The sequence below is a fragment of the Zea mays genome, chromosome 5 (genome assembly GCF_902167145.1).
Source record: "Zea mays cultivar B73 chromosome 5, Zm-B73-REFERENCE-NAM-5.0, whole genome shotgun sequence".
In the NCBI taxonomy this organism is placed as follows: Eukaryota; Viridiplantae; Streptophyta; class Magnoliopsida; order Poales; family Poaceae; genus Zea; species Zea mays.
This window is the reverse complement of record NC_050100.1, coordinates 25384280-25455724: the sequence shown is the minus strand read 5'-3', so window position 1 is coordinate 25455724 and position 71445 is coordinate 25384280. Positions and strand designations below refer to the sequence as shown.

The following is a 71445-nucleotide window of genomic DNA, read 5'->3' as shown; positions in this document are numbered from 1 at the left end:
CTTGGGAAGATCCTTGGTGTCTTGGGCTTCAAAGAAGCAAAATTCGGTCGCTCTTTCCACCGCCGAAGCCGAGTACATTGCCGCAGGTCATTGTTGCGCGCAACTACTTCGGATGAGGCAAACCCTGCGGGACTACGGTTACAAATTAACCAAAGTCCCTTTGCTATGTGATAATGAGAGTGCAATCAAAATGGCCAACAATCCTGTCGAGCATAGCCGCACTAAACACATAGCCATCCGGTATCATTTTCTTAGGGATCACCAACAAAAGGGGGATATCGAGATTTCTTACATCAACACTAAAGATCAATTAGCCGATATCTTTACCAAGCCTCTTGATGAACAAACTTTTACCAAACTTAGGCATGAGCTCAATATTCTTGATTCACACAACTTCTTTTGCTAGATTGCACACATAGCTCATTTATATACTTTTGATCATATCTCTTTTATATGCTATGACTAATGTGTTTTCAAGTCTATTTCAAACCAAGTCATAGGTATATTGAAAGGGAATTGGAGTCTTCGGCGAAGACAAGGCTTCCACTCCACTCTACTACTCATCCTTCGCCATCGCTCCAAGAAAAGGACCTTGTCTTTGGGGGAGAGAGTAAAAGCCCAAAGCAAAAGGACCGGACTTCGTCTTTGGTATAATCTTAACTCATCTATTTATGACCAAAGGGGAAGATAGCACTTCGATGGGCTCTAATGATTCCGTTTTTGGCGATTCATGCCAAAGGGGGAGAAAGTATGAGCCCAAAGCAAAAGGACCGCACCATCACCAATTTCAAAAACTTAGTGTTTTCCAAAAGTATTTATCAATTGGTATCCTATTGTGTTCAAAAGGGAGAAAGTAGTATTTCAAAAATGATATATCAAAACCCTCTTGAACACTTAGGGGGAGTTTTGTTTAGTCAAAGGAAAAAGCATTTGAAACAGGGGGAGAAAATTTCAAATCTTGAAAATGCTTTGCAAATCCTATTCATTTACCTTTGACCATTTGCAAAAGAACTTTGAAAAAGATTTACAAAAGAGTTTGCAAAAACAAAACATGTGGTGCAAGCGTGGTCCAAAATGTTAAATAAGAAAGAAACAATCCATGCATATCTTGTAAGTAGTTACATTGGCTCAATTCCAAGCAACCTTTACACTTACATTATGCAAACTAGTTCAATTATGCACTTCTATATTTGCTTTGGTTTGTGTTGGCATCAATCACCAAAAAGGGGGAGATTGAAAGGGAATTAGGCTTACACCTAGTTCCTAAATAATTTTGGTGGTTGAATTGCCCAACACAAATCTTTGGACTAACTAGTTTGCTCTAGTGTATAAGTTATACAGGTGTCAAAGGTTCACACTTAGCCAATAAAAAGATCAAATTTTGGATTCAACAAAGGAGCAAAGGGCCAACCGAAGGCACCTCTGGTTTGGCGCACCGGACTGTCCGGTGTGCCACCGGACAGTATCCGGTGCACCACCGGACATGTCCGGTGCACCAGGGGGACTCAGACTCAAACTCGCCACCTTCGGGAATTTCCAGAGGCACTCGCGCTATAATTCACCGGACTGTCCGGTGTACACCGGACAGTGTCCGGTGCGCCATGGAGAAGCGGCCTCAGGAACTCGCCAGCTTCGGGAAACTTCAACGGCTAGTCCGCTAAAATTCACCGGACTGTCCGGTGTGCACCGGACTGTCCGGTGCGACTCCAGTGCAACGGCTATCTCCGCGCCAACGGCTCTCTGCCGCGCATTTAATGCGCGCTCTGCGCGCGCAGAAGTCAGGCGCGCCCATACTGGCACACCGGACAGCAAACAGTACCTGTCCGGTGTGCACCGGACACCCAGGTGGGCCCACAAGTCAGAAGCTCCAACGGTCAGAATCCAACGGCAGTGATGACGTGGCAGGGGGCACCGGACTGTCCGGTGTGCACCGGACTGTCCGGTGTGCACCGGACTGTCCGGTGCGCCATCGAGCAGACAGCCTCCCAACGGCCACTTTTGGTGGTTGGGGCTATAAATACCCCAACCACCCCACCATTCATTGCATCCAAGTTTTCACCTTCCAACCACCTTACAAGAGCTAGCTTTCATTGCAAGGCACATCAAAAGAGATCAAATCCTCTCCCAACTTCATTCAAAGCCCTAGTGACTAGAGAGAGTGATTTGCAGTGTTCATTTGAGCTCTTGCGCTTGGATCGCTTCTTTTCTTTCGTATTCTTTCTTGTGATCAAACACTCACTTGTAATTGAGGCAAGAGACACCAATTGTGTGGTGGTCCTTGCGGGAAGTTTGATTCCCAAGTGATTTGAGAAGAGAAGCTCACTCGGTCCGAGGGACCGTTTGAGAGAGGGAAGGGTTGAAAGAGACCCGGCCTTTGTGGCCTCCTCAACGGGGAGTAGGTTTGAGAGAACCGAACCTCGGTAAAACAAATCCGCGTGTCTCACCTCTTTATTCGCTTGAGATTTGTTTTGCTCCCTCTCTCGCGGACTTGATTATATTTCTAACGCTAACCCGGCTTGTAGTTGTGATTGTTTTTGAGAATTTCAGTTTCGCCCTATTCACCCCCCCTCTAGGCGACTTTCAATTAGCTTCAATTCCCTTTGTTGAAACCAAGCATCCAAGAAATTTCCCCTTCTTTACTCCGAAGACACATTTTTCTGGATTCAATTTTAAGCCAGCTTGTCTGAAACTGGCGAAGGTCTCCTGCAAATCAGCAATATGATTTTCCTGCTTTGTGCTTTTTACAATGATGTCATCAACATAAGTTAGCACATTTCTGCCTATCTGAGACTGGAGAACCTTCGCAGTCATTCTGCTGAAACTTCCTCCAGCGTTTTTGAGCCCCTCAGGCATCCGAAGATAGCAATATGTGCCACTTGGGGTTATGAAGCTAGTCTTCGGCTCATCTTCCTTCTTCATTCAGATTTGGTGGTAGCCTGAGTAACAGTCTAACAGACTCATGAGCTCTGAAGAAGCTGTTGCATCAACTAAAGAGTCTATCCTTGGCAAAGGGAATTCGTCCTTCGGACAAGCCTTGTTGAGATCTGTAAAATCGATACACATTCGCCACTTGCCATTGGCCTTTTTTACCATAACAGTGTTAGCTAGCCATTCTGGATACTTTACTTCTCTGATAACTCCTGCACTAAGGAGTCTTTTGACTTCATTACGAGCACCTTCGGCCTTATCATCAGACATTTTCCGAAGCCTCTGCTTTCTGGGTCTGAAGGATGGGTCAACATTGAGCGAGTGTTCAATAACATCCCTATTAACTCCGCAGAGATCATTAGCTGACCATGCAAAAACATCTTTGTTGTTGAACAAAAACCTTATCAAGGTTTTCTCCTGTTCTTCAGATAATTGAGAGCCCAACAGCACCTTCTGCTCTGCTATGTCCTCACATAAGAGCATGGGCTTCGGCTGATCTGCTGAAGCTGCTTTTTCCCTTCTGAATTTGTACTGTTCACAAACTTCAGCTCCATCTATGTTATGGATTGCTTTTGAGTCAGTCCAGTTTCCTTCGGCCCTTCTGGCAGCTTCCTGACTTCCATGAATAGCGATGGGTCCTTGATCCAAAGGTATCTTCATGCAAAGATAAGCAGGATGAAGAATTGCTTCGAAAGCATTGAGGGTGCCACGACCAATAATTGCATTGTAAGGGTATTCCATGTCAACAATGTCAAACACAACCTGTTCAGTTATAGTGTTGTTGATGAACCCGAAGGTCACTGACATGGTGATCTTGCCCAATGCTACAATCTGCCTTCCTCCGAAGCCACAGAGAGGATGTGTAGCATCATGAATCTTATCTTCTGGCTCTTGCATTTGTCTGAAGGCCTTAGCAAATATGATGTCAGCTGCACTACCTGTGTCAACCAAGACATTGTGGACCAGAAATCCTTTGATAACACAAGAGATAACCATGGCATCATTGTGTGGGTAGTCCTTGAGTTGAAGGTCCTCTTGGGAGAAGGTAATAGGGATGTGAGACCATCTTAACTTGATGAAGGGTCCTTGCACCCCAACATGTTGTACCCTTCTCTGTGCTTCCTTCTTCTGTTTCTTGTTGGCTGGCTCTGAACATGAACCGCCTGTTATCGGAAGTAGCAGCTTCGGAGCCGAAGCTGCTCCAGCTTGATCGTTGAACGAAGCCATCAGCTCAAAAAAGTGGAAGTGAGTTCACCGGAGGTGGGCGCCAATGTTGGGAACTTGTTCTCAAATGCTATGAATTAAGAACAAGGCAACATAGAATGTTAAATGTTAACGTCCTTCGTCCATGAAGCATTATTCCCTTGAGGATAATGATCCTTAGACGAAGGTTGACGAGAATACGATTACGAAGGTCGAGTCTTCGTAATCGAATTTCAATAGATTGTATAAGGTAATATAAAATAAAGGGTAACAAAGGTAAATGAATCATAAACGAATCAAATTATATTTAATCAATATATTGAATCATTGAATACAGTTATACCTCTGCCTTGACAAAGGTTGATTCTTGAATGATGCGATTGCAATTACCAGAATGCGTGAACAGTAACGGAATACTGTTCACTATTTATAGGCACAGGACACAGCCTGTGAGGAATTACAATTATGCCCCTCATAAAAGTTTACAACATTGACTCAGACCTTTATGGACTAAAAGGTCATTCTATCTTTAAGTCGGTTTGTAATATCGAAGCTTCATGAGGAGGAACCTTCGGCCATCTCATACAAACAGCTTCAGCCGAAAGCCGCTTCTTCCTAGAAGACCTTCGGCGACGAAGCATAGACCCAACAGTGTCCCTTGAGTGGACGGAGCCTTGACCTGAATTACGCCCATCAGGCTTTTGCAGCTTGTGCTGATGGTGATTACCAGCCGAGTTTAGGAGTCTTGGGGGTACCCCAAATTATGGTCCCCGACAGTAGCCCCCGAGCCTCAAAGGGAGTGTTGGTACTCGCTTGGAGGCTTTGTCGCACTTTTTTGCAAGGGGACCAACCTTTCTCGGTTACATTTTGTTCCGGTGGGTGCGCGCGAGCGCACCCGCCAGGTGTAGCCCCCGAGGCCTCGGAGGAGTTGTTTGACTCCTCCGAGGTCTTAGTGCCTTTCGTGACGCCTCGGCCGGTCTAGTTGTTCCCTCATGCGATCTGATCGTAGCCCGGGTGCATGGTCAGGTTCCGAGTTCTCGGGCTGGTATGTTGACGCTGTCAACGGTTTGGCTGGAGCCGGGTTTGTGAGAGCAGCCCCTGAGCCTCTGCACAGAGCGAGAGGACGGTCAAGGACTGACTCGGATTTTGTCATACACCCCTTCGTTGCCTTTCCGCAAGGAGGAGGGGGGAAAGCGCCATGTTGCCCTCGGACGGCGCCGAACATGGTGTCTCCAGTGAGTTGCTAACGGGGTGATCCGAGTGGATGCCCGTGCCTCGTTCGATAAGGGTCGGCTAGTGGCCTAGAGGCGCGCTCCAAAAGTACCTGCAGGTGATTTGCCGGACTCGGTCCCGTTTGATAGGGTCCAAGGGCTCGATGCCTCCCTCTGATGGGATTCCGTTACAGAATCGCTCCTGCTGGTCTCGGAAATGTCCTAGGGTACCTCGGGAGCGTAGCCCGAGCCTCGGCCATGTATCGGATGTACCTAGAGTCATCCCTCGCTCTGCATGTTCTGGGGCGGCTGTCTAACCCTTCGGGGGGCCAGCCTTCGAACCCTTGATCAGTAGTGGGCGCGGAGCCCGAGTGCTCTGAGGCGGCTGTCGAACCCTTCCGAGGGGCCAGCCTTCGAACCACTGATCAGTAGGAGGGCCCGGGCCCCGCTTCCTTTGCGGAGAAGGATCCCTTTCGGAGTATCCCCTTTCCCGATCCCTGTAGCAAGAGAGAGAAAGGGTAAGAGGAAAAGGATACGAAATTAAACGATGTGGCGCACCTTTTTTGACACGGTCATCATGGAGGAGGTGAAGCGTCGCCCGCTTCGCCTGCCAAAGGTGTCGCCTGCCCTGCCGCGGAGTTAATGCGACGGGACGAGTGGTTCGTGGGGCAGTCGTTGTGCGTGCGTGAGTCGTTCGAGGAACGGGCGTTTCGCCTTCGAGTTCGAATTTCGCGGTGGGTTCGGGCGAACTGTTGAACGGGTCTTGCCCGGGCCTTTATATATCCGGAAGAGAGACCAGTGGTGGTTCTTTACTCTGCTGCTCGCCTCCTGCTTTGGTTTCTGCAACCCAAGGGAATAGCAAGAGAAAGAAAACCACGCACCTTGTCCGCTTCGCCGCCACCCCCTTCGCTTGGCGATGGCAGACCGGGTAACCGTCGTTCCGCCGCGCGACCCGTGGCCTTTCTCCACCGTCACGGTGGACGATCTGGAGGCCCTTGTCGCCGATGGCTTGCTCCATCCCCTCTCTGGTGACCCGCAGCTGGAGTGGATGGTCCCTCCGAGCGGGGCCGCCCCGACCCCGCCGCCGAGGTATATGCTGAGTTTCGTCTCCTTCCATGAGCGGGGTTCGGAGTGCCAGCAAGCCGTTTCATGCGGGCGCTCCTGCATTACTACGGGGTGGAGCTGCACAATCTCAACCCCAACTCCATCGCGCAAGCGGCCATCTTCGTGGCGGTTTGCGAAGGCTTTTTGGGGATTGACCCCCACTGGGATCTGTGGACCCATCTCTTCTCCGCGGAGCCCTTTGCTTTGACGATGGGGGAAAAGAGGGTCTGCATGGCGGTGCGGGCCGGTGGCTGCATCCTCTAGTTGAGGCAGGCGCGCGCGCAACAGTACATCCTCGCCATCCTTGTGTCTTCGAACAAGGGGTGGCAGCGCCGGTGGTTTTATCTCCGGAATGATGATGGGAGGCTCCCGTCGTTTTCTCAACGAGTGGTGACTGCCGCCGGCAGCAACTGGCGCTATGGGGCCACGCGCGAGAAACAGGAGAATCTCCAGCCCCTTCTGAAGGCCTTGCAGGAGCTGCGAGACGGAGGGCTTACCGCCGCAGGGGTGGTTGCCGCCATCCATCGCCGGAGGGTGCTTCCCTTGACAGAGCGGCGGTTGCCGCTTTCGGAGATGATGCCAGGGGGCGACTTGGAGGGTTCGCAGATGTCCTCGGTCCCCCTCTCCGCCGATGACCTCCGCAGGCGGGTAGCGGGCACGGTAGGGAGGCTGGACGCCGGCGCCCTTACCCAGCCCTTGATGCGTCCCGAGCGTGGGTGCATGTCCCTGGTGAGTGTCCGCTCCTTCTTCTTTCTTGTGTCAGATTGCCCTTGGTTCTCACAGTCGGGATTTCCGTCTGTCTCTAGGAGTTGGGGGTGTCACAAGCCTTCCCTGCCACCGGTCCTGGAGGACGCGGTGGACCGAGCCGCGCGGAGGGTCGCTGCGGAGAAGAAGAAGGAGAAGAAGGACGCGAAAAAGGCTCGGGCTCACGAGCGGTTGCGGGCTCGGGACGCCTTGGAGAGGCGCCGTCGGAGGCAGGAGAGGGACAGGCTCCCGAGGGAGCCGTCGCCGGAGACGCCTGACGACAACGATGACGACGATGATGACGAAGACGACGACATGGCGGCCCGCCTTGGCCTCAGCCCGGATCTGAGGCTGGGCCAGGGGTCGTCGAGCCAGCCCCCGAGTGGGCTGGCGCTGTCGGTATCTAGGGTCGGGACATCAGGGTCCGGTCCGAAGAACAGGGGCAGGCTGAGGGGGTACTTGACCCCTTGGCCGAGGTAGTTGAGGTGTCCCCAGGGAGTGAGGCCGACCCGCCTGTCCCCCTAGAGTAGTCACCCGTGCCGGCCGCACAGGAGGTTGATCCTTAGGTCGTCGTGACTGCGCCTGGGCGGACCGTCCCTTCGGCGCCCCGGGCGCCCGAGGCGGGGATGGTGCCGAAGCCGGCAGCGGGGCAAACCTCGGCAGTGCCTGCGGGGACCGAGGTCCGAGGGGCCTCCCCGCAGGCACGATTGGCCTTGGTTCGGAGTGGGTAAGTATCTGAGGATACCTCTGTCCTAGCTCCCTCTTCGTGTGTCCTGATCCTGCTTTTCCTTATCCTCCCAGCAAATGGAGGCACAGTTCGGCCGGTCTGGCTCCCCGGAAAGCCCTTAAGACGGTGCCGGCTTCTGCAGCCAGTGCCGCACCATGCCACGCCGGTCGGCTGGCCTTCACACAAGATGCCCCAAGCGGGGGGCTTAGGCGGCACGAGTTGCCATGGGGCGAGCTCCCCAGGCTGACCCCTTCGTCGAGGCGGTCGTCGTGCCGGGGGAGACTGCTTGCGCGGCCGCGGCCTTGAGCCCACCTGACGGGTTGCCGGCGCCGGCACCAGCTTCTGTCGAGGCTGTTGCCGTTCTGCCCCTGGAGCCACCCGTCGCCGCCGATGCTGAGATGGCTGAGGCGCCGCTACTCGAGGTCGGTGATCGGAAGCCTGCCTCCTTAGCTGAGGAGGTACCCGATGCGTTGACTGCAGGGGGTCCCGACGCCTTGGAGGAGGGGGCGAAGAACCGCGGCCCATCCTGGGGAGCGGTGACCTCATCCCCGCGCGGCGTGATCCCAATGAGCGGCGTGGACAGGCGCTCCGGTTCTGGACCCGTGGCGCCTCGAAACCCCTCTTCGTCCTTGATGATGAGCGGGAGGAGCAGTCTTGGGATGAGCTCCGTGAGTGTGCCGAGGCAGCGATGGGGTCGCTTCTGTCGACCATGGAGGTCCTTTCTAGGAACGTTCCCAGGATCCTCCAGGTAAGGATTTCAGGCATACCTTTCGCGTGACCAGGGCATTGTTTGTGACGCCCTGCTTCCCTTCCTCAGGATCAGACGGATCTGAGCACCGCCAAGTCGTCGTTCATCCGCCGCGAGGCCGACGTCTGGGGTTCGCTGCGGTTCCTGAGGGCCGCGCTTGCCGAGGCTACCGAGCGTGATGCGTCACGATGCCCGATCTTCACGACGTAGGATCAATCTTCAGATAACTAGCTTCAAAGAAGCCAAGATAACTTGCTGCAAGCAGCGATAACTAGTGCAACCTGACAAATAAAACTCGAAGCCAACCATCGTCTTTAACCGGCAGCCTGAATCGAGGATTCGCCCAACCACACTCTCAAAGAACCAACCAACACAGCCTACAATCAATCGAGGAGACCTCGAAGGGAGTAGGAGCACCAATTGGGAGCGGATGAAGCCGCCGCTTCTGCAATCCCGCGAAGGAATTCACAAGAGCAAAGGGGTAGAGATTACTCTCAATATTTGTTAGCACACAGCTGAACAAAAGGGGTTCTGTTTTACATTATCATAAGCTGCCTTACATCATAGACATAGGGGGGTATTTATACTAGTAACTACCAGCCTTAGCGAGGTATAAACACAAAACAAAAGTATTTTCACGAGCTAATGTGAAGGAGCCTCTTCGGGAGATCTACAGAGTTGATTTCCGTGTGGCTGTTTGACTTCTGCGCAGCCTTCAGTATTTTGACAATAACTTCTTCTAGGAATCTTCAAATGACGTGGGACTGGTTGCATTGGAAAGCTAACTTGGTAAGATTTCTCACCATATATAGCATGCTTAATGAAACTTCGTAGAATGATGCAGTTTAATACGAAAACTTGGTCATCAAGCTGACTGTTGACCTTCTGACCAGTCAGCACTAAAGTAGGTCGGCTGCCTTTCTGGTAGATGTGGTTAAGTCGGCTTTAGAAGCATTGGAAACTAGACTTCAAGAGCTTTCCAAAAAGTACTTATGGGCCTTCATAGCTTTTGGGAATCAAAAGATATGACTGTTTCTTTTGGACGGTTCTGTTGCGCTGGACTGACTCGGATATAGCTCTTCTTGCTGATTCACCCTTGATATGTTTTGTCCTTCCTCTTTGGTGAACCTAAGTAATATCAACATACACGACTTAGGTAGCATAAAATTCTCATTAGTGTTTAAATGAAATTCATAAAGTAGCGCGTGCACCTCTTGTTGTAGCTTCTTAGCTCGACTACGTGTAATTGGTCCATCAAAGACTTAGGTTGGTGATGATGTTGGTTGTATTTGAGTTGATGTAGTATGACTTGGGGGTTGTAACATGTTGCTTAATGGCGTGGTCATATCATCCTCCTCCCCTTGAAAAGGAGTCGTCCTCGACTCTGAAATGTCTTCGCTTGTATATGGTAAGAGGTCAGCAACATTGAACGTGTTGCTCACGCCATAGCTTGGTGGAAGATCTATCTTGTATGCATTATCATTGATCTTGGCAAGAACACGAAATGGACCATCCCCTCGTGGCATCAATTTGGATTTGCGCTGATCAGGAAAACGCTCCTTGCGCAAGTGAATCCAAACCAAGTCCCCCGGCTCAAATAACACTTTCTTCCTATGCTTGTTCATACTTGCAGCCTTGCGCACTGCTTTGAGCTCAATTGCTTCCTTGGTCTTCTCATTTATCTTTTTTATATATGCAGCACGCTTGAAAGCTTCCATATTGGTTCTTTCCTGCAATGGAAGGGGCAACAAATCTATGGGAGCAATAGGTTTGAACCCATATACAATTTCGAAGGGGCATAAATTAGTTGTAGAATGTACTGCCCTGTTATAAGCAAACTCCACGTGTGGCAAACATTCCTCCCAATCCTTCAAGTTCTTCTTTACCATTGTTCGCAGCAGCATTGACAATGTACGATTCACCACTTCAGTTTGGCCATCAGTTTGGGGGTGGCATGTGGTGGAGAACAAAAGTTTAGTCCCAAGCTTTGCCCACAATGTCTTCCAAAAATAGCTCACAAACTTCACATCACGGTCAGATACGATGGTCTTGGGCACTCCATGTAGTCTCACGATTTCTCTGAAAAACAAATTAGCAACATGTGAAGCATCGTCGCTCTTGTTGCATGGAATAAAATGAGCCATTTTTGAAAATCTATCAACCACAACAAAAATAGAATCTCTCTTTTTTCGAGTCATCGGCAGTCCTAAAACAAAATCCATGCTTATGTCTTCCCAAGGAATTTTAGGAGCGGGTAAAGGAGTATATAAACCATGAGGGTTCAATTTTGACTTAGCTTTGTGACAGGTGACACAACGCTCCACAAATCTGATGACGTCTCTCCTCATCTTGGGCCAATAGAAATGATCACTGAGCATTTCATAAGTCTTCTTTTGTCCAAAATGACCTGTTAGACCGCCTCCATGTGACTCCTGCAATAAAAGCAATCTAACCGAAGAATTTGGTACACAAAGTTTGTTAGCTCTAAACAAAAATCCATCATGTATATGATATTTTTCCCAACCTTTTCCATCTTTACAATGATTGTATGGTTCTGAAAATTCAGGATCATCATTATACATTTCTTTCAAATTTTCAAGACCCAAAACTTTTACCTCTAGTTGATTCAACAACACATTCCTTCGAGACAAGGCATCAGCGACCACATTGTCCTTACCTTTCTTATATTTCACAATGTATGGAAATGTTTCGATAAACTCAACCCATTTGGCATGGCGATGGTTCAGTTTGGCTTGCCCTTTCAAATACTTCAAAGCTTCATGATCGGAATGAATAACAAACTCTTTTGGCCATAAGTAGTGCTGCCATGTTTCAAGCGCTCGGACCAAAGCATACAATTCTTTGTCATACACAGAATAATTTAATTGAGCACCTCCCAATTTTTCACTAAAATATGCTATAGGTTTTCCTTGTTGCATTAAAACTCCTCCTATCCCAATCCCACTAGCATCACATTCTACTTCAAAAGTTTTAGTGAAATCAGGAAGAATAAGTACAGGTGCTTCAGTCAAACGTTTCTTCAATTCTTGAAAAGCATCTTCTTGTGAGTTTCCCCATTTAAATTCAACACCTTTCTTTGTCAATTCATTTAAAGGGGAAGCGATAGTACTAAAATCTCGCACAAATCTTCTATAAAACCCAGCAAGACCATGAAAACTTCTTACTTGACTTACATTCGTTGGAGCTGGCCAATCCTTGATGGCTTTCACCTTGGATTCATCCACCTCTATTCCTTTTGCTGAAACAACAAAGCCAAGAAACACAACATGGTCTGTGCAAAAACTGCACTTCTCAAGATTAGCAAATAATTTCTCCTTTCTTAGCTCATCTAAAACTTGTCGAATGTGTTTCACATGTTCATCAAAAGACTTGCTGTAAATTAGAATATCGTCGAAGTAGACAACAACAAATTTTCCAATGAAAGTTCTTAAAACATGGTTCATTAATCTCATAAAGGTACTAGGAGCATTAGTTAACCCAAAGGGCATCACTAACCATTCATACAACCCAAATTTTGTTTTAAATGCAGTCTTCCATTCATCTCCAGTTTTCATTCTTATTTGATGGTATCCACTTCTCAAATCAATTTTAGTAAAAATTATGGAACCACTTAATTCATCAAGCATATCATCTAGCCGTGGAATAGGATGGCGATAGCGAACGGTAATATTATTTATAGCTCTACAATCAACACACATCCTCCAAGATCCATCTTTCTTAGGTACTAAAATCACAGGAACAGCACAAGGGCTTAAGCTTTCACGAACAAAACCTTTATCAAGAAGTTCTTGTACTTGCCTTTGTATTTCCTTAGTTTCTTCAGGATTGGTTCGATATGGTGGACGGTTAGGAAGTGCAGCCCCTGGAATAAGATCGATTTGATGCTCAATCCCTCGAATTGGAGGTAGTCCAGCCGGTGTTTCTTGTGGAAACACATCCTCAAAATCCTGCAAAAGATCAGCCACAACACTAGGAAGAGATGTTATGTCGTTAGGAGAAATCAAAACATCTTTGTTCACAAGTACAAAGAGTACTTGATATGGGTTGTTCCTCACTTCTCTCAGCTCAGATTTTGTGGCTAGCATAACTAGATGTTCTCCCTCTTCCTTCCTTTTATCTTTTGAATTTGGCTTGTAGCACTCGCTCACCGAATTGTGGATGGCACTCAATTTCTTTTGCTCTTCTCCTCCTCTACTTGCTGCACTAATTTCAGTTTTCTTTTGTAAATGTTCAGCCATGATTTGTTGAGGGGTCATAGGCTTGAGTACAAACTTTCTCCCTTTCAGATCTAGCGTGTACTGATTTGTTCTTCCACAATGCTGAGAATATCGGTCATATTGCCAAGGTCTTCCAAGTAGCATGTGACAAACAGACATGGGTGCAACATCGCACTCCACCGTGTCAACATATTCTCCAATCTTGAACGGAACTTTCACCTTATAACCAATCTTGATATCTCCCGATTCATTCAACCATTGGACATGATATGGATGAGGGTGTCGCTGCAACTTCAAACCAAGCTTGTCAACCATCTCACGACTTGCAAGATTATGGCAGCTCCCTCCATCAATGATCACCTTTACTACTTTGTCTTGCACTTTGGCTCGCGTTTGAAAAAGATTATGTCGCTGTCCAATTTCAGCTTCTTTCATTTGAACACTCAAGATTTGTGTAACCACAAGAGTAGTACCATGCTCAAATTCACATCCCGTATGTTCTTTAGATTTATCATTGTCATCTTCATTTCCTGCTTCAGCTTCCTCTTCACTCGCTGATGTATATTCTCCATCATCAGTCACAAGGATCACACGATTATTTGGACACTCCTTTATGACATGACCACGACCTCCACACTTGAAGCACTGAATACCACTACTCTTGGCTGTTGAACCCACTGATGTTGAAGTGGAGGCTGCTGGTTTATAACTCGTGTTTGGAGCAGCACCGTTCTTTCCACTAGAATTGCCTTGAATATTGGATCGCAAGCCCCCAGTTGAACCTTTTGTCGCTGAGGATGCAACAGTAAACCTTGAGATCGATTTGCTTCCTCCAGTCATGGTTCGTGCACCATATGACAAAGGCTTGCTGCTCTTAGCATCTTGTTGCAGCTGGCGTTCAGCTTTGGCGGCTTGATGTACCAAATCAATAAGACTTTGGTACGGCTGAAACTCAACAATACGCTGAATGTTGCGGTGTAACCCAGCCATGAATCGTGCAATGGTTTGCTCTTCGTCTTCATACACATTGGCTCTAATCATGGCCTTCTCCATCTCCTTATAATACTCCTCAACAGAGAAACTTCCTTGCCTTAAATTCTGCAATTTATCAAAAAGATCACACCGATAATGCTTCGGCACAAAACGAATTCTCATTTCTCGCTTCATCTCTTGCCAAGTAATAATAGGGTCCTCTCCATCTTCTTCACGATCACGAAGAAGTTGCTCCCACCAAATCAGAGCATATCCTTCAAACTCAAGAGATGCCATTGCAAGTTTCTTCTCCTCTGAATAATTATGTAGGCGAAAGATTTTCTCCACTTTCAATTCCCATGTGAAATAATCTTCAGGATCAGATCTACCATCAAATTTTGGCATGGTAAACTTAAGTTTCCCAAATCTCTCTTCTTGGTTGACACCTCTATGATGACGACGACCATAGCGATGTTGAGACTGATCATCCCCAAATTCAGATTCTTCATTGTCATTATTTCTTCGATTCCGGCCTCTTCCTCTACCATATGCAGCACCTTGATTTCTCCTCCCATGTTCACTTGCTCTTCTAGAATAATTTTCTTCATCTTCTTCCCCATCTTCATCATGGTTTCTTACACCGTCGGGGAGTCGACGACGACCTCTGATTTCAGCCATAAGTGTCTGAAGATCTTGTGCCAACAGATCTTGCTTGGCTTCTATGCTTTGTTTGAGCTCATTGAATTGTACCAGGGTGACACATTCTTCAATCTCAACGTTGGGATCCATCTTCCTGCGAAGTTAGTGGCAACAAGGCAACAAATATAGGTGGAATATGAAGCTATATAGAATCTCACAACCTCACCACTCTTACCAACCAAAGCTCTTATGAGTTCCCTGCGGGTTGCAAGAAAATGTGTGGTGGTAACAAGAAAGTGGTGGTTAAACGAATACAAGACCAGAGTACCGATTACGATGGCTTATATGTGGAGCTTGGTGGGGATTAATAAACAAGGGATACAATCTGAATTCTAGTTGTTGTTAAGTTAAATAACCATCCGACTAGAAGTTCCCTGCCTAGTGCTGACCACAAGATACGAGTGATGTAAATAGATCAAACACACGCGCAAGAAATTTCAGATTTGATGCAGACAAGGAGTATGATTGGAATGCAAGTGTTGCAATCAGATCCAACCAAAATTTTGCACCAAATGACAATAGCAAACTGGTTGAATAACTTGATAAAAAAATTTTCAGCACTTGTGCACATAAACAAACTGATTGTTCTACTTTTCTTTTTTTCTCTTTTTTTTGATACTCTTTTTTTATAGAACTAAACACAGAGATCTGATATGATATTGCACACTTTATAATACTTAACAAAGAACTCAACCAGCAGCTATAACTTAAATAGGCTCAAAGTTAACGCGAAGGAAATGATGAGGGTTTCAGATTTTTCTTTTTGTGGATATTTTCAGATATATATAAGAGGCTCAAAGGAAACACAAAGGATAGAGTGACCAGCAACTAAACAAAGATTCTAAGGACTGAAACTTAACAAAACTCACTGGAACAACAGATTGAAACAAAGGGCTATGGCAAAAATATTTTATGGCTTTTTGGTGGATAGGACGAACACAAAATATATGTAGCTAAGGGTAAAGAATCCTACCGTGGCAACTGAGGCTTTGATACCAGATGATGCGTCATGATGCCCGATCTTCACGACGTAGGATCAATCTTCAGATAACTAGCTTCAAAGAAGCCAAGATAACTTGCTGCAAGCAGCGATAACTAGTGCAACCTGACAAATAAAACTCGAAGCCAACCACCGTCTTTAACCGGCAGCCTGAATCGAGGATTCGCCCAACCACACTCTCAAAGAACCAACCAACACAGCCTACAATCAATCGAGGAGACCTCGAAGGGAGTAGGAGCACCAATTGGGAGCGGATGAAGCCGCCGCTTCTGCAATCCCGCGAAGGAATTCACAAGAGCAAAGGGGTAGAGATTACTCTCAATATTTGTTAGCACACAGCTGAACAAAAGGGGTTCTGTTTTAGATTATCTTAAGCTGCCTTACATCATAGACATAGGGGGTATTTATACTAGTAACTACCAGCCTTAGCGAGGTATAAACACAAAACAAAAGTATTTTCACGAGCTAATGTGAAGGAGCCTCTTCGGGAGATCTACAGAGTTGATTTCCGTGTGGCTGTTTGACTTCTGCGCAGCCTTCAGTATTTTGACAATAACTTCTTCTAGAAATCTTCAAATGACGTGGGACTGGTTGCATTGGAAAGCTAACTTGATAAGCTTTCTCACCATATATAGCATGCTTAATGAAACTTCGTAGAATGATGCAGTTTAATACGAAAACTTGGTCATCAAGCTGACTGTTGACCTTCTGACCAGTCAGCACTAAAGTAGGTCGGCTGCCTTTCTGGTAGATGTGGTTAAGTAGGCTTTAGAAGCATTGGAAACTAGACTTCAAGAGCTTTCCAAAAAGTACTTATGGGCCTTCATAGCTTTTGGGAATCAAAAGATATGACTGTTTCTTTTGGACGGTTCTGTTGCGCTGGACTGACTCGGATATAGCTCTTCTTGCTGATTCGCCCTTGATATGTTTTGTCCTTCCTCTTTGGTGAACCTAAGTAATATCAACATACACGACTTAGGTAGCATAAAATTCTCATTAGTGTTTAAATGAAATTCATAAAGTAGCGCGTGCACCTCTTGTTGTAGCTTCTTAGCTCGACTACGTGTAATTGGTCCATCAAAGACTTGGGTTGGTGATGATGTTGGTTGTATTTGAGTTGATGTAGTATGACTTGGGGGTTGTAACATGTTGCTTAATAGCGTGGTCATATCAGAGCGCCTCTCCCAACGGAGCGCCGAGGCGGTGGACCTTCGGTTGCTCTGTGACGAGCTGGGGGTGGAGGCAACGGCGGCACGCGCAGAGGTGCAGCGGCGGCAGTTGGAGCTTGGCCAGGTCATCGGTGAGCGGGACCAATCTCGGAACCAGGCTGCCGAGGCTGAAAGCCGGGCTGAGGCCCTTGTGGGCCAGCTAGCCGAGGTGTCTGCACGGGCCGAAGCCCTTGAGGAGGACCTGGTCGTGGTCGTCGGGTCTGCCCAGTCTGCCTAAGCCGCAGCCTCGGAGCAGCGTGCCTGGGCTGAAGGTATGTCTTGGCCGCTTTGAGACTTCAATTCAGCTTCATTCTTCAACTCGTGTTTGAAGAATTCTGTTTTGGCTGTTTGCAGAGTTCGAGTCATCCCTCAACGAGTCCGCCAAGGCACTTGCTCAGGCGGCTGAGCAGAAGGAGGCCGACCGCATGGCCATGTCCGAAGCTATCTCGGCCTTCTGCCAGGTCTTTGGTCTTGACGACGTCCCCTCGAGAAGCTCCCCCAGAGTCGCCTGCAGGCCTTGGGCGGCCATGTGCGCGGCAGACTCCGCGAGGCGCTGCATCACGGCGTTAGGCGGGCCTTCGTCGTGCTCGCTTCCCACTACGATGTGGATCTGGAGTGGGTCAGCGAGGGGTACTGTCTTCCCGACAAAGATGAAGCTGCCCTGGCCGAAGTTCAGAGGCTTGACGCGGCCGTCGCGGGCCCAAGCGCGGTGCTGGCGTCCTTCTTCGAGGTGGAAATCCTTCCGCTTGCGTCGCCGTCCAAGGCCGAGGCGGATCTCGCCGAAGGTGGAAACGACGCTGAGGGTGGAGACGAAGCCGAGGGTGTTGCTCCTCCCCCGGGCGATGCCTGATTCTACCGGAGCAGTTTGTTTTGATCATGCATGTGTCTTTCGCGGCCGCCGAGGCCTGAACACTTTGTCGTCATGTTATAAAGTTGTGTTTCTTTTCCTCCTGTTTCGAGTATCCGGACTTGTCCATCAGTAGCAGAATCGCTTATCCGAGTAAGAGTTATTTTTCGTGGAAGGTGACGAGTGAGGTATCCGTATCCCAAAGGCGTAGGAGTCCCTCGGCTCGGTCGGCCTTGCCGCTTACATGCGCTCTTATTCGTTTCGCGGGGTTCTGTTACTGATATAGTCGGGAAACACGAAAGATCATTTTGGTAGAAGACTTTTCCGAGGAAAATTTTGATGCAGAGGGGGTTCCCCCCTTCTAGCCCCCGAGGGAGGGTCGGGCTTTGCCGAGGCAAGGCTGACCCTTCCTTGACGGTTAGACTCTATTTGTGTATGTAAAGAGAACGAGGTATATGAACGACTTGAAAACATCGTAAGGGTAAAAGCGACGTAGCTGTCGGATGTTCCAAGCGTTGCTGTAGACCTTGCCTTGACTGTTGGCCAACTTGTATGTTCCGGGCTTCAAAATCTTGGCAATGATGAACGGCCCTTCCCAGGGAGGAGTGAGCTTGTGGCGCCCTCGGGCGTCTTATCGTAGTCGAAGTACCAAGTCCCCCACCTGGAGGTCTCGGGACCGAACCCCTCGGGCGTGGTAGCGTCGCAGTGACTGCTGATACCGTGCCGAGTGTAGTAAGGCCATGTCCCGAGCCTCTTCCAGTTGGTCCAGTGAGTCCTCTCGGCTGGTTTGGTTGCTTCGGTCGTCGTACGCCCTTGTCCTCGGGGAACCGTATTCTAAGTCTGTGGGCAAGATAGCCTCGGCCCCATAGACTAGAAAAAACGGCATGAAGCCCGTGGCTCGGCTTGGCGTCGTCCTCAGACTCCAGACCACCGAGGGGAGTTCCTTCATCCATCGCTTGCTGAACTTGTTGAGGTCGTTGTAGATCCTCGACTTAAGTCCCTACAGAATCATGTCGTTGGCACGCTCTACCTGCTCGTTCGTCATGGGGTGAGCTACGACGGCCCAGTCCACCCGGATGTGGTGGTCCTCGCAGAAGTCCAGGAACTTCCTGCCAGTGAACTGGGTGCCGTTGTCGGTGATGATGGAGTTCGGGACCCCACAGCGATGGATGATGTTGGTGAAGAACGCCACCGCCTGTTCGGACCTGATGCTGTTTAGGGGTCGGACCTCAATCCACTTGGAGAATTTGTCAATAGCAACCAGCAGGTGCGTGAAGCCCCCGGTTGCCTTCTGCATGAGACCGACGAGGTCCAGACCCCACACAACAAACGACCAGGTGATGGGTATTGTTTGCAGGGCCTAAGCGGGCAGGTGTGTCTGCCTTGCGTAGAATTGACACCCTTGGCAGGTGCGTACAATCCTAGTGGTGTCGGCCACCGCGGTTGGCCAGTAGAAACCTTGTCGGAAGGCGTTTTCGACGAGGGCTCGGGGTGCTGCGTGATGACCGCAAGCCCCCGAGTGTATTTCTTGCAATAGCTCCTGACCTTCGGCGATGGATATGCATCGCTGGAGGATGCCTGAGGGGCTGCGGTGGTAGAGCTCCTTTTCGTCACCCAGCAAGACGAACGACTTGGCGCGCCGCGCCAGTCGCCGAGCTTTGGCTCTATCGAGGGGTAGCTCTCCTCGGTGGAGATATTGCAGGTACGGGGTCTGCCAGTTTCGATTAGTCGTGACCCCATTCCGCTCTTCCTCGACGAGCAGTGCCTCACCCTCGGCGGCCGAGGGTGCCTCGGGCTGGGCCGAGGCCTCCCCGGGCTCGGGCGTGTCGTCGGTCTTGACGGAGGGTTGATGTAGGTCTCGGGAGAAGACGTCCAGGGGAACCGTTGTCCGTCCCGAGGCTATCTTAGCCAGCTCGTCCGCAGTCTCGTTGTATCGTCGAGCGACTTGGTTGAGCTCGAGCCCGTAGAACTTGTCTTCCAGGCGCCGAACCTCGTCGTAGTAGGCCTCCATCTTCGGGTCACGGCAGTGGGAGTTCTTCATGACTTGGTCGATGACAAGCTGCGAGTAACCACGAGCGTCGAGGCGCCGAACCCCTAGCTCGATGGCGATGCGCAACCCGTTAACCAGAGCCTCGTACTCGGCCACGTTGTTTGACGCCAAGAAATGGAGGTGCAGCACATAGCGGAGGTGCTTCCCGAGGGGTGAGATGAAGAGCAGGCCCGCACCCGCTCCTGTTTTCATCAGCGACCCGTCGAAATACATAGTCCAGAGTTCCAGTTGGATCGGAGCTGCTGGAAGCTGGGTGTCGACCCATTCAGCCACAAAGTTCGCCAAGACTTGGGACTTGATGGCCTTCCGAGGAGCGAACGAGATTGTCTCGCCCATGATCTCCACCGCCCATTTTGCAATCCTACCCGAGGCCTCTCGGCACTGGATGATCTCCCCCAGGGGGAAGGATGACACCACAGTCACCGGATGAGACTCAAAGTAGTGTCGCAACTTTCGCTGCGTCAGAATTACCGCGTACAGTAGCTTCTGAATTTGCGGGTAGCGGATTTTGGTCTCGGACAGTACTTCACTGATGAAGTAGACCAGCCTCTGGACGAGCAATGCATGCCCTTCTTCTCGTCTCTCGACCACGATTGCGGCGCTGACCACCTGAGTGGTTGCGGCTACGTAGATCAAGAGGGCTTCTCCGGTAGCGGGGGCACCAAGATGGGCGCGCTTGTAAGGAGCGCCTTTAAGTTCCCGAGGGCTTCCTCGGCCTCGGGGGTCCAAGTGAAGCGCTCGGTCTTCCTTAAGAGGCGGTACAGGGGTAGGCCTCTTTCGCCGAGGCGCGAGATGAAGCGGCTCAGAGCCGCAAGGCATCCCATGACCCTCTGTACTCCTTTCAAGTCCTTGATAGGCCCCATGTTGGTGATGGCCGCGATTTTCTCTGGGTTGGCCTCGATGCCCCGCTCGGAGATGATGAACACCAGGAGCATGCCTCGGGGGACTCCGAAGACACACTTCTCGGGATTGAGTTTTACACCTTTCGCCTTGAGACACTCGAATGTCGTTTCAAGGTCAGAGAGGAGGTCGGAGGCTTTCCTCGTCTTGACTACGATGTCATCGACGTAAGCCTCGACCGTTCGGCCAATGTGCTCTCCGAACACGTGGTTCATGCACCTTTGGTATGTCGCGCCTGCATTCCTCAACCCAAATGGCATAGTAATATAGTAGTACATGCCAAAAGGTGTGATGAAAGAGGATCGTGAGCTGGTCGGACTCTTTCATCCTGATTTGGTGATACCCTGAGTAGGCATCGAGGAATGACAAGGTTTCGCACCCAGCAGTGGAATCCACGATTTGATCGATGCGAGGCAGAGGGTAGGGAACCTTCGGACATGCTTTGTTTAGACCAGTGTAGTCTACACACATCCTCCATTTCCCACCTTTCTTTTTCACAAGCACAGGGTTGGCTAGCCATTCGGGATGGAATACCTCTTTGATGAACCCTACAGCCATCAGCTTGTGGATCTCCTCGCCTATGGCTCTACGCTTTTCTTCGTCGAATCGGCGCAGAGGCTGCTTCACGGGTCGGGCTCCAGCTCGGATATCCAGCGAGTGCTCGTAGACATCCCTCGGTATGCCAGGCATGTCCGAGGGACTCCACGCAAAAACCTCAGCGTTCGCGCGGAGAAAGTCGACGAGCACTGCTTCCTATTTGGGGTCGAGCTCGGAACCGATCCGGACTTGCTTGGAGGCGTCGTTGCTGGGGTCGAGAGGGACGGACTTAACCGCCTCTGCTGGCTCAAAGTTGCCGGCATGGCGCTTCGCATCTGGCACCTCCTTGGAGAGGCTCTCCAGGTCGGCGATGAGGGCCTCAGCGTACTCCACGCACTCCACGTCGCATTCGTACGCGTGTCGGTACGTGGATCCAACGGTGATGACCCCGTTGGGGCCCGACATCTTGAGCTTGAGGTAGGTGTAGTTGGGGACGGCCATGAACTTAGCGTAGCATGGTCTCCCCAGCACTGCATGGTAGGTTCCTCGGAACCCGACCACCTCGAACGTGAGGGTTTCCTTTCAGAAGTTGGAGGGAGTCCCGAAGCAGACGGGTAGATTGAGTTGTCCAAGGGGTTGGACGCGCTTCCCGGGGATGATCCCGTGAAAAGGCGCCGCACCGGCCCGGATCGTGGACAGATCGATCTACAAGAGCCCGAGGGTCTCGGCGTAGATGATGTTGAGGCTGCTGCCTCCGTCCATGAGGACCTTGGTAAGCCTGACGTTGCCGATGACGGGATCGACAACGAGCGGGTACTTCCCTAGGCTCGGCACGCGGTCGGGGTGGTCGCCTTGGTCGAAGGTGATGGGCTTGTCGGACCAGTCTAGGTAGACTGGCGCCGCCACCTTCACCGAGCAGACCTCCCGGCGCTCCTACTTGTGGTGCCGAGCCGAGGCGTTCGCCACTTGCCCACCGTAGATCATGAAGCAGTCGTGGACCTCGGGGAACTCCTCTGCTTTGTTGCCCTCCTTCTTGTCGTTGTCATGGCCTTTGCCACCTTCCGCCAGGGGCCCGACCTTATGGAAGTAGCGCCGAAGCATGACGCACTCCTCAAGGGTGTGCTTGACGGGACCCTGATGATAGGGGCACGACTCCTTGAGCATCTTGTCGAACAGGTTGGCCCCTCCGGGAGGCTTCCGAGGGTTCCTATGCTCGGCGGCGGCGACAAGATCTACGTCGGCGGCGTCGCGTTTCGCTTACGACTCCTTCTTGCCCTTCTTCTTCGTGCCGCGCTGAGCAGACGCCTCGAGGACGTCTTCCTGCTGGTGTCCCTGAGGCTACTTGTCCTTCCGGAAGATGGCCTCGACCGCCTCCTGACCAGAGGCGAACATGTCGCGGCAAGTGGCGATGTCCATCAGCTCGCTTGCCCTGGTGGGAGTCTTGCGACCCAGCTTGCTCACCAGGTCGCGACAAGTGGTGCCGGCGAGGAACGCGCCGATGACATCTCAGTCGGTGATGTTGGGCAGCTCAGTGCGCTGCTTCGAAAATCGCCGGATGTAGTCCCGTAGGGATTCTCCTGGCTGCTGGCGGCAGCTTCGGAGATCCCAGGAATTCCCAGGGCGCACGTATGTGCCCTAGAAGTTTCTGGTGAAGGCTTTGACCAGGTCGTCCCAGTTGGAGATCTGCGCAGGAGGCAGATGCTCCAGCCAGGCTCGGGCGACGTCGGAAAGGAACAGGGGGAGGTTGCGGATGATGAGGTTGTCATCGTCCATTCCACCTAGTTAGCAGGCCAGCCGGTAGTCCGCGAGCCACAGTTCCGGCCTTGTTTCCCCCGAGTACTTGGTGATGGTAGTCGGGGCTCGGAACCGGGTCGGGAACGGCGCCCGTCATATGGCCCGGCTGAAAGCTTGCGGACCGAGTGGTTCGGGCGAGGGGCTCCGATCCTCCCCGCTGTTGTAGCCTCCCCCACGCCTGGGGTGGTAGCCTCGGCGCACCTTCTCGTCGAGGTGGGCTCGACGGTCGCGGCGGTGGTGCTCGTTGCCAAGGCGACCCGGGGCTGCAGGCGTTGCGTCCCCCGCGCGCCCAGTGTGGACCGAGGTTTCCTGCATGAATCGGGAAGTCGCGGCGCGATGCTCCGGGGGGTACCCTTGCCTTCGGGAGGCAGAGCTTTCGGTCCGTCGAACCGCGGCATCCTCCAGGAGATTCTTGAGTTCTCCCTGGATACACCGCCCCTCGGTGGTGGATGGCTCCGACATCGCTCGGAGTAGTATTGCTGCTGCAGCCAAGTTCTGGCCGACTCCACTGGAAGCTGGGGGCAGCCTTGCCCTAGCGTCGTCAGCGATGCGGTGCTGGACGTCCTGGGCCAGATGACGCGCTTCTCCGGCTAGTGCTCGGCCTGCCCACTCCTGCCCGATGTTCTGCCGGAGCTGCACAAGTTGTCCTGCTTCCTCGTCGAGCTTGGCCTGTATCTCGCGGATTTGCTCGAGCTGTGTGTCCTGACCCCCCGCAGGGACTGGGACCACAGCTAGCTCCCGAAGGATGTCAACGCGAGGCGCAGGCCTAGGGGGATCGTCGTCCTCCGGCATACCAAGGTGGTTGCCTTCGTCGAGACCCCCTAGATCGACGTGGAAACATTCACGACTTGGGCCACAGTCCTCGTCGTCAAGGCTGTGGCCACCATCGGAGTAATCGGAGAGGCAGTAGTCACATGCGGTCATGAAGTCTCGCATGGCACTGGGGTTAACGAGCCCGGAGAAATCCCAACCAGAGTCGGGCTCGTCATCTTCCTCGGAACCCGGGGGCCCGTAGGTCGAGACGGCTGTCAGTCGGTCCCAGGTTGACCACATATGGTACCCTGGAAGGCTAGGATATGCCTTTATGAAAGCGTCCACCGAAGCGGGGTCGCTTAGTGGGTCGAAGCTGAATCTAAAAGGCATAGGGTGGAAAACGGACGGTACCTCTTGATCGACGGATGGTGACGAAGTCGCGTCGGGGACGGACTGCACCGTTATCTCAGGCACGAGGCTAACACCTAGCAAGTCCTTCGCGAGCGTGCTGGCGTCATCCGTCCGCTTGGGGTTGGCGTTTGCGGGGAAACAACGCTCGTCTTCGTCTCAGACGCGAGGTCAACACCCGACGTGTCCCCCGCTGGGGCGCCGACGTCGTCGACTCGCTCGACAGCCAACGAGGTGTCGCCTCCTGCTTGGCCATGGTTGCCCCGCCTCCTTCTCCTGCGGCGAGGAAGGTGACGGGACAGGCCCGGATGCTGCTCTTCCGCCATGGGGGGAAGACGTCGTCGATTCCACCGCCGTCGGGCGGGCTGACGGTCGTCGTTGTCGTTGTCGCGCGACGGAGGAAGGAGTACCATGTTGTAGCTGCCGTCGAGGGACATGAACTCGAGACTCCTGAAACGGAGCAGCGTCCCGGGCTGGAGAGGTTGCTGGAGACTACCCATCTGGAGCTTGACGGGAAGCTGTTCGTCAACACGCAGCAGACCCCTACCTGGCGCGCCAACTGTCGGCGTTTCGACCCCGGGGGGTCCCTGGACCGACGAGTAAATTGTCGCTGCGTGCCCCAGCCCAGATGGGTCGGCGCGAGACGGACCACAAAGAGGGGGAAAACCGCGGCTTCGTGTTGTCCTGCGCCCAGGGTGGATGCGCTTGCAGTAGGGGGTTACAAGCGTTCGCGAGGGAGAGAGAGAGAGAGCCTGCCCGTCAGTCCGTCCTCCCGCGCGGCCACCTCCTCGTATGAGGGCCCTGGACCTTCCTTTTATAGATGTAAGGAGAGGGTCCAGGTGTACAATGGGGGGTGTAGCAATATGCTAACGTGTCCGGCAGAGAGGAGCCAGAGCCCTATGTACATGCCGACGTGGCTGTCGGAGAGGTGTTAGTGCCCTGTGCATGTGATGTCGTGGCCGTCGGAGGAGCGCTTGAGCCCTATAGAAGCACAGTTGTCGGGGCTGTCGGGACCTTGCTGACGTCTCCTTGCTTCCGTAGGGGGCTGAGAACTGCCGTCGTCATGGGAGCATGCGGGGTGCCATCATTACTTATTTACCGGGGCGAGCCAGATGGGACGCCGGTCTTGTTCCCCGTAGCCTGAGCTAGCTAGGGGTAGGGTAATGATGTACCCCCCTGCAACGTGGTCGGTCCGAGCCCAAGGTCGGGCGAGGCGGTGACTCCTCCAAGGTCGAGGTTGAGGCCGAGCCCTGGGATCGGGCGAGGCGGAGACCGTCTGCCGAGGTCGAGGTTGAGGCCGAGCCCTAGGGTCGGGCGAGGCGGAGACCGTCTTCCGAGGTCGAGGCGGGGGCCGAGCCTCGGGGTCGGGCGAGGCGGAGACCGTCTTCCGAGGTCGAGGCGGGGGCCGAGCCCCGGGGTCGGGCGAGGCGCAGCTTCCTATGGCGCCTGAGGCTGGACTCGGCTGCTGTCAGCCTCACCCTGGCGGGTGGCACAGTAGTCAGAGCAGAGCAGACGTCGCTGTTTTCCTGTCAGGTCAGTCAGTGGAGGGGCGAAGTGACTGCGGTCACTTTGGCCCTACCGACTGAGGAGCGCGCGTCAGGATAAGGTGTCAGGCGATCCTTGCATTGAATGCTCCTGTGATACGGTCGGTTGGCAAGGCGATCTAGCCAAGGTTGCTTCACTGCGAAGCCTGCCCGAGCTGGGCCTCGGGCGAGTCGAAGGTGCGCCCGTTGCTTGAGGAGGCTCTCTGGCGAGGCGTGAATCCGTCTGGGTCTACTGTTCCTGCCCGAGGCTGGGCTCGGGCGAGGCGAGATCGTGTCCCTTGAGTGGACGGAGCCTTGACCTGAATTGCGCCCATCAGGCTTTTGCAGCTTGTGCTGATGGTGATTACCAGCCGAGTTTAGGAGTTTTGGGGTACCCCTAATTATGGTCCCTGACACCATCGTCGGGCACGTGCTCTCCAATGATGAGACCATGCAAATCGTGACATATATCGAAGTCTGCATGACACTGATGGTTGCAATATAGTAGTGAAACAACTAAATTAAAATAACAAAATTTATGTATGTTAGGATCACAAATGGATTATGAAACATTTACTTATAACAATATAAGACATATTTTGTATATCTCTACTACTTATTAAGTTAGCAATAGTAGCCTGCCTTTTTGTGTTCTGCCTTCCATCAATCTCAACCGTCCAATGTCGCATGGAGCCCTCGTCCGTCCGATTAGCGTGCTCTCTCCCCCGACGCCCACCCGCCCATGATCCCTCGTCTCCCACTAGCCGTCACCTCCGGCTTTCCCTACTTGCTCGTCCCCCGACGGCCTCACCTCACCTCCACGCTCTGCGCCTCTAGCACCAAGAGCCAAGGAAGGCCAAAGGCAGGGGGCTGTGAACCTCGCCCTCGTCGCGTCGCAATGGAGCAGTGGCAACGAGGGTCCGTGTTGGGCTCCATCGTCGTGGGCACAGGTGGATCTCCTACAGCCCTGTCCCCAATTTCGCCCACCGCCAACGCCGCCCCGGCCTTGATTTCGCTGCCACCAACCGTCTGATCCACCCCCATCGCCGATGAACTGCTCGTCGCCTCCCCCGCCGCGGAGTTCAGGTGGGAGCAGGTCGCATCCCCCTTTGTCGCCGCCTTAGAAGCCTAGATCCCGAGTGGGAGGTGCCCGCCGCCCCGCCGACGTGCTGCCCGCGCGCGCTGAGGAGGGGTTCGTGTACAACTCCCACCACAGAGACAGAGAGGAGGAAGAGTGGCAGATTCATCGAGTTCGGATTGATTTTTCCTTTCCTTGTAAGAACCCCCTCGTGATTTGCTCTTGCTGCTAGCGTGTTGCACTGCTGCTCATGTGGGTTGCTCATGTGGCAGGGAAGTTTTCGCCTTGGTGGTGCTGGACATGCGTGGAGGGCAGATTCATTAAGTTTGGGTTGATTTCTTCCTTTGCTGGTAAGAACCTATTATCTTTGCTTGCACAACTTGTTCTGTAATTGTAATTGGATGGATTGCTCCAAGAATCTATTTTCTTGGTCTTGGCTTTCGTTGTTCTTGATAAGGCCAAATCTGGACCTCTCATTCTAAGATGGACTCTCCAACCCGTCAATTCTTTCTTTGTTGTGGTGGATTCATGTGCAGCTACCAATTTAGTTTATGTTCCAAAAATGTTTCACCCAACCCTTCTCCCTAGGGCTACAAATTGCATCAATTTGTATATATGTTTGATCCTAGCCTTTAATACCTGGTTCTTATGGGATTTCTCATGCAGTTCCATCTGGAGGAGGCGTTGGAGAGGAGGCTGTGTAGGTGACTGAAACTTTACCAAAAACACGCATATGATATATTGCATTACTATTTCTTGCATTCTTCTTAGCCAGTTCAAGCTTTTGTTAATATAGTATTCTTATTTACTCATGATGCTTTTTCGGTGGTTTTAAGTGGGAATTGCACATGCTCATGGTTTTGATTGATTTGGGGAGCAACATCTTCAACAAAAGAAATGATGTGATTAGTTCTGTTGACGAACATGTTGTTTTGCGTTACTATAAACTAAATGGTCATATGTGGATGTCTCAATTACAATTGTTACTTCTTGTCATGATGCTACTGCTACTAAATTAGGATTGGTATGGCTTGAGTTATTTGCTTAGTAATAGCCACAAAAACATATGGTCAACTAGAATTATTTGCTTAGCATAGTTTAGTTCTTCATTAGGGTCATTCTGCATGCTTTTGATCAGGGCACAAAACTGTTTAGTAATGGGACATGACATAATACAATGAATGACACAGAAAGTATTTATGCAAAATTGCTATGCCTCTGTTTCTCGTTGTTTCTAGATGGAATTGTTTCATGGTTTGCAGACCCTCATAAAATATTTATTTATGATTTATGAAATGAGGTCTATCTTTTACTATTTGTAAATTCAGATGCAATTAGTTATTATCCTATTACACTAAAAGTATTTTGTTCTAATTCTAATGGTTGGAGCAGAGTTGGTAGATTTTAATCATAATATATCTTGTCGGATCCCTTATTTTCTATTTGGCATTCACTAACAGCTTTACGAGCTGTTTTTTTGTTCAACATCCTTCTTCAAAACAGTTTAATGGCTTCATTGCTGGAGCTTCTTTTTTATCCTCTCACAAAGGAATCAGGATCACAAATGAAGATGAGAGAGGTGAAGCTGAAAAATGTAGCTTTGCATAGCTCTCACTTATTCCCCTCTGTCATGTATGAAGCTATTGGTAAAGTTGTATTGTCAATTTTTTTTCCAAAACTTATCAGCTTTACTGAGAAAGCTGCTCATGACGAAGCTTAATTGTGTCAAATGAGGCTTTATTTGTCCAATATCTTAGCTACTGTTTGGTAATTTAGATCATATGACATGCTTGGAGGAAATGTGTACGTGAAATCTAGATGCATGTTTTTCTAGGGCAACCCACTAACCCAACACCCAATTTGCAAAAACTAGCCCTAAATGGAAGAAACTTCTACCTTCTTCATTTCTCTCAAGCTGCCAAGTAGACAACAGTTGCTCCTTCTGTTTTATAATTTTATAGCCATTTTTCTATTTTATAGTTTCATGTTTGTGTCAATAGCACAGGGCTCTATATCTGGACATGTCATATACATTTCCAGGTGGTTTATACAATTAGATAGTTTCATTATTGTATCAGTAGCACAATGCTCTATATTTGGACATGTCAGTTACATTTCCAAGTGGTTTATACAATTAGATAGTTTCATGTTTGTGTCAGTAGCAAAGTGCTCTATATTTGGACCTGTCATTTACATTTCCAGGGTGTGTGTTATTATTGCAAGTGCTCTATATTCTCATTCACTTACTTTGTACAAGATTATATACTATATAGTCTGTAGGTTCCCTGCAATGTCACTGCCCTGTAATGTCACTTAATTTTAGGTTCATACATAGCAAAAGTTTATTTGGTCCTTTGTCCTTTAGCTTTTACTGTGTATACAGTTGCCATGTTCAGAATACTTCATTATGTAAATTATGGTTTGGCAGTCATATTAGCAGCTCTTTTATCTTTTATTAGTTGATTCCTGATTTTTTATATGTACCTTACCAACTTTCTGAATTGTGATGATTTACTATTACTGGAACCTGACTTTCAACAATAGCAAACTTTATTGACATGTGATTTGAATGTCAAAATTTATATATGGTCTGCCTTTTGATCTACATTGTCAGGTTGCTGAATTGTTTCTGTTTTGGTGGTAAAAATAAGCGAGGTAACTTCTAAAGTTGCGCGTGTATAAAAGGTAAAAATAACTGGTGTTCTAGACTGCAGCTTAGCTTGGGTTATTCTCGTCGTTTTGGCATAGTCTCATTTGTTTATTTAGGTATTGTTAATAAGTGCATATCTCAAATTTCTATGAACTCAGGTTTCTGGTGTTTTAATCTAGAATTTGTATATAGATTGTGTGCTAGCTTGCTTAGCATAGAGATATGTATTATCATGAAAAAACCTCCTACATGCTTCGGAAGGTAGACTTTTTGTGTAGTTATACCCCTAAAAAGTAATGGAGAAATTTCACAAAATACTGGTGAAGAGAACCTTTCCACCTTAAATCAAGAGCATTTTTATAGATATGAAAATGGATAGACATGAAAGCACAACTCAGTAAACTAATGGCCAAAACATATGGTATCTAGGAAATCAAGCAACTTTTTTTTGCTTTCCTTGATTTTCGCCTTTCCTTTCCTTGCTTCTCAGTAAGGGTCTGAAAGCCAAGCAACTTGATTCACAATATCTACTACTCTATAAGACTCTAACGTGGGCGTCCATAGTTGTGCCATGCCCCGCCTGCGCGTGCCCACCCCCGCAACGCTGATCCCGCCGCCCCCACGCAGATCCCGCCCTCCACTCCCGCCGCCGCCGCGTGCGCCCCTGGGCGATGCCCCCACACCTCCCTCCCACCGCATCCTCCTCGGCACCTCGCAACGCTCTCGCTCCTCTTCACGCAAACTGTAGCCTCCTCTGTCCCCGTCAGTCGGTCACTTGACACGACCAAGCGCGCAACGATGCAAGTTCTCTACTCCCAATGCTTTCATATCCAGCGTTCTGCTAGGCCACCGTAGTTCCCTCGCAATGCAGCCGGAGCACCGCCATGGTGAACCCCTTCCGCCTCCCCTCCTCTGGCACCGACGGCTGGGGTGGAGGTGAGGCGAGGACGAGGAGGCCTCACCGCGGGGACGCAGGAGGGTACCGGATCCCTCGTAGGCGGTCTGCCAGGATCGAATGACACAACCAAAGCCGCGGAGGGCGCGCTTGTGTCGACGACGGAGTCAAAGAAGTGGAGGGTTTCCCATCTCCTGATCTCATCCCATGCCATGATTCAGGCCATCCACAACCTCATTGACTCGAGCAGTTTCTCGGAAGCTTCTTTTAGGTATATATTCTTAGCCTTTTGAGAACAGTGTCATAGCCTACTAATAGTTGTTTATCACTATTTTCTTTTGTTCCAACTTTCCTTGATGTGCCAGATCTCCCTCCCAATGCGTGTGGTCACCCAGATCTCCCTCCCAGTACACTAATCTAATATTCCAAAATATGGCAAGTGACCTACTGTACTCTGCACAACATTGACAACATCCAATACATGTTGCAGGTACCTTGAAAAGGAGTAGCGCTTCTTATCTGTTGCAGAGTTAGCATGGTCGTGTCTACTAAGTGATATACGCAAGTTGTCCAGGTATCTACAGTTTAACAGTGCTGCAGAGTCCCAAGCACATCCCCAATGTCTCAATGTATATATATTAGATATGTGATATGGCGTGTAGTAAATAACGCTAAAACTTGATTAGTTTTTCTTCCTTAAGTCACAGGAGCATCTCCGTTAAACCTTCGATCAAGTTTCTTGGGATATAGCTCAGCTCCATCTTTGTACACTGATATTTTTGCTCTCTGTCAGTTGGTCTTATACCTTGAGAAAGTACTATAATGTTTAGTGAAATACTGAAAGTTTAGTCCTTTGCATATTTTTGCTCTCTGTCAGTTGGCCTTGGAATGTAGGTAGTGAGGGGTTTCTAATTGGTTGGTAACTCAGAATTGTTCGGAATTTCATGGGTGGACATATTTACATTTTATAATTGTTGTTCTGTTTGGGTATACCAACTGAAACTTAAGTTCTTTGCATTTTTTGCTCTGTCGGTTGGTCCTGGAATGTAGGTGGTGAGTGGTTTCTAATTGGTTGGTAATTTAGAATTGTTTGAATTTCATAGGTGGACAGATTTACATTTTATAATTTTCATTGTGTTTTGGTATACCAAGGGAAATATTGTGGCCCTGTTTGGAACCCTCCATATAATCTTTATCTGCTAAAATTTTGTTGCTAGGATCCAAACATACCCAACTAATAGGCTAACTAAAATCAATGACCTTCGTTTATATATTTGTACTTAACTATGAATCATTTTTCATATTTGTTTGCTTATAATGATGAGATCGAGGAGTAAGACGCTATAGAGCTCTATTTCTTTTTGTTCTGCTCAATGGATGAATCCATGTCTCGCCATGTTGTTGTTATAGAAACCGAGAAAAGGATTCTTTTTTCAGGTTTGGATTTAGATTTGTATTGTTTTTCATCTTATTTCAATCTTGATTTAAATCAGGTTGGTCGGAGATATGGGGTGATTGGGGTAGTGTATTGTAGCGTGTCTCCATATTCACAGTTCTTCATCAATTCTCAGTGTTGGACTATTACCTATCTACTCCAGCTCCATACTTGCGCTAAAACTGAACATGGACCCAGAATTTGGGAATTGGGGCAGCACCAGCTAATTCAAATTGTTGCTTAAAATTATGGAAATGAACGTTGATTGATCGCAATAAACCAAACAGATCTGGGTCCGAATGTCCGTCACTTCATTTTGAAAACACAACATCGAGAAAATTCCAAACGATGAGCATGCAAAGCTGGGCTCACAGATTTTAAAGTGTAGCTACTGACTTGTAGGAACAGCAATGCTGCTTCTTCATCTGGCCTCCCTACAAATTGATTGATTGTGCTGGCCAACACCCAACACTGGCAAATGTTGGACGCATGATTTCAGGAACAACAATGCTGGTTGCAAGGTGGGCACTGGGCACGTCCATTTAGACAAACCATTGATGTAGTGGTACCTCAAAGTAGATAGAGTAGACCAAACATTGTACTCCTTCCTTCCTCGGACTTGGATATAACTTCAGCTTGATTTCCTGTTCCTCAGTGTCTTCTGAAGAAACAAGAGAAACATGTTTCAGTTGCTGGTCCTACTTTCTTGTCTTGCCAGAACACCCCAATTCACGCTCCGTCGACACTATCTCCGCCTACCTCAAGGCTGGCATGTTCAGTAATTGTTCACTCCCTGTATCTACGACACGATAACCCCTCATGTTCCCTTTCACTTCAAAAGCTGTTGGCAAGTCGATGCAAGTCGAGGAGCCTCGGTCCTGTTACTTGCTTATGTCATTGATTTTCATGGGTTGTGTTAGCTGTAGTGATTTATTCCTGCCACAGTTATTTAGGGTCGAATGACCTTCATTTATATATTTGTACTGATCTATGAATCATTTCTCATGTTTATTTCTTATGAACAAATTAGAAATTTATTCATACATTATTTTGATATAATCAATGAAACATGTGGATTGGATCGCTTGTGTTATTGTGGCCACTAGATATTTGTACTATGAGGTACTCCTAGCTATCTTGTTTGCTTCGTCGTTCCATCTCATGTTTCATTAGTGATTAAAACTACAATCATCAAATGATGGATTGACTAGATTTGTTCTACTTGTACTTTTCTGCTTGCATTGCAGAACATGGAGGTGGCGGTTGAGAGGAGCTTGCGGAACCTGTCAAGCAGCAGAGACCCGGTGGATGGGCTGGAGGCGCTAGCTGACAGCTTGTGTGTGCTAGATAGTCGTCCGTTAGCTCCTTATATATATGTACAACACTAGCAACTCAACTTAATTCGCTGAAAGATTGTATTCAATTTTTTATAAACTTGCTAGCTATTATTTGTATCCTGGCCATTGTACACATGTATGCTTTTTTGTACGGTGCACTTGCATTTGTCTCTATTTCACTCTCTCACTTATTTGATTTTTATGGTTCTCTTTCAGATATACTATTGAAAATATTTAAACAGACATTTTGTCGAATATTTTGTCATTGCAACGCACGGGCACCTAAATGTATGTCATTAAGCAATTATTGTTCCCCCGGTTGTTCCATTCATGTGCCCCCTTGAGATATACATATTGTTGACCTTATGCATGTTTTGTTTTCTTTGCAGGGATACAGCTGGTCAGGAAAGGCTCATGAGTTTAATTCCAAGCTATATCAGATGCACATCATTAGCAATAATGGCTGGGAACTTTTATCTATTAAGGATTACGGACATAAACTTTTACCTGTTAAGGATTATGAACATAAAAGGATTACAGACATAAACTTTTATCTATTAAAGATTACGGACATAAACTTTTACTATTTCTGAGCAGATATGATTCAACATCAACAATTGACGGTTTTAAGCCACTACTTTCTCGTCCTGCTCGTAGATCATTCCATCCAAACATACCACTTAAAGATGAGGATTCCGAAACATACGAAAGTGCAAGTGCCTTGTCCTTGACTACATTTGCATCGCTCCTGATCGAATTTGTTGCCAGACTATAGAATGTCGTTAATGCATTTGAAGAGTTGAATGAGAAGGATACTTTAAGGATCTGTAGAGGAGCTATTTTCATGGTGTAATCACATGCCATACAAGAGATTCATAGAAACGATTATTATGGCTTCAAAGAAATATAAAATTGCATGTAACAAGAAATGTTCTGCATAAGCATATTATAATAGTTTTTTAGAAATAATTTATACGATATTCTAATGTTTGTTCGACATCAGTAATATTATAAATTTATATTGTTAATATAATATTAATGTTACAATTATATTTTACCTCACGGATTTTTTATTTCATAGTAATCTTTATCGTTTCGTATCTATGTTTATACTAATTTTTAACTCTTGTGACAACACATGTGCATATACATATTCATATATATGTAATAAAGTGTCTTAGTAATTATCTGCAGACACTGTTTCAAATAGAACGTGCCAAGTGCTCCCAATGCAAGCTCGATTGTTGCAAGCTTGTCGAACACATTAAACTCTTACCTTTGAAAAAGCGTGTGCTGCACATTGATATCATGATTTTCCATGTTCTTTTGCAAATCTAGGGCTAACAAGGTTGTGTAGTTGAGTTTTCTTGTATAAACTGGATAGACACGTTAGGAATGAAATCAATGTTGTTTTTTGGCATATAATGTCAGCTAAATAATACATATTTTATTGCTATCTAAATCATCACAGAACTGTGAGTATGTTTTCTGATATTATGTTCTTGTACAGTTGGTAGGATAAATTCTTTATATATTTTCCAATGTTCAGTCTTACTATGTGTTTCGAATAGATATATACTAGCATACTGCTATTGCTTGCATTTCAAAGTGAACTTGTTTGAAAAACCCATAAATTGTGCCATGTTAAGATGTACTCCGCACATACCAAGTAATCAAATTAGCAATGGATTCAATAGGAACTCAATGACTCCTCGTTATCAGCTTCCAAATTTTCATGTGGTTTATCTTTTCTTTCGAATTTAAATTATCTTACGTATATTTACTGAACAAATCGGTAACATTCCCAACTGTAAACTTTTCCCTCCTGTGATGTAATACTTTCATAGGCTCCGTCTGTTGGGCTACTGCCGTCCACCGCCAGTATAACTGGAACCTGTGATCAATATATCAGGTGCCCTTCATCCTTTTGATTTCAAAAAAAAATGATAACCTGGTAATCCCTACTAATAACGTTGAAGGGGTGCATCCATAGGGACAAGGCTATGCCCCCGCCGCTCCTCCTCCTATGATGACCCCTGAACCCGCTGATGTCGCCATCAAGGCGCAATGTCGATGCTCCCAGCCAAGATAAGTTGTTCGCTTTGGATTAAAGTCATATGTTCGGACTGTTGCAGTTGCATCCATAGAGACAAAACATGGTACAAGCAGTAGAAGCTGGTACGGATTAAAGCCTCTCCCTCCCTTCCCCCTGCCGTAGCGCGGAGCTCCGCCGGGCACCGGCCCCGACGCGGTTCTGCCAGCCACTGCGCCGTCCCTCCGCCGGCTCCCACGCGCACCTTCTTGACCGCACACCATCGTCGCCAAGGCCGCCACCCCCGTGACCGTGTGCCGCCACTCCACCGTCGTCCCCAAGACCTTGCTCCCTCCCCGAGACTACCCTGCCCTTCTCCTCGAGCGCCTCATAGACGGGCGACCTCTCGTGCGTCACATGCCTGAGTTTCTCTTCGACGTCATCCCGGACGACTCGTGGATGTCGTCTTCCATCTCATAACAGTATAACATACATTTGCATATATAAGTTATCGATGTATTATATGTTCCCGTTGCAACGCACGGGCACTGACCTAGTAAGTTATCATGATATTATATGTTCCCGTTGCAACGCACGGGTACTCACCTAGTGAATATATACAATTACAAATGAGGATCATTAGTTCTACTATTAAATAATTCTATCTCACTTTCTTGTGACGTGGCAGCTATTGTTGAATACTGCTATATAATTTGAGACTAAAATTCTCAAGAGTCTGAATTCTCTAACGCTTATGCATCGTCTGAATTCTCAATGTATATTCAGGTGAAGTTTGAACCAGTACTATGGGATGTACATTAGTTTTATTTTTTTTCGGAAGCACCCCACCCCCGTTTCCCCCAAAAAAAACGCCCGGCACAGCGGGCCACAACCATGCAACAAAGGGCGGTTGGACCCGCGCAGCCTAGCAAGAAACCGGCCCAGCTTTCCACGCCGATACCGCGGTCCACCTAGCCTCGGTCCGCCGGCCCGTCGCTTTCCCACGTGCCCGCTTCTGGAATGTTCAGTCGCCGTCGCGGCGCCGCGCGGGAGCCCCCAGAAAAGCCGAGGAGGAGGCAGCGTACACCTTCTGCCTCGCTGCGCCGGCCTCCCAATCGATCGAGGCGGCGCAGAGCAGAGGAAAACCCCGAGCCGCAACCCTCCTCACCGCACAGCAACTCGAGTACTCGTTCTCTTCCGCATCCTCCTCCTCGTCAACTCCAGTCGTCTTCAGCCCTTCACCACAATCAGGCCCACCTCCCACCACCACATTTCTTCTCATCCAACCGCCCCGTAGGATCACAGAGAAGGGGGATGGCGAGCGGCGGGGCGGTGAGGGATGTGGGCTCGCCTGCGGAGCTGGAGGCGGCGGTGGCCGGGGCGCGGGCGGTGGCCGTGCACTTCTGGGCGTCCTGGTGCGAGGCGTCCAAGCAGATGGACGAGGTCTTCGCGCACCTCGCCGTCGACTTCCCCCACGCAGCCTTCCTGCGGGTACGTGCTTCCGCGCTCTTCCTCGATCACTGTATATTCAGTTCTGATCGGTGCGTTTTTGGAATTGGATCTGTACAGTGTCGATAAGGCGGAGGTAGTTAGGTTTCTACGGCCGCTTGTTGGGCTGCCTGCCTTGTTGTAGTGAGCACTGCGAAAGTTTTCTCCCTCTCTGCAGCGTTTCTCCTTCATCCAAAGTTTTACCGATTTAGCCAGGAGGCGGATGTGCAAAATGAGAGCTGGGTTTTGAATTGCCACTGAAATAATTCGCGAAAGAAGCGTGAAACTAAACTTTTGTGCCTAAATTATATGTCTATACCATAGTATGGAACATATTGTAACCTAGCCCCTGGCTAATGCTGAAGTTGTGGTAGTACTCAATTTTCGGGGATCAACGACCCCCCCTCCCGCCCTGAGAATCCTGTTACTCATGCACCAGATGTGGATTTTTGATTGTTCATTGGTGATGCTATTTGGTATTCCTTTGGTGTTGTAACAAGTCATATGGAAATATTGAACTCTGGCTGTATATATTTGGCACTGCCTAAACAAATGCCATGCTGAGATGAGGTAGTCACACCGTGTTCGAGGCTACACAATCTTGCGATTTGTACAAAGTTGATTTACCGAGTGAGTCCGGCCAATTGCTTGTTCGTCATTTCTCTGTTTCCACTAAGCTTAACTGAATACATCCAAGTTGAGTCTGTGATGTTTCACTCTTTCCATTAAGCTATGAGCTAAGTTATAAGAGACATAAACACAAGCATAATTATGCCCTTTTTTTCTTCATTGGTCTTGTCATTAAATCACTGAATAATCGAACTAACCTTGTAACCATTTATACCCATCATGCTCAGGGGTTAGTTTTTTTCCCTCATTTATGCCCATTATGCTCAGGGGTTAGGTCTGTGTCCTTTGTATCAGTAATTATTGTTTATTTGCTGTCAACAAGATAGAGTGATGCTACATTGTTTGCTTATTTGTTTGTTGTGCTGACTTGCACTGATGACTTCTGTAATTCTGTTCAGGTTGAAGCTGAAGAACAACCTGAAATATCAGAGGCATATGGAGTTACAGCGGTTCCATATTTTGTTTTCTGCAAGGTATTTGCAATTACCGAAGTGTCAATTAAGATTTTATTCCCCTTTTTATGAACAAAACTTCTGATAGAATCATGGTATTTGTCATCTTCGTGGAAGTTAAATAACCACATATATTTCTTATTGCCGATCTAATATCATGAGTACAATGTTTAATAAAATGAGATTTGCTCTTCTATTATGACAAGTGGTTAACATGATTTGGATCCATGCCTTCATTTTTCTCATTATACTCTGTCAAAACCAGTGATTATGTAATTGGTACTATACAGAGTTTTTAAGGCTATGCCTAGTCGGTGCCTGGTGCAATGGTCAGAGCTGTATCACTGAGTCTCTAGGTCGCGCGGTTTTGAAGCAATCTCCCCGTATTTGCGGGGGAAGTCTTGCTTCGGTTTATCCCTTCTCCAGACCATACTCATGTGATAGCCTCTGGCACTAGGTCTGCCCTATTTTGCCTAGTTGTCGCCTAGGCGACAAGGCACTTATTTTGCCTACAAGGCAACAAGGCGCTCACAGGGAGTAAGGTGTCCCTGACACCTAGCCAAAAGTAGTGAGATATCCATGGGGACTGAAGGAAAAACAGAGGAAAATGATAGGGGAAGACCATGCAGCTGCCTCCTCACTCATCCCTATTGAATCTAGTGTCGCCTAGATCATATGCAACGAAGGCGGCGGTTGATTGAGATGTGGATCTGAGGGAACAACAGCAAGAGGTAGGGAAGGAGCTTGCACATCCCTATCAAATCTAGTGCCGCCTAAATCATCTGCAACGGAGGCGGCGGTTTATCTAGATGGGGATCTGAGGGAACATCAGCAAGAGGTAGGGAAGGAGCAGAGGGCAGGCTGCGCGTGCGCATCCATGAGCAGCGCGAGGGAGGGAGGCCGGTGCTGCATCTGCATGAGCCATATGGGAGGAGACACAGCGGCACTGCGCCTGCGGGAGATGTGGTGGACTATCTCTAGCAGCTTACCCATTCCCATATTCAAACAGTGGAATGTACAATGCAAAATGGTGCAAAACAGTGTTTTGGGTGACCATATGAGTGCAATGTACAATAGTTCACCCACATGGTCACCAAAACACCGTTTTTGCACTGTAGATTGTACTGTTTGTAGAGTGTAGTTTGAATATGGGTATGTGTATGAGTAAGCTGCTTGAGATGGTCCGGAGGAGAAGCAGAGAGCTCCTAGGCGGTGTGTGTGTGTGCCTCCGTGAGATGACATGTGTGAAGGGATAAGTACAAGAGGGCACTCGTGGGCTGCCTAGTGTTCTGGGCCAAACACTTCTCTTTACATTTGTCCTTTTTTGTTTTTTTTTCTCCCTTTTTGTCTTCTTGCCTATTCCCTGCTGCTATTTTCGTATTTCTTAGAATGGTAAGGCCTCGTCTTATGATCGTCTAGGCGAGGCGTGGCCTAGTTGACTCAAATGAGTAGCTCGCTACATCTCATGTTGCTGCCTTAAAAGTTAAAACCAGGGTACTATAGTATCACTATAAAAGAATATTTGTTTTTACGTGCAACGTGATGCATGCACATGGGATAGAATGATTAGTTATCCTGTTATTTTCTTTTCTTTCAAATGGATTCCGTGCATCAGAAAACTGTTCTTGGTCTTGTAGAAGCCATGTTAACCAGTCTCATTGAAATCAGGCACTGAAAGTCTCTAGTTTCCTTCCCTTCTCATCCAGGATTTTGAGCCTTGACCCCTGGCATGGGAGAAGAGTACCCAGCCAGCTGCACTACAATGAGTCATGGCCCTTGTTCTAAGGCCCACACAGATCTATGTCCACAATAGAGATATGTTCTTTTTATATATACTATAAATAAAATTTTGTATTTTTTTTTTGCCATTTTCACTTGAGCCCTGGTTGGCAAGTTTAGGGGGGGTGCTTAGTTGGGTGTGGGGATGACCCACCTCTTGTAAATGAACTTTCTTTAATTGAATGGCAGAGCTCCTGCCTTTTCATTTAAACACTCTGCGTACATTGAAGTTTTCAGTATAAATTTGTTTTTGCCAATTTCCTGTCCTCTACGCCAAAGAGTCCATTTGGATGCACAATAAAATTTGGTTAGGCTTAGGGGACGTTTGAATGCACTAAAACTAATAGTTAGTTGGTTAAAAATTATTAGTGGAATTAGCTAGCTAACAAATAGTTACCTAACTATTAACTAATTTACCAAAAATAGCTAATAGCTGAACTGTTAGCTGGGTGTTTGGATGTCTCAACTAATTTTAGTCAGTAACTATTAGCTCTAGTGCATTCAAACACCCCCTTAGGCGTGTTTTGATTTTGTTGGCTATAGCCTTTCAGAGGTTAAAGGCTTCAGACTGCCAAATGAAGTCTTCTCTTTGATATCAGTGGCTTTTGGCTCAACCTGTGCAATTCTTGCAATTACATTTCACAAAGGATGCTTGCAGTTTCTTTCTTCTTAGTTACCACTTACCCCGTCATGGCATGGGGATTCCAGACTCCAGTAGGACCTGTATATCTCCAACAATTGTGATATCCATGTACATTGTTAATTTGTTCGCAACATAAATATAAATTAGTTGATTTTATCTGTGGTGACTTCCTCTTACGTTTGGTTGTCCTGTGTCCAAATTCTGCAACTGCATGATGGTATGATACAATTATGCTGCAAGGAAAATCTTCAAATATGTTACTTTTCGGTTAGTGCCTTTATTATTTTATGTAGATAATTCCTCTGACAAACTCTGTAATTTCGTCACTTTTGGTAATGATATTCGGGCGAGCCCTGGTGAGGAAGAACCACTCCTTTGGTTGGTTAACTTGAGGAGTTGCATGTTTAATGTTTGTTACTGGCTTGTTTGAAACACTTGTATGCTGATTTTATTGTGAGAGGTGCCCCTTTTCATGCATACATTATCTGATTGCAGGAAGGAAAAATTGTTGATACTTTGGAGGGAGTAAACCCAGCCAGCCTGGCCAATAAGGTTGCAAAAGTAGCTGGGCCTGCTAGTGTTGCTGAGTCTGCTGTACCTGCTAGCCTTGGAGTCGCTGCTGGGCCTGCTGTACTTGAAAACATCCAAAAGATGGCACAGCAAAATGGATCCTCTGCTGCTGAAAGCACAAACTCTGGCAGTACTCAAGATGCATTGAATAAGCGATTGGAGCAGCTTGTCAATTCCCATCCTGTGTTTTTATTTATGAAGGGAACCCCAGAACAACCAAGGTGTGGTTTCAGCCGTAAAGTGGTCAACATTTTGAAGCAAGAAGGGGTCGAATTTGGGAGCTTTGACATCCTTACAGATAATGATGTTCGTGAAGGTATGAAGAAGTTCTCCAACTGGCCCACTTTTCCTCAACTGTACTGCAAAGGCGAGCTGCTTGGTGGATGTGATATTGTTATTGCTATGCATGACAGTGGTGAATTGAAGGATGTTTTTGAGGAGCACAATATTCCCCTCAAACCACAGGGTAGCAAAAATGAAGAAGCAGGTCAGCCCGAGTCTGCAACTGAGAAGGGTGCTGCAGTTGCTGAACCAATGGGGCTTACTGATGCTCAGAAATCTCGTTTGGAAAGCCTTATTAATTCCAGCCCAGTGATGGTATTCATCAAAGGTACACCAGAGGAACCAAAGTGTGGGTTCAGTGGGAAGTTGGTCCACATACTTAAGCAAGAGAATATTCCTTTCTCAAGTTTTGACATCCTTTCAGATGATGAGGTTAGACAGGGGCTGAAGGTGCTCTCAAACTGGCCCAGTTACCCTCAACTGTACATAAAAGGTGAGCTGGTTGGCGGCTCAGACATAGTGATGGAGATGCACAAGAGTGGTGAGCTGAAGAAGGTTCTGTCTGAGAAAGGGGTTATTCCAAAGGAAAGCCTGGAGGACAGATTGAAGTCCCTGGTTTCCTCTGCACCGGTGATGCTTTTCATGAAGGGCACTCCCGATGCTCCTCGCTGCGGCTTCAGTTCGAAGGTTGTGAACGCCTTGAAGAAGGAAGGGGTCAGCTTTGGGTCCTTCGACATCTTATCTGACGAGGAAGTTAGGCAAGGTTTGAAGACGTACTCCAACTGGCCTACCTTCCCCCAGCTCTACTACAAATCGGAGCTGATTGGGGGATGTGATATCGTTCTTGAGATGGAGAAGAGCGGAGAGCTGAAGTCGACCCTGTCAGAGTAGACACCTAGCATTCTTGCTTCGCTGGCGTTTTTACCATATTGCCTGCATTGGATCACTCTACTCTGGTATTCATGCCATTGTATTCATAGATCCACGTTGGTACTTGTCTGCAGTGCCACATTGCTAGAATTGTGACACATCTGCAGAAGGAATAACTTACGCTTGTTCGGTACTGATTGCATTGTTCTTATATCACCAGTTCTATTTAGCGGGTGGAAGCTTTTTTGTTCGGGTATTGTCACGATTTATAGACGGATAAAGTAAAATATTTATAGAGTATATGTGTACGTGTAATTGTGTATTTAAGTCATGCCATTGTTCTTGGGAAGTCACATGTGGAAAATTGACTTTCACAATGAACAAGCTTATAAATCTAATTAGAAGTGGTTCGTACAACATTTATTCACAGGAACGGAGATAAGGCTGGCTCAAGGCTCCAGCAAGGGCAGCTAATAGAACTATGTGAAGAAATTTAATTAAAAAAACTAAATTTAATAGTTATAGCAAATAATTTTATAATTGTGCCAAAATGGTACGTGTAGGTCTATATAGTGTAGCAACATATCATAAAAGTTTGGTTAGGAAAAGAAAAAATAAAAAAAGTTTGGTTGAGAAAAGAAAAAAAATAAAAATATACTTTGCCGAGTGTCAAAGGATGACATTCGACAAATCATTCTCTGCCGGGTGTCTTATGTCTAACACTTGACAAAGAAGCTTCTTTGTCGAGAGCCAAAACCTGGATTTTGGTAAAGATAACGGTCGTCAGTTATAAACGGCTGCTAATGGCTCTTTGCTGAGCACCGCCCTTCGCCGAGTGTTTGGTACTCGACAAAGATTTCTTTGTCGAGAGTCCTGCTTTCGGTAAACGCGGTCATTACCGAGAGCAGGACTTTACCGAACGGGTCACTCGGCAAAGAGCCAGGTTTCAATAGTGACTCATCGGGGCCTCATCCCTAGCTTCTGCCAGTTTCAATCCGAGATGGCCTGAAGATAAACTTATGGACGAGAGCTGCTGGTCAGATAAAGACTTCTGCAGGCAGAACAAGTGGCCTGTTTGGTTCAGCTTTTTTCTGACCAGCTTTTCCGAGAATCTAGCTGTGGAGAGAATCTGGCTGTGTAGAGAATCTGAGTAATATTAGGATTACGTGTGAAGAAAGATAAATTTGTCTATGGGGCTCAGGATCTATAAAGTGACGGATTACTACTATTGCGACGACTCAACCGATTATATGTTTATGTTGATTTTTAATGGTTTTTACTCAAACGAATTTTATAGAAGCTGGCTGAAAAGCTGAGTGTTTGGCAGTCCGCAGCAGCTTTTGGTGGCCAGAAGCCACGAGAAGCTGAAACAAACAGTCACAAGGTCAGGGCGTCACTAACCATTTCTCCCATATTTGTTCTATACTATTTGTATTTTTCTATTATATTTTAGTACATTTTCAAAAAAGATACTCCCTATATATATGACGTCTCTAACCATTCATCCTATTTAGATTTCCCTGTACAAATATAACACAATTATTTAATATTTTCTCATCGGGTTTTTGAAGTTTTTTAAAATTATAAACTATTTATATTGCTATAATACACAATGGTACCGTGTTAAATAGTTGGAAAAGAATTGATATGGCAAAGAAACGACATAATTAATATATTTTTTTATACGAGAAATCTCATTTCTATTATATTCATAACATAAATACATCATGATTTTTAGAGTGCAAGGCGAATCGTACAGACCAGCATCATTTGCTGCAAATGATAGAGTTCACTGCAGACAAAAGACACTATACAATCACCTAACAGACAGAGAAGTATTTTCCAGGGGGGAAACGAAACAAATCTGATTTAGGACTGCCCCATGGAAAAAAAAAACCCAGAAAGAAGCTACAGTTTTTGTCTAAACGGGACTGCAACCCGACCACCCAACAGATTTCATCACCAGGCAACAGATAAACTGCTCGCGCGGGAGCTGAACTAAGAACGACAAAGCTAAAAGGTATGGATCGGTGACCACAGGGAAGCTGCTGGGTCTGGGATGGGAACCGAGGAAGCTGGAGGAGGAGACGCTGGCGGACAGTGCTGAGTGCGTGCTACGAGAAGGCTGGCCTTCTTCAGGACGTGGATAGCGAGCCTTGCCGCCGGCTGCCTGCTTACTTCTACCGCGTGAACGCTGAGGAATTAATGAAGAACAACTGATGATCACCGTGACTGTTCTTCTTCTTCTTCTTCTTCTTCTAGTGCTTGCAATGAAGCTAGCCACCAGATGTAATGATAGGTAAGGTGTTGTGTGACCCAGTCAGTGTTCAACAGACATGGATGGTGGATGCAGCTGCTTGTTAGCTTGTGTTTCTTTCTTCCTGCTGGATTGTAGCGCGCATGCACTGCCACAAAATAATAAGGTCATTTCTCGTTTCAAATGCTATTATATTTATCATGCCAAAATTTGTCATAAAAATACATTTTCATGGCATATTTATTGAATATCATAAACATTAATATTTATATCTAGATATTTGGTTAAACCCAATGTAAACCAAGAATGCAGCTAGGAGATTACATTGTTTTTGGGATGGGGGACGCAGTAGCTGTATAAGGCTACCTCCACCAACGTTCTCTAAATTTCATCCTCTAAAGGAATATTTTTATCCTTTACAGTTCACTCTAAAAAAATTTGTCCTCTATATCTTCACCATTTCCAGCAGCGTACTCTAAATTTTATCCTCTATAATATACCAACTACATTAAAAGACAATATTCTCTTAATAAATAATAGCTAAACAGGAATCGTATTGTTGCATGCACGTGTTCAAGCACGGTTGTACTGGTGCTGTCAGTTTTTACAGTGTGCAGCACCTGCCAAGTCGTGTCTTCACGTCGGATAGCGGACCAACAGAAAGTCTCCACAGATAACAGATGTGTTGCTCGTACTCTACTTTAGCGTGCATTTTACCGGCTCTTGCTGAAAAAAAGGAGGTTGTGAACCGCTATATTTAAGGTTCAGAACCATAGCGATTCTGGAGTCGGCCTAACTTCTTTACGGGCTAGTCAACATTCAAAAAAGTTGTCTGAAAATTCTAGATTCTAAATATTAAATAAAAGCTTCTCAAATACAAAGTTATAGACCGTGTCGAGAGGTATAATTTTGGTTGTGTTCAATGCTAAAAAGAGCAGTGCGGACGGTCTGGCCCCGAGGCCGGACGGTCCGCGGTCCGGACAGTCCACGGTGGTGGCGCGGACGGTCCGCGCGTGCGCAGAGTCAGTTAGGGTTCCTAGTTTCTTACGGGATTTGTTACCTAAAACCGCAGGATTAACTCAGAAATCAGTTTGAAGCGGATCCAGACCTCCCCTTTATATAGATGAAGGGCTACGGCCGATTGAACCCCCAACAATCGAACCAATACCACTTCTATTTCGCATTTATTTTCAGCACAATTAGGAGTAGTTCTAGTCTAGTTCTAGTTTAGCCTCTCGATCCCTAAATTCTTCGCCTCTCTTCGACTCTACGCCGATTAGAGGAGTCTAGATCGGCCGGCCCGAGCCTAGACAACCCCTAGGATCTCTCCTCCCCGACGGGGTCCCTCCCGGGAGCGAGATCCAGGCGCCACCGGCGACCTTCGCCGCCCCTGCACACGTGCGGACCGTCCGGCCGTCAGGCAGGGAACGCCAGCCCCTGTACCAGGTCGCGGACTGTCCGGCCCCTGGCCGCGGACCGTCCGCGCCTCTGCAGAGGGCACCGCCACCGGTTCACGTAGTGTTTGGCGCCCGAAAAAGGTGTCAACATACTTTTTGGCGACTCCGCTGGGGAAGGTGTTTAGATCTACTAAAAATCAGGCCCTCAAATGGCCGGTTCTAAAGATCACACTGATATCTCCCCGGACAATATCCTGAAGCCGACTGTTAAAAGTCTGACGGCCGATGAGCAACAGCAATACGAGGACTACATGCGTCAAGCGAGGGAGAAATTCTTATCACAATACACGGTGGATCGCCACCAGAAAGTTGTCAAACATGGAGAGACCGACGTCGCATCTCTTCTATCTTCGCTTCAAGTCCCCAACGTAAGTAAACCCGACAACATCCAATTTATTAGACAGTATGTAGATCATCAGCAGAATCAAATGAAACAACAAATTGGAGGGTTAGAAGAGTCAATTAGAAAATTAACGCATACGTTGGAGAAGTCTGTTGCTCCTAGTTTTCCATCATATGAGAATAGTAACAGGATATCTATGTCTAATACATCGGCAACAAATGGGGATTTGCAGACCCAACCATTATATGGTATGTCGATGAACTCATATCCAGGGCAAGTACCACCGCTGCCATCCCTGCTTGGCAGATCGGCGCCCCTGGACGCGGTCGGACCGTCCGAGTTGCTACCCGGACCGTCCGACCCTTACGCGGACCATCCGGCTTTCTATGCCGGACAGTCCGGGGCCGTACCGGGACTACCGCGTGGCGCCCCAATAATGGCGAACACGACCGGCCAGTTCGGATGTACCACCGTACAAACCGGATACACATATGCGGAACCTGCTGTTGCACACCATGCACCAAATTATTACACACCACAACAACAGTATATTTCGCCCTCTACATATTTAAACCATAATGCACCATACAATCACAGACCGATCAACACTATCGATCGGTCACGGCAAGAAGGTCGGTATACTAATACCCGACCAAATGAGCCCCACAGCCCAGGATCCGGTGGTCTACCACCGGGTGCAATGGAAAAAATTAGGGAAGAGATGACTGAACTATTTCAAGATAAGTTCGAATTTAATGTAACCAGAGTAGGGCAATCATACCAAAAGCCATATAATCACCGGTTTGACACTGTCCCATATCCACAAGGGGCAAGGATACCGGAATTTTCTAAGTTTTCTGGTGAGAATGGGAGAAGCACATACGAACACATAGGCCAGTTCCTAGCACACCTAGGCGAATTGGCTAATGGAGAAGCATTTCGTGTTCAGTTATTTTCTTTATCGCTTACTGGTACCGCTTTTGCATGGTACGCCGCCATGCCTCCTACTTCCATTAATTCCTAGAATGAGTTAGAAAATAAATTTCATGAACATTTCTTTGCCGGGGAATATGAATTAGGATTAGCTGACTTAGCTTCAGTCCGACAAGGACACGAAGAATCGGTTAATGATTATATCCGGAGGTTCCGGGACACTAGAAACCGATGCTTTCGGATCCATGTTGCAGACAAAGAGCTAGCAGGGCTAGCTTTTAATGGGTTGCTATCCTACTTAAGAGACAAATTAGATGGAACCCAGTTCTTTTCGATAGCCCAGCTACATCAGCGAGCTTTAGCCTGTGAAAGCCGATTTAAAGAGACATTAAAATCGGCCGCCCGTACTATACATCTAATAGAGCGTGATAGTTCAGATGATGAATCCGCAGATGTATATATGAGAGCACCTAGAGGGGGGTGAATAGGTGATCCTGTAAAACTTGAAAACTTAAGCCACAAAAACTTGGTTAAGCGTTAGCACAGTAAATGCCAAGTGGCTAGAGAGGAGTCAAAACACAATAACCACAAGAAATCAATCACAGAGATGGCACGGTGGTTATCCCGTGGTTCGGCCAAGACCAACGCTCGCCTACTCCACATTGTGGCGTCCCAACGGACGAGGGTTGCAATCAACCCCTCTCAAGCGGTCCAAAGACCCACTTGAATACCACGGTGTTTTGCTTGCTTTTTCTCAATCCCGTTTGCGAGGAATCTCCACAACTTGGAGCCTCTCGCCCTTACACTTGAAATTCACAAAGAAGCACGGAGCAAGGGAGGGATTAGCAACACACTCAAGACAAGAAATCACAGCAACACCACGCACACAAGTCGCAACGAGAGGTCACAACACAACTCAAAGAGTTCACTACTCAACTAGAGCTCTAATTGCTATCGCAAAGAATCAAAGGCGCGGAATCGATGTCTTGGTGCTTAGAAATGTTGTAGGAATGCTTGGTGTTCTCCTCCATACGCCTAGGGGTCCCTTTATAGCCCTAAGGTAGCTAGGAGCCGTTGAGAGCAATCTGGGAAGGCAATTCTTGCCTTCTGTCGTCTGGCGCACCGGACAGTCCGGTGCACACCGGACACTGTCCGGTGCCCGATTTCTTTCCTTAACTGGCGAAGCCGACCGTTGGCAGCTAGAGAGCCGTTGGCAGCCAGAGAGCCGTTGGCGCACCGGACATGTCCGGTGCACACCGGACAGTCCGGTGCCCCCTTCTAGCCGTTGGCTCTGCCACGTGTCCCGCGCAGATCGCGCGGCCGACCGTTGGCCCGGCCGACCGTTGGCTCACCGGACAGTCCGGTGAATTATAACCGTACGTCGCCGGTGAATTCCCGAGAGCGGCCACTTCGCTCGAACCAGCCTGGCGCACCGGACATTGTCCGGTGCTCCACCGGACATTGTCCGGTGCTCCACCGGACAGTCCGGTGCTCCCAGACTGAGCAGATTCTTGGCTGCTCGAGCCAAGACATTTTCAATTGGATTTTTCCTGTTTCCAGCACTTAAACACAATACATTAGTCCATAAAACAATGTACTAAGTCTGAGAAACATACTTTTATCCTTGATTTGTACTTTGTTCACCATTTTACACTTAGGCACTTGTTTAGACACTAAATCACCAAAATACTTAGAAATGGCCCAAGGGCACATTTCCCTTTCAATCTCCCCCTTTTTGGTGATTTATGCCAACACAATATAAAGCAAGTGGAACAAATACAAACTTACTTCAAATAAGAACTCAAATTGTTTTGATTCAAATTTGACATATATGGATCACTCTTTGCCACCACTTGGTTTGTTTTTGCAAATCAAACTCAAATTTCTATCTCTAAGTCAAACACACATGTTGAGACATAAAGAGAGTCATTCCAAGAGAAATTGATTCAAGATTTCAAAAACTCCCCTTTTTCCCATAATCAACATTTCTCCCCACTAGAAGCCAACTTTTGACAAGAGAGACAATAAAAGAGTTTTGACAAACCAAAAGCTCTATTCTACTATTTTCAAAATATCTCAAGTGGTAGCTGATCCATTTATCGCTTTGGCCTTTATTTTCTCCCCCTTTGGCATCAAACACCAAAACGAGATCAATCTTGGCCCCAGAACCCCATTGCCTCACCAAAATCTTCAATAAGAATATAAAGGCAATAAGAGTACATGAGATGAACTTGGAATAAGTTACCCTCTCATCGGAGTGCAGTGGAAGTCTTTCATGGTCCAAGTCCACCTTTTCCCTATCAAACCTCCTTTGAGACTAAAACAAGCAAACTCAAGCACATGGTTAGTCTCAAAGGGTCAAGTTGTAACACATCTCCCCCTAAACATGTGCATCACTTTGCAACGGACTTGTGAGGTCCAGGGAGTGTTTGTACAACTTGAGCACCATTATTAAGCAACAAAATGCATAAGGAACATGATCAAGGGCATAAACACATGTATGCTATAAATCAATCCAAGTTCCGCGAATCTAGGACATTTAGCTCACTACGCAACCTGCAAAAGGTCTTCTCATCTAGAGGCTTGGTAAGGATATCGGCTAGCTGGTTCTCGGTGCTTACATGAAACACTTCGATATCTCCCTTTTGCTGGTGATCTCTCAAAAAGTGATGCCGGATGTCTATGTGCTTTGTGCGACTGTGTTCAACAGGATTTTCTGCCATTCGGATAGCACTCTCATTATCACATAGGAGTGGGACTTTGCTCAGATTGTAGCCAAAGTCCCTGAGGGTTTGCCTCATCCAAAGTAGTTGCGCGCAACACTGTCCTGCGGCAACATACTCGGCCTCAGCAGTGGATAGGGCAACAGAAGTTTGTTTCTTAGAGTTCCATGACACCAGGGACCTTCCTAAGAATTAGCACGTCCCCGATGTACTCTTCCTATCGACCTTACATCCAGCATAGTCGGAATCTGAATATCCGATTAAGTCAAAAGTAGACCCCTTTGGATACCAGATCCCGAAGCAAGGCGTAGCAACTAAATATCTAAAAATTCGCTTCACCGCCACTAAGTGACACTCCTTAGGATCGGATTGAAATCTAGCACACGTGCATACGCTAAGCATAATATCTGGTCTACTAGCACATAAGTAAAGTAACGATCCTATCATTGACCGGTATGCTTTTTGATCAACGGACTTACCTCCTTTGTTGAGGTCGGTGTGTCCGTCGGTTCCCATCGGAGTCTTTGCGGGCTTGGCGCCCTTCATCCCAAACCGCTTTAGCAAGTCTTGCGTGTACTTCGTTTGAGAGATGAAGGTGCCATCCTTGAGTTGCTTCACTTGGAACCCAAGGAAGTAGTTCAACTCGCCCATCATCGACATCTCGAATTTCTGCGTCATTACCTTGCTAAACTCTTCACAAGACTTTTTATTAGTAGAACCAAATATTATGTCATCGACATAAATTTGGCACACAAAAAGATCATCGTCACAAGTCTTAGTGAAAAGAGTTGGATCGGCTTTCCCAACCTTGAAAGCATTAGCAATTAAGAAATCTCTAAGGCATTCATACCATGCTCTTGGGGCTTGCTTAAGTCCATAGAGCGCCTTAGAGAGCTTACACACGTGGTCGGGGTACCGTTCATCCTCGAAGCCAGGGGGTTGCTCTACGTACACCTCCTCCTTGATTGGCCCGTTGAGGAAAGCGCTCTTCACATCCATTTGGAACAGCCTGAAAGAATGGTGAGCGGCATATGCTAGCAAAATACGAATGGACTCTAGCCTAGCCACAGGAGAAAAAGTCTCTTCAAAGTCCAAACCTGCGACTTGGGCATAACCTTTTGCCACAAGTCGAGCCTTGTTCCTCGTCACCACTCCGTGCTCGTCTTGTTTGTTGCGGAACACCCACTTGGTTCCCACAATATTTTGCTTAGGACGAGGCACCAGTGTCCAAACTTCATTCCTTTTGAAGTTGTTGAGCTCCTCCTGCATGGCCAACACCCAGTCCGGATCTAGCAAGGCCTCTTCTACCCTGAAAGGCTCAATAGAAGAGACAAAGGAGTAATGCTCACAAAAATTAACTAATCGAGATCGAGTAGTTACTCCCTTGCTAATATCACCCAGAATTTGGTCGACGGGATGATCCCTTTGAATCATCGCTCGAACTTGGGTTGGAGGTGCCGGTTGCGCTTCTTCCTCCATCACATAATCATCTTGTGCTCCCCCTTGATCATACGCCTCCTGTTGATGAACCTGTTCATCATCTTGAGTTGGGGGATGCACCATAGTTGAGGAAGAAGGTTGATCTCGCTCATTTTGTTCCTGTGGCCGCACCTCTCCAATCGCCATGGTGCGTATTGCGGCCGTTGGAACGTCTTCTCCATCTACATCATCAAGATCAACAACTTGCTCTCTTGGAGAGCCATTAGTCTCATCAAATACAACGTCGCTAGAGACTTCAACCAAACCCGATGATTTGTTGAAGACCCTATACGCCTTTGTATTTGAATCATAACCTAATAAAAACCCTTCTACAGCTTTGGGAGCAAATTTGGAATTCCTACCCTTCTTCACTAGAATGTAGCATTTACTCCCAAATACACAAAAGTACGATACATTGGGTTTGTTACCAGTTAGCAGCTCGTATGAGGTCTTCTTGAGGAGGCGGTGAAGATAGACCCTGTTGATGGCGTGGCAAGCCGTGTTCACGGCTTCCGACCAAAAGCACTCGGGGGTCTTGAACTCTCCAAGCATTGTCCTCGCCATATCGATGAGCGTCCTGTTCTTCCTCTCTACCACACAATTTTGTTGAGGTGTGTAGGGAGCGGAGAACTCGTGCTTGATCCCTTCCTCCTCAAGGAACTCCTCCACTTGAAGATTCTTGAACTCGGACCCGTTGTCGCTCCTTATCTTCTTCACCTTGAGCTCAAACTCATTTTGAGCTCTCCTTAGGAAGCGCTTGAGGGTCCCTTGGGTTTCAGACTTATCCTGTAAAAAGAATACCCAAGTGAAGCGGGAAAAATCATCAACAATAACTAGACCATACTTACTTCCTCCTATGCTTAGATAGGCGACGGGTCCGAAGAGGTCCATATGTAGCAGCTCCAGGGGTCTTGATATGGTCATTACATTCTTGCTGTGATGTGATCCTCCCACTTGTTTACCTGCTTGACAAGCTGCACAAGGTCTATCTTTTTCGAATTGCACGTTAGTTAAACCTATCACGTGTTCTCCCTTTAGAAGCTTGTGAAGGTTCTTCATCCCCACATGTGCTAAGCGGCGATGCCACAGCCAGCCCATGCTAGTCTTAGCAATTAAGCATGCATCTAGACCGGCCTCTTCTTTTGCAAAATCAACTAAATAAAGTTTGCCGTCTAATACACCCTTAAATGCTAGTGAACCATCACTTCTTCTAAAGACAGACACATCTACATTTGTAAATAGACAATTATATCCCATATTACATAATTGACTGACAGATAGTAAATTATATCCAAGAGACTCAACTAAAAACACATTAGAGATAGAGTGCTCATTGGATAATGCAATCTTGCCTAAACCTTTCACCTTGCCTTGGTTCCCATCACCGAATATGATTGAATCTTGGGAATCCTTATTCTTGACGTAGGAGGTGAACATCTTCTTCTCCCCCGTCATATGGTTTGTGCATCCGCTGTCGATAATCCAGCTTGAGCCCCCGGATGCATAAACCTGCAAGGCAATTTTAGGCTTGGGTCTTAGGTACCCAACTCTTGTTGGGTCCTACAAGGTTAGTCACAATTTCCTTAGGGACCCAAATGCAAGCTTTATCACCCTTGCATTTTGCCCCTAATTTCCTAGCAACTATCTTCCTATCCTTTCTACAAATAGCAAAGGAAGCATTTAAAGCATGATAAATTGTAGAGGGACAATTCATAACTTTTCTAGGAACATGAACACTATTCTTCCTAGGCACATGATGAATATTTTTCCTAGGCATACCATGCATATAGGAAGAACTGGAAGCATACATAGCACAAGAGTCATAGGCATGTGAATCAAAAGTATTGCAACTCCTATGAGACTGTCTTCTATCATTGTACATAAAAGCATGGTTCTTTTTAGTACTACTTGCCATAGGGGCCTTCCCTTTCTCCTTGGTGGAGATGGGAGCCTTATGGCTTGTTAAGTTCTTGGCTTCCCTCTTGAAGCCAAGCCCATCTTTAATTGAGGGGTGTCTACCAATCGTGTAGGCATCCCTTGCAAATTTTAGTTTATCAAAATTACTTTTGCTAGCCTTAAGTTGAGCATTAAGACTAGCCATTTCATCATTTAACTTTGCAATAGAAGCTATGTGTTCACTACAAGCATCAATGTCATAATCTTTACACCTATTGCAAATAACAACATTTTCTACACAAGTTGTTGCTATTTCTAACTTAGCACTCAAATCATCATTAATGCTCTTTAAGCTAGAAATTGTCTCATGGCAAGAAGATAATTCACAAGAAAGCATGTCATTTCTCTTAACTTCTAAGGCATGAGATTTTTGTGCTTCTATTAACTTGTCATGTTCTTCATACAACAAGTCCTCTTGTTTTTCTAAAAGCCTATTCTTATCATTCAAGGCATCAATTAATTCATTAATTTTATCTACCTTGGTTCTATCTAGGCCCTTAAATAAACATGAATAATCTATTTCATCTTCATCACTAGATTCGTCCTCACTTGAAGAAGCATAAGTAGAGTTTCGACTACATACCTTCTTCTCCCTTGCCATAAGGCATGTGTGACGCTCGTTGGGGAAGAGGGATGACTTGTTGAAGGCGGTGGCGGCGAGTCCTTCATTGTCGGAGTCGGAGGAGGAGCAATCTGAGTCCCACTCCTTTCCCAGATGTGCCTCGCCCTTGGCCTTCTTGTAATTTTTCTTCTTTTCCCTCTTGCTCCCGTGTTCCTGGTCACTTTCATTATCGGGACAGTTAGCAATAAAATGACCAATCTTACCGCATTTGAAGCATGAGCGCTTCCCCTTGGCTTTGGTCTTGCTTGGCTGTCCCTTGCGACCCTTAAGCGTCGTCTTGAATCTCTTGATGATGAGGGTCATCTCTTCATCATTAAGACCGGCGGCCTCAATTTGTGCTACCTTGTTGGGTAACGTCTCCTTGCTTCTTGTTGCCTTGAGAGCAAGAGGTTGAGGCTCATTGACTGGACCATTCAATGTGTCGTCCACGTATCTTGCTTCCTTGATCATCATTCGCCCGCTCACGAACTTTCCAAGTATCTCCTCGGGCGTCATCTTGGTGTACCTAGGATTCTCACGAATGTTGTTTACAAGATGAGGATCAAGGACAGTAAAAGACCTTAGCATTAGGCGGACGACGTCGTGGTCCGTCCATCGTGTGCTTCCATAGCTTCTTATCTTGTTGACAAGGGTCTTTAGCCAGTTGTACGTTTGAGTTGGCTCTTCTCCCCTTATCATAGCGAATCTCCCAAGTTCGCCTTCCACCAACTCCATCTTGGTGAGCATTGTGACATCATTCCCCTCATGAGAGATCTTGAGGGTGTCCCAAATTTTCTTGACGTTATCCAAGCCGCTCACTTTGTGGTATTCATCCCTGCACAAGGAAGCTAGAAGAACAGTAGTAGCTTGTGCATTTTTATGAATTTGCTCATTGATAAACATGGGACTATCACTACTATCAAAATGCATTCCACTTTCTACAATCTCCCATATGCTAGGATGGAGAGAGAACAAGTGACTACGCATTTTGTGACTCCAAAATCCGTAGTCCTCTCCATCAAAATGAGGAGGTTTACCAAGTGGAATAGATAATAAATGAGCATTTGTACTTTGAGGAATACAAGAATAATCAAAAGAAAAGTTCGAATTGACCGTTTTATTTTTCTCATAGTCGTCGTCGTCCTTTTGGGAAGAGGAAGATTCGTCGCTGTCGTAGTAGACGATCTCCTTGATGCGCCTTGTCTTCTTCTTCTTCCCGTCCTTGCGCTTGTGGCTCGAGCCCGAGTCGGTAGGCTTGTCATCCTTTGGCTCGTTGAAGATGGACTCCTTCTCATTGTTGTTGACCACCATCCCCTTTCCCTTAGGATCCATTTCTTCGGGCGATTAGTCCCTTCTTAAAGAGAATGGCTCTGATACCAATTGAGAGCACCTAGAGGGGGCGTGAATAGGTGATCCTGTAAAACTTGAAAACTTAAGCCACAAAAACTTGGTTAAGCGTTAGCACAGTAAATGCCAAGTGGCTAGAGAGGAGTCAAAACACAATAACCACAAGAAATCAATCACAGAGATGACACGGTGGTTATCCCGTGGTTCGGCCAAGACCAACGCTCGCCTACTCCAGGTTGTGGCGTCCCAACGGACGAGGGTTGCAATCAACCCCTCTCAAGCGGTCCAAAGACCCACTTGAATACCACGGTGTTTTGCTTGCTTTTTCTCAATCCCGTTTGCGAGGAATCTCCACAACTTGGAGCCTCTCGCCCTTACACTTGAAATTCACAAAGAAGCACGGAGCAAGGGAGGGATTAGCAACACACTCAAGACAAGAAATCACAGCAACACCACGCACACAAGTCACAACGAGAGCTCACAACACAACTCAAAGAGTTCACTACTCAACTAGAGCTCTAATTGCTATCGCAAAGAATCAAAGGCGCGGAATCGATGTCTTGGTGCTTAGAAATGTTGTAGGAATGCTTGGTGTTCTCCTCCATACGCCTAGGGGTCCCTTTTATATCCCTAAGGCAGCTAGGAGCCGTTGAGAGCAATCTGGGAAGGCAATTCTTGCCTTCTGTCGTCTGGCGCACCGGACACTGTCCGGTGCCCGATTTCTTTCCTTAACTGGCGAAGCCGACCGTTGGCAGCCAGAGAGCCGTTGGCGCACCGGACATGTCCGGTGCACACCGGACAGTCCGGTGCCCCCTTCTAGCCGTTGGCTCTGCCACGTGTCCCGCGCAGATCGCGCGGCCGACCGTTGGCTCACCGGACAGTCCGGTGAATTATAGTCGTACGTCGCCGGTGAATTCCCGAGAGCGGCCACTTCGCTCGAACCAGCCTGGCGCACCGGACATTGTCCGGTGCTCCACCGGACAGTCCGGTGCTCCCAGACTGAGCAGATTCTTGGCTGCTCGAGCCAAGACATTTTCAATTGGATTTTTCCTGTTTCCAGCACTTAGACACAATACATTAGTCCATAAAACAATGTACTAAGTCTGAGAAACATACCTTTATCCTTGATTTGTACTTTATTCACCATTTTACACTTAGGCACTTGTTTAGACACTAAATCACCAAAATACTTAGAAATGGCCCAAGGGCACATTTCCCTTTCAATATACCGCTGAGTTTATTTGGCCAACAAAGGCCAAATCTTCAGCATGTTCTTCCTTACAGCCGGTTCAAAAGAATCGGCAAGAAGAGATTAAATTTACCTTTAATGTTGCCAAATGCGATAAGATATTTGATGAGCTACTTAAAAATGGCAACATTAAATTAACTCATAATATCCCTCCTATAGATGAATTAAAGAGGCGTGCTTATTGTAAGTGGCATAATTCTTTTTCTCATGCCACCAATGACTGTAATGTTTTTCGTCGACAGGTACAATCGGCCATAAATGAGGGCCGGTTAGCTTTTCAGGAAATGCAAGTGGACACACAACCATTTCCTGTTAATACAATAGATATCGCATGCAAAAAGATCTTAGTTCGGCCTGAAATAGCCGATAAAGGCAAAATCAAAGACATCCTCATTGGCGATCCTCGCATGTCAAATATATCACAAAAGGAGATTGCTCGAAAGGCTCCGGACGATAAGGCTAAAAAGTCCGGAGGCACCGGGGGGCAAGCACAATTAATGAGCCAAGCACAACAGCCTGTCCTGAGCATCACGGACGGGCTGGCACATACGTGCGGACGGTCCGGTGCTCAGACAGACGGTCCGGCTAACTCTGCCGGACAGTCCGCCTATGGCCAAAGACGTCAGCCTCCACACAAAGCTTTAAAAGGGAAGGAGACGCAAAGACAGAACACATATGGTCGACTGATCAAAGCCGGCCCTACTTTTGATCAATTGCTCTCCAAGGATACTAGCAAGAAGACCGTTCTACGTGATCGGTCAACGAAGAAACCCTGGTCACTTGCTAAGACGAAACGAGTAAACAAAACGACCCGAAAGGCGACACAACAAGCATCGCCTATTCATCCTATGAGGCCAGGGTACTTTCCACCCGTTCACTCATCATCGTTATATTATCCTGTTCAAACATGGAATGGTATAATGATGAATCCATGGTACATGTATAGTCCCTTTGTCTATCCAGACTGGGGGGCACCTCCATTCTATTCCTTTTGATTCATTGACCAAATGGTCATGGCCGAGAAGGATACAATCTGAAACGGCCTTTATACATTGGTGCTTTATTGAATGATCTCCATGTTGAAAAGCCGATGACTTACATCAGGTTTAGTTCATATGCTTTTGGTTCATCAACCTTCACCAAAAGGCAGGGGGGCATATGTTCAATGCTAAAAAGAGTAGTGCGGACGGTCCGGCCCCGAGGCCGGACGGTCCGCGGTCCGGACAGTCCGCGGTGGTGGCGCGGACGGTCCGCGCGTGCGCAGAGTCAGTTAGGGTTCCTAGTTTCTCGCGGGATTTGTTACCTAAAACCGCGGGATTAACTCGGAAATCAGTTTGAAGTGGATCCAGACCTCCCCTTTATATAGATGAAGGGCTACGGCCGATTGAACCCCCAACAATCGAACCAATACCACTTCTATTTCGCATTTATTTCCAGCACAATTAGGAGTAGTTCTAGTCTAGTTCTAGTTTAGCCTCTCGATCCCCAAATTCTTCGCCTCTCTTCGACTCTACGCCGATTAGAGGAGTCTAGGTCAGCCGGCCCGAGCCTAGACAACCCCTAGGATCTCTCCTCCCCGACGGGGTCTCTTCCGGGAGCGAGATCCAGGCGCCGCCGGCGACCTTCGCCGCCCCTGCGCACGTGCGGACCGTCCGGCCTGTAGGTGCGGACCGTCCGGCCGTCAGGCAGGGAACGGCAGCCTCTGTACCAGGTCGCGGACTGTCCGGCCCCTGGCCGCGGACCGTCCGCGCCTCTGCAGAGGCCACCGCCACCGGTTCTCACGCAGTGTTTGGCGCCCGAAAAAGGTGTCAACAGGTTGAAAGTCCGTCTCTGTTTAACTTTATATGAAAAAGGTATGGATTTTTTTTGATGTAATTTATAGAGGCATGTTCGCCTCGGTTAATTATTTGTAACAATAAACTCTTAGAATGACTGTCATTGGTTTGAGCGATTTTCGTAAACTGGTATCTTAAAATGCCCGTGTCTAAAAGTAGAATTACAAAGACGATCGTACCTAAGGAAAGCAAGGTGAACATTGTAGTAAATCTAAATATGTAAATTTACAAAAAAAATGGTAAGAACCCAAAATTCTAGACATATATTTTAATGTATGTAAACATTTATAAATATGTAAATCTAAATATGTAAATTTTTCAAAAATATCAAAAACCAATGTAGCTGATAAAGTCCTTTTTAGTCTCAATTCTTGCTTTTATCTAACTTTTGTATGTCAACTATCAAAACCATTCAATCTTGACCCCTAGTCAGTTTTGAATGGTTTTTCGGGTGCTCTAGGCTCAAAAAATCATCCTATCTTCGTACAAGAAAGAATCCGGTGCATCCATAATTATACAACGTAATTTGATCCTATCTTCGTACTTATCAAAAGTTACATATGTGCGCTATATGGTAAGATGAAACAATAATACTCATCTATATAGGGTTCTTGTGGTTGGTTCTGTTCGTTTGGCTCCGTGGTCCCTGACCCCGATTTCCTACAGCGACCAACTCTCTTCGTCGTCGTCGTTGTCTCTTGCGTGCTGGCCGTACACTTTGAGGTTCGCCATTGCCGTGGTCGCTGACATGCGGAAGGACCTTGCGGATCCAACAACAACCGTCCTGTCCTGCTGGCCGACCTCCTTGCATACATGGTCCAGCATGGACAGGAAGTCCCTCACCACCATGAAGATCCTCAGAGGGTGCGCTTCCTCCTTTCCGGCATCGCCATGGAAATACTCGGTGATCTCTTTCACCCTTCCCAGAGCCCTCTCCTCGTCGCACCTCACCTGTTGGATCTCCATCTCAGCTTCCTCGAGAAAACCACGCATCCTCGCGAAAAAACCGTGGCCTTGGGCGCACTGCTCCTCGAGCAGGAGGACCGACTTGATCCTGCTAAGGCCGGCCTGGAGCTTGGATACATAGCTGTGCAGCACATCGAAATCCATGCCCGCTGCTTTCTTGACGTTGCCGAGCTCATTGCTCAGCCCAGATACAACCTTCAATCCTTGCTTACGGAACGTTTCGTCTTTCACGATGCTTCTGGTTTCGTCTTCTACGGCTTTCTCGGATTTTGCATCTTCCGACCGCACGATTTCCTGGACAACGAAGTGCAGCAAGGTGGTTTTACCATCGGCCCCTTTGACGTCTGCGAGCTTGAGTAGAGTGTCCAGCTTGAAAGCTTTTGCCTGACCGCGGTTTGTGCCGACATTCATTCGGTTCCCAGTTCGCAGGACAGCTTCAAGTAGCTTCAGGAACAATCTACTGCTTTTTAAATCATCACAAGCTCCCTGCAAAACCATGCCGACAATAATGGCAACTCCTTTTTTGCACTATAATTCAGAGCAGGGCTATCGTTTTTTTTTGGGTGGGTGGGGGTAGGAGGAACAAGATCACTACATATTTTGAATGGCAAAAATGAATGCCATCATTGTCAGAAAGGCACGGAAATCAGAAAGGCTTATGATTTTGCTGATAACTAGTCATGCTATTACATCATTACGTACGCCTCCCTCCCTGTTGCATGGGTGCCACTGTCAGATCTCAGATGCACATAAGTCATAAGTGCCGAACTGGCAATGGCTGTGACCGATGTGCAATGAGCTGTTCAAATCTACGACAGTGAATGAAGAGTTTGTTGAGAAACAATTACTTTGTTCCACGCTATGACAGTTATGTGAAACAATTACTGATTCATGTGCAAGCCACTGATAATAGAAACTACAGTACGTACTATGCAAAGTGAACCAGCATACCTCTAATGTTTCGAAAGATTTCCTGAGGTAATTGATTTCGCTCTCAAAATTTGCTCGATAGAGCATAGCATCAACTCTTTTGAAAGAAAAAGGTATGTCAAGCACTGCCTTGAGAAACCGCTCTGCGGAACCAAGCTTCGATGAGTCCCCGGTAAAGTTTCGAAGCTTCAGTTCTTCCTCTTTCGTAGGAGCCATCTTTACCAAGGTTTCCAACAAATCCGCACCCAGGCATTCAGCATTGCCTGTTTAAAGAATGTCAGCAGCAATAAACATTGTGAGTAGAACTAGACAATAGTTTAGAATGCTGTCATGTAGCTGACTGCACATCCTGGAGCAGTATGTATTGCATGTTTCTGTTAATTCCAATCCGAAGTCCTCAGACATACTTCAATACCCATTGGTATGAGCATTAAAAGATAGTAAGCTTCCAAACATGTTAATTCTAAAAAAAATATTTAGTCCAAAATTACAGAAATGGAAAACATATGTTGCCTGCAGCTATAATATGAAGAATGCATATGATTCAGAGTACGCTGAAGATGAAGAATAAGCTACATGCATAATGAAACGTAAAATGTTGTCATTGGATATTCAGAGCTTTCTTGCACAGTCAAACATATCAGCAAATTCCATTGTTGAGGTTACCTTAGAAATGTCCACATCATAACTAATTAACAATAATGGACCACAGCTTATACACAATGATCAGTCAAGAAAGATATTAGTTGATGTTACCTTAGAATCCATGACTACTAGTTCCTATTAGGTAGATATTCTGGAACCAGAAATATCCATTAATCAAAGAATTTCTCACCATCTAGCAGTGCATCGGAGACCTCTTCCGGAGTGACATTCAGCGCGCGCAGCAGGATGGCAATGTTCTGTGCCTTCTTAGGATCAAGGACCTTCTCTTTGGCACTACATTGCAGCACTCCAGGTTTTCTCAGTGTGTCCCTAGGAGGTGCATTTGCAGCATTGTTCGTGAAAAGCACCTCGATCATGTCCTCATCCAACCTGCCAGAAACTCATGTCAGCATCACAATTTTTAATGATTTAATAGTGTCTGTTCTGAGAATGCATCTTAACTGGAACGAATTAGACTTGAGCCGGTCCCAGACCATGTCGCGGTCGGAGCACGCCCGGACCTTGTCCCAGTGCAGCGGCTTCAGCTTGGGACGGGCTTCGTCACCGGCATGATCATCGTTCGTCCGAATTGGCATGCCGTCATTGTCCTTGTTCACCGCCACGACGGGTGCTCTCGGCACAGCGACACTTGGCCCCTCTGTTTGCTCTTGTTTGAGAAGCCGACGCGTTGATAATGGTGTAGCGGTTGTCAGAGGCTTTGGGATTGCGTTGGTGCGTCTTGGCGCTGGCGGCGGCGGCGGTGGAGGAGGAGGAGGTGGCGGTGGTAGGTTGGAGGATGGCGAGACAATTTGCTTGATCATATTCATATCCGAGGCGGAGCCGGCGGAAAAGCGGGTCCGCGGCAGAGTGCGTCGGGAGCGTGGCGCAGGAGGTGCGGGCGGAGGAGGCGCCACGGTTGCAGCTGGAACGGCCGTGGCGGCGGCCGGCGTCGGTGGGAAAAAATCGCTGGTGAGGCTGGGGAGGCTTTGGCGGGAGGGAGTGGTGGTTCGTGGGCTGGACGCGCTCGCCTGGCTCCACGTCCCGGCGCCCTCGCCGCCGGCGGACACCGCCGAGCGCTGGCCCGGTGTGTAGTACGCGGCGTCCTCGTCGGACGATCCCGCGCGCCGAAGCGGCGGGAGCGGCCTGAGTTCTGGGCTCGGGACGGTGTCGACGTCGCGGCACATGCCCCGCCTCGCGCGCTCCGAGCGGGCCTTCCGGTGCGGTGTGGCAGTGGCACCCGACGACGAGGCCGCCGCCGCCGCCGAGGTGCCCACCGCGTCAGCGTGCAGCACGAGTGCGGAGGCAGGCCCAGGGTGCGCGGCGGCGGCGAGGCCGGGGGGTTTGTGCGCCCACGCGGGGTGCCGCGCGAGACGGCCCGTGAGGAGAAACGCGGCGGCGAAGGCCAGCAGCGCGAGGACGGCCGCCGCGGCGGCGGAGGCGACGACAATGGCGGCCTTGGGTGTTCCGCCGCCGCCGTGGGGGCGCGGGCCCGGGCCTGTGCGGGATGAAGAGGCGTCCGCGGCGACAGTGTTCGGTGGCGGAGGAGCGGGGAGTAGCGCCGGCCCGCCGTTGTCGACGGGTGGGACGGGTGTGGAGGGATCGGAGGCGAATCCCGGTGCTGGTGGCGCCGTAGTGGACGGCGGCGGGGTCCATTCGATGGGGAAGAGCGGCTCGTGCAGCGCCCGCCTGGTGTCGGCGGCGGCCGAGTGGACGAGGAAGAGGAGTGAGGTGAGCCAGAGGACTGGAGACATCGGTAACAGACAGAGACTGAGGCAGAGAGGGAGCGAGGGTGATGGATGGCAGTGGAGTGGACACGACAAAGGAATGCGTGCGGGAAGAGGAAGGAAGCCGCCGCCGCTTGCCGCCATTTTCTGGGTTTGCTTGACAGTAACGTCTTTTGCGCACCCGTAGCACTTTTCCTTCAGATAAACAGCTGAGACTTTCTCCACACGCCATGTGGCGTGGGGTCGCAAAGGGTCCACCAAATTGGTTTGGTTCGCACTCGTAGCGCTTTTTCTTTACCTTAGACTGAATTCAACGGTTCCCCTAAATTTCTCCCCCTATATCTCACTCACGTGTCACGTCAGTGTTCTCTCTCCCCCTATATCTCCACGCTCTACAGCGGTTCCCCCTATACCAATCCTCTATACCCCACCACACCAATATTATATACTTTCATCATCAACTAACTCAACTACCATCCAATATTAATTTTAATTTTATTTCTTCTTTGCATAGTACACGAGCGTACTTTCGTCTACAATTAATTAGCACACTTAATAATTAGTATTCATACATTAGTATAAATACGGTCGAAATTGATGTACTTTTATAAATAGAAATTCGCATTCTTCTAGTACACGACACGAGTGGCTTGCACCACACGACTGGCTTGTACGGCAAGGCACGACCGTCTGGCTTCCTTCACACACCGAGGCCATCTATAAATAAGGGACCCCTGCGGGCATGCTCTACTCATCTACACACTCGTCTCTTCTGTATCATCCGCTATTCCATCACAAGTACGTAGTACGTAGTCTAAGTTCAGCTCCTCATGGCCTCATTGAAAAGCCTAGTGTTGTCATCGTCATCCGATGATTCCGACGATGAGATCGACAACTTGTTGCTTTGCCAACATGTTGACCACCTTGTACTAGGAAACACGAGCACGCGCCGTAGGCGCTCCTCATTGCCTCGCCGAGTTATCCATAGGGACCACGCTGCTGGAGAAAATCTCATCAAGCACCACTACTTCGGACCTAATCCAGTGTATCCATCACATGTTTTTCGTCGAAGGTACATTTCCTAAGTAATGATTTTACTTTTATTTGGAGGTTCGTTTACTTATTATATGGTTTGTTTTCGTTTTTAGGTTTCGGATGCATCGTCCTTTGTTCCTACGTATCCTTCATGTCGTTCAGCGAGAAGACGATTACTTCACTATTCGATGTGATGCAACTGGTTTAGCAGGGCTTGGTCCATTACAAAAAGTTTGTGCTGCTTTGCGTATCCTTGCGTACGGGTTACCAACCGATGCGGTAGATGAGTACATATAGATTGGACAGACTACGGCTAGGGACTGCCTTATCCGTTTCTGTCGCGCAATCAACTCTTCCTTTAGCGAACGTTACCTGCGTATCCCTAACCACGACGACATTGCTCGCATACTAACTGTAAACACGGAAAGGGGGTTTCCGGGTATGCTAGGCTCTATCGATTGTATGCATTGGGAATGGCGCAACTGTCCTACTGCATGGCGCGGACAGTTTTGTGGACGCAATTCGAGGCCAACAATGATACTAGAGGCAGTCGCTGGGTATGATCTGTGGATTTGGCATGCCTTCTTTGGAATGCCTGGTACTAACAATGATCTCAACGTGCTACATCGGTCACCAGTGTTTGATCTGTTACGTAATGGGACGATGCCACCAGTGCACTTCACTATTAATGGGACCACGTACAATTTCGGATACTACTTAGTAGATGGCATATATCCAAATTGGCCTACCTTTGTAAAAGCAATTCGTCACGCATTTGAGGAAAAAAAGGTTCACTTCACAACCAAGCAAGAGAGTTGTCGAAAGGACATTGAGCGAGCATTTGGAGTTTTGCAGGCGAGGTGGGCAGTTCTACGTGGCCCTGCTTATGGTTGGGATCGTCATCACCTCGCAGAGATGATGACTGCTTGCATTATTATGCACAACATGATTGTGGAGGACGAAGGAGAGGGTGCAGCAAATGTGGACTTCATTGGGCCCACTGCCCCCCAGAAGTGTGTAACACTATTCCTGAGGTCCGCAACGAGTGGCTCAATAATCATATCCGCTCCGAGTTACCCAACGATCCCGACCAGGACATCACATCTCAGACCACATACTTGTCTTTGCAGCACAACCTGATAGAACACCTTTGGGCACGTCGAGGGTCCATGGGTTGAAGGCTTTCATCCATATTATGTGGTACAACAATGTTGTTTTATTTGTATTATGAACTAAGTCATTAGTACAAGGAATGCAAGTCGTGTCATGTATCTTGGTCGGTAGTTAACAAGTCATGGTTAGTTGTATGTGTAATGCCACTGCTACAAATAATTTGCAAATGTTGGCAAACGTCAAGTCATGTATGAAACATCCTTATTATGAATATCAATATTCTGAAAATAAACAATGTTGAAAAACCAAGCTCATGTTCTCAAACTACTAAGCAAATGTTTAAACACTCCAAATCACACATGTCCAAACACACAGGACGACGGTTTGCCGATCCAAAGGTGAGCAACACCTTATCAAATAAATTAGTACTCTTCAGACAGGATTGTTGATGAAGTAATCGATTAAACCTTTTCTCCTCGCGATGTATACAGCTCTCAACTCTTCTGGTAAAGCATCCATATCCATGGCATAAAGTTTGTTCAGCTCTTCATCCTTTTGCTTCCTGTCTTCCATCATCAATTTTTTTCCTGCACTTCTATTTCCTTGGATTGAACCTCCAACTTCTTGAGTTCAACTTCCTTCATGAACTCAATGTTCTGTTGTTTTAGGTCTGATTTTTCTTCACTTTGCTTCAATCTTGCTATTTGAATGTCATGGATTCTTGACAGGTAGTCAGTAGACTGGGATGAACTGGACATTGACTTCTTCCTTGATGCTTTCGTCGAGTCACGTCCTAATGGTCTCTTGCCTTTTGAACCACCTTCATCATATTCCACTTCATTAACAGAACCTGTAGGTGTTAGACTACGAACAGGCTCCGTCCCCGCATTGCCTCTCCAGGGGCTGCCATGAACCATGGCATCCCATTTGGGTTCGTTTTTCAGGCGCGTCCAGCAGTGCATGAAATGAAAAGGCTTTTTCTGTGATGTTGCATACAGAGTTGCGGCTTTCGAAGTCTACACAAGATTTATAACCAGTTGTCAGTGCACGAATAACAGTAAGTTCACATAAACCATGACCATACATAAAGTATTACAAATGATTATCACTGTACCTTTGAAAGTTCTGTAGCATCCCAAAAATTCAAATCCTGAAATTTTCTCAAACTCGCCCTAAATTCAAAATGAATTTCAAGTTTAATTTCAAAATGTTTGTTTGCGAGTTGATATCAACAAATAAAATATAGTGGTCTATATTATCTCCAAAATCCTCCTCAAAATACCTACAAATATTTCCCGAGTGATCCCCTCAAATTCTTTCCAGAAATACTGCCCAGATATTTCCTAGTAATCCCCTTCAAGCTCTTTCCAGAAATATTGCCCAAATATTCCACCAATATATCTCCAAGTATTTTCTTCCTAAGAAATACCTTCAGAATCATTTTTCAAGACCCTACAAATATTTTCTTCATAACTTTCCTCATGCCCATACGTATACGTATGCCTCCAGTGTCATACGGTGAGCTCTACAAGCTAATCTCACTTATACAAGACAAATACATGCTAATCTCCCACTAATCCTCTCATCCTCCCACTAATCCTCTCATCCCTCCCCCTAATCCCCCCACCATGGCTATAAATAGAGGGGCAAGGGCCTCCTCTCATCCCACCCCCAAGCCATTTCATGGCAACTCTCTCCCCCCCCCCACACACACCCACTCCATGTTCCACACAAGCACACACTAGCACAAGGATAGTTCGATCGTTCTTCGATCGTTCGTCCCCTGTTCTTAGTTTGTTCGTTCGTTCGTCCGATCGTTCATGGTTCGTTCGTCCGTTCGTCCGATCGTTCGATCGTTCGTCCGTTCGTTCGTCCAAATAATCTTTTTTCTACCGTTATGCTGCCGAAATTCGGATCGTTCGTTTGTTCGATCATTCGATCGTTCATCGTTCGTTCATAGTTCCTATTCATCGTTCATCGTTCGTTCATGGTCCCTATTCATCGTTCTTCCAGATAATCTTTGTCCTGCCGTTATGGCCGAAATTCCGATCGTTCGTTCGTCCGATCATTCGATCGTTCGTCCGTTCGTTCATAGTTCCTATTCATCGTTCATCGTTCGTTCATAGTTCCTATTCATCGTTCATCGTTCGTTCATACGAACTATTCACTATCACTATTCACCGTTACTATTCACATACACTATTCATCATCGTTACTATTTACCATTACTATTCATCATCGTTACTATTCATCGATGATATCTATAATTACTTTTCCGTCGCCACTATTCATCGTTACTAATCATCGTTACTATTCATCGGTCATCTAGTTATCCCAAATTTCAACTATTCATCCATCATGCTGTCCAGTCCACCTAAGACCAGCCAGACCCATATTCCAGTCATACGAACTCCGGTGACTGTGATTTTCCTTCCAGTAGGGAACTTCCCATCTGGTCACCCATCCTAGGTTTCTCCAAGTTGAGCACGCTTAACTTTGAGATTCCTTTGAATCAGGCTCCCAAACTCAGATTCCAATAATTCTTGTTTCTAAATTCTTATCGAATTATTCTCTATCCAACCATGTCATCCCTTAAGCATGGTTCATATTCTAGAAAACTCCCAAAATACTCTTGTCCCATATTCTGCCTATAACTCTCCTGTTCATACTAAGTCAGACGATTCATTCGTCACTATTCTCACCAACAGTGAACTTCACTGTGCTACACCACAGACACCCAGCTATAAATACACCCAGCTACCCTCTCCCTCTCCACGCACACTCAACACCCTCAGCCAAGGCAAACACCCCACCCACTCAGTTACTCTGCTCTGCCGGCTACACGCATAGTGTCGCTTCGCCTCCAGTCCACCCTCCTGGTAAGCACCTCCACTCCACCATCAGTAATATCACAACACCACATGACACAGATTCTACTCAAGACTCTACCCATCCATATATCACTATTCTGACCACTATACTAAATATTTGTTGGTATACTTGCTTGTTTGTATGTTTGCTTATTCATGTTGTATAGTTATCGGAGCGTTCGTGCCGTCCGCGAGCTCCCCTTCCCCCTTCGCCAAATAAGCACGGCAAGCTCACTGGATCCCTTTGATGCATAAATTACCTATGATGTTTCAACCACAACCCTCAGCCTGTTATTTTATGCATGATATGATTTTGAGACAAGTTATTATGGCCACCCAGCCGCTTGCTGCAATCAATCCCGGATATATATGTTCCAAATGATTTGAGAACAGGTGTGAGTTTTCAAAAGAAAATGCTTTTCAAAATGTGTGTGATGAAGGGTTTTCACCCTTATCACCTTGTGAGTGGGATGATCAGGGACTCCCTGGTTTAGGGGAGGGCCTAAGGTGTTGGCTCAGCTGGTTTAGGCGTGAGCAGAAGGATTGTCCCCTTATATAAGGACCGGTTTGTCATCTTCACTACCTGTACTCTTTAATAGTACAACCACTCGAGACTATGTGGGCAGTCACTCAATCTGAACTCGTACGGTCCAACCCTAGGGTTATGAAGGCTGGGGAGCACCGGGAGGATAAGGAGGGGGAAAGTTTTGTCCGGTTTGGACATGGTGGTGGCCTGACTCCTTCCGGTATAACCATTAAGGTTAGGACGTGCGAGGAAAGAAAGAGATTCGGATTCGGATCTCATCGGCCATGAGATCGCAGAGCCGGACTAGTGGGTAAAGTGTACACCTCTGCGCAGAGTTTGAAAACCTATTCGAATAGTCTGTGTCCACAGGAATGGACGAGTCTGGTATGGTATGGCAATTAATGTTTTGTTTTCCAAAAAAAGAGATGATTTTGAGAAAAGTGGTTTTTAAAAGGTCCGGCGGTTTAGCCGTGAGCTATGGTGGACGGGAAGTCCAGTGGCTGTTGTTGAAAATGAAAACCAGTGGGAAACTGCTGAGATATCTGGATGGTTTAGTCCAGGGGATTTTGTTCTATATTGAAAAACTTCCTGCTCCTTTTGGAGAGGATGCGCTTTGCAAAATACAAAATGTTTTTCAAAACAACCCTGCATAAAATATTGTTGTTTCTGCAAATATCCTGAGCTCTACATATTCCATGCATTATATCTGATTTCCCCATTCCGCGGGTGAAGGTGGGCTGCTGAGTACGTTTGTACTCACCCTTGCTTATTTGTTGTTTTTCAGAAAAAGAAGATCGGGTAAGAGTTACGACTGTTCCCAACCTTGCCTGTGGCTGTTGGACCGCTGATTTGCTTCGCTGCGTATATCGGGCTGCTTCAGCCCCACTCTGATGATATGTCCCGAGTTGTGGACCAACTCTTAAAGTTGTTCGCCACCTTTGTAGGTTTGTCTCGTTTAAGCAGATTTGGTATCATCTGATGTATAAATGTGTTTACTAGCCTCCTGGGACTAGTAATTGTATCACATTTGAGTCCTAGAGGACCGGGACGCTTCAGGTGGTATCGGAGCTGTTAGGTTGGCCGCAGGACGTAACCCTTAGCCTGATCAAAAGTTTTTGAGTCCAAACTATTTTCTTAAAAAAATCTTGCTCTCATCCCTTCATTTCAAAAATGCTTTCCCCCTTTCCTTCTCTCAGAAGTCAGATGGAGGTTCGCTGCTAAACCAGCTTTTGCCAGAATGAAGATGGTTTCCCCAAGTTGCTGAGAGCATGCACAGTTCGCCTCGGAATCAGGAGTCAGCCAGAGTTTGATGGTCGTGAATTCGCTGAGCATGGCACAGAGAAGTGTGTCGTGACTGTATACATTGGATCCAGTCCGCACCATGTGGAATGGAGTGTCACTACTGCTGGGCACAGATTCAAAGACACCTGCCAAGTCGTCGCTCGCAAGGCATTGAGGACCCTGTGTCAACTTTATGAAGAAGAAGTGGCCGACACCCCGCTCAGATTCTTTCCGCCCTTTCAGAGAGACCGTCCCGTTTGGATGGCCAGGATGCGTGCATTGGAAGGTCAGCAGCTGCTTGAGGACGATCCCTCAGTCGTGTACCTCACTGCATACCTGCTCACCCTGGATGCGCAATATGATTTCTTGGCTCGGCACCATCGTCAGATGATTGCCCGAGCAGAAGATGCAGAGAAGCTCAACCGTAAGCTCCATGTGGATCTCACCACAGCTCAAGCCCGTGCAACTGCCTTGGAAAGTCGTGAAGCCATTGCTATTGAAGCCCTGAAACAAGCCAAGGATGAGCATGTCCAGAAGTTGATGGAGGCGTACTTGGTAACCCACAACCAACGTAGAGCCCTACGGATCCAAGAGCCCGCTTCATCCAACCCAGTTCAACCCATCAGAGCTGAAGATCCCCAGATTCTTGAAGGTCACCCGGTCTCTATCAGAGGAGATAAGAAGACTTGGGAACTACCGGAAGGAGCCATAGTCTTGGAAGGAATTCCAGTCTTCCCTCAGGCTATGGATAAGCAAGAGCACGCCGAGTCCTCCCAAGATCCTCCGCCAGAGTTGTTTGAGCCCCTCACCATGAAGAAGATTCCAGCACCGTCCTGTGAGATCAAAGAAGAAGCTGCAAGCACCCCACCAGCACCGCCGCCCTCTGAGGAGCTACAAGAGCCAGTCCCGCTTGAAGAAGAGTTCGACCCCGTCTTGCCACCTCAGTCGCCGCCAGAAGAAGTCATCAACATCAGTTCCCTCTTGACCCATCCAGGAGATATCTCAGATTGAAGTTGTGCGCTAGCCTTGCCAGAAGAGAAGCTGTCTGGTCTGAAGTTAGTTATGCCCAGTCCTCTGCATGCATTGGGTAGTGAAGTTTTTCTTCACTTTGGCTAGAGCCCTGCATGTATGAGAGGTAATCATGTAGACTCGTGTTTTGCAAAACTCTAATTGTGTGGCCCCCTAGGGCATTTCAAAATGAATTTCGCTTGATGTTTTCTTCCCTTTTGAGTGCATATGTGATGCTTTAATGTTAGTGCTCATAAGTCGCATTTAGCATAGTTCTCAATTTAGGAGCTGAGCAATAGTAGTTATGCTTAGCCCCCGAGTCTGAGTAGTCCGTGCTTTGGAAAAACTCTATCCTTCCCTTATTCAAAACATTCGATTTGTTTGTGCTTATCATTGCTGAGCTTGTGTGTTTTCTTTTTTTAGAAAGGCTTTCTCTAAAAACATAGATCACAAATTAGATCTAATCCTCACCTTATGCTTCCATTCTCATCTTAACCCATCTCAAGAGAAAAGTGCCTTACCCAAGAAGATACCGGGAAGCTTACCCTTGAAGCATGGAATAAGCTACAGAGGAACTTATCCAGTCGCTCAGTCAAAAGGACCGACCGTGAGAATCAAAGCACTGCCCCTGAGTCAAAGTAAACAGGAAAAGAGGACAGAAGGAGTTATTACCATACAGAGAGGCAAAGATTCTTGGAACCAGAGACCACAAACATCAAGGTCATCGACCCCACCACTCACCCATGCCCCCGCATGCGTGCCCGCCTCCATGCGCACTAGCACCGCCGCCCACGCCACCTTTGCAGCGCACCCACCGCCACCCTCATCGCCGGCAACACCAGGCCCCCTTCCCCTTGTCACACCTGCTGCCTCGTGTCACCTACTCCATCACCGCCACTCCGCACCCGAGCACCCACACTCGCCTATAAAACCCCCCCACCAACTCCCTCATTTCCCATCCCAAGCAAAGCACACACCTGATAAACCCCCCCAACAACTCCCTCAGTTCCTATTTCGCTCAAAGCACACTCCAGATAAAATACCCTCTGCCAAATCGCAAGCAACTCCATTTTTCCACTCCCTCGCCCCTAAGATCACAATGCTTGGTGATTCTTGGGTTGAAGACTGTTGCACATGGTTCATAGTCTTTGGTTTCCTCCTCTGTATGATGGTAATACTCATTGATAGAATTCTCCAGTGGGAAGAGCAAAGAGAAAGAAAGAGGCAGTGAAAAGTGAAAAGTGAGAAGAGAAAAGAAGATAGTGAAGAGAAGATAAGAAGAAGGTTGTCCCAGAATCAACCCTGTGTCAGTCATTTCTCTGCAGCCTATTCAAGCAGCAACAGCAGAAGAAGGCCCCGTAACACCCTTGTTATGAGGTACTTCAAGGAGTTCAAATCCCCAAGGTTCAAGAGTCCTACCCTCATTCATTTT

General features: G+C 47.5%; 2 protein-coding genes and 1 long non-coding RNA gene across 3 annotated transcripts; 2 read left to right on the top strand and 1 right to left on the bottom strand.

Annotated features, from left to right (window-relative positions):
* Positions 1-26938: 26938 nt before the first annotated feature.
* LOC103626136 (uncharacterized) lies at positions 26939-28452 on the top strand. The gene is made up of 2 exons (XR_552726.1): positions 26939-27022; positions 27339-28452. It is a non-coding gene; the product is annotated as an uncharacterized lncRNA (long non-coding RNA).
* Positions 28453-36129: 7677 nt separating this feature from the next.
* Positions 36130-42042, top strand: LOC100272720 (Monothiol glutaredoxin-S17). Its single transcript, NM_001147173.1, has 3 exons — positions 36130-36512; positions 37538-37612; positions 40509-42042. Exons 1-3 carry the CDS (start codon positions 36336-36338, stop codon positions 41754-41756), a joined length of 1500 nt encoding a protein of 499 aa, NP_001140645.1. The 5' UTR covers positions 36130-36335; the 3' UTR covers positions 41757-42042.
* Positions 42043-58346: 16304 nt separating this feature from the next.
* LOC103626135 (formin-like protein 4) lies at positions 58347-62347 on the bottom strand. The gene is made up of 4 exons (XM_008646523.3): positions 60919-62347; positions 60647-60846; positions 59833-60074; positions 58347-59367 (listed from the first exon to the last, which is right to left on the bottom strand). Exons 1-4 carry the CDS (start codon positions 62322-62324, stop codon positions 58576-58578), a joined length of 2640 nt encoding a protein of 879 aa, XP_008644745.1. The 5' UTR covers positions 62325-62347; the 3' UTR covers positions 58347-58575.
* Positions 62348-71445: the final 9098 nt, after the last annotated feature.

What these genes read in the sequence shown, in the direction of transcription:
- LOC103626135 (XM_008646523.3), bottom strand. Translation starts at nt 62,324, where the DNA reads ATGGCGGCAAGCGGCGGCGGCTTCCTTCCTCTTCCCGCACGCATTCCT. An exon ending in CTCAAGTCTAATTCGTTCCA is followed by an intron (nt 60,847 to 60,918) that starts GTTAAGATGCAT and finishes AGTTTCTGGCAG; the next exon opens with GTTGGATGAGGACATGATCG. An exon ending in AATCTTTCGAAACATTAGAG is followed by an intron (nt 59,368 to 59,832) that starts GTATGCTGGTTC and finishes ATGGTTTTGCAG; the next exon opens with GGAGCTTGTGATGATTTAAA.
- LOC100272720 (NM_001147173.1), top strand. Translation starts at nt 36,336, where the DNA reads ATGGCGAGCGGCGGGGCGGTGAGGGATGTGGGCTCGCCTGCGGAGCTG. An exon ending in CCCACGCAGCCTTCCTGCGG is followed by an intron (nt 36,513 to 37,537) that starts GTACGTGCTTCC and finishes AATTCTGTTCAG; the next exon opens with GTTGAAGCTGAAGAACAACC. An exon ending in CATATTTTGTTTTCTGCAAG is followed by an intron (nt 37,613 to 40,508) that starts GTATTTGCAATT and finishes ATCTGATTGCAG; the next exon opens with GAAGGAAAAATTGTTGATAC.